The sequence below is a fragment of the Microplitis demolitor genome, chromosome 10, assembly GCF_026212275.2.
Source record: "Microplitis demolitor isolate Queensland-Clemson2020A chromosome 10, iyMicDemo2.1a, whole genome shotgun sequence".
NCBI lineage: Eukaryota > Metazoa > Arthropoda > Insecta > Hymenoptera > Braconidae > Microplitis > Microplitis demolitor.
The window spans coordinates 7461226-7523398 of NC_068554.1; the positions used below are offsets into that span (position 1 = coordinate 7461226).

Here is a 62173-nt window from a genome sequence, read left to right on the forward strand (position 1 = left end):
TGCTTCACCAACGGAAGCTATAATGCGATCACCTTGATGCACTTCAAACCGATATGGAAATATCTCTGCGGCTGCCATAATTTCACAAATAGATCCATATGTGTTTCGTTTAGACATTTCGGTAAAGTATAAACCTACTGAATCATAATTCTCGCCAGATGATATAACAGTATAAGATTTAAATCTATCCCAGTTGTTAATGACATGAGAAACAATAATATTTCTCATTTTATTAGCCATTAATACATTACCGTAAACCAGTAAAGATAAAGAAGAAAATAAACATGCTCCATCACCATTAATTTTTATAACATTAAAAGGAGTAAGTATTCCATCTATCAAAATATATTCTACATCCATTATGATGAATATATATTTAATAATTTGTTCAATTATACTTTAAATATTTATCGATAATAAAATACTATGTTTATTTCAAAATATACTTTAAAAAAAATTAAATTTACTGAACTGAAAATTAACAGAAGTTCGTAATTAAAAACTATTATCGCATTAAATGAAAAATTTAAATTTTCATGTAAATTGATAAAATCAGAATTAGTAAAGTAATAAAAAATTTTTTGATAAATTTAAATAAACACTTACCAACTGGAAACTTTAGAAAAAATGATAAAAAAATTTTCATGAAGACTTACTTGAATTAAAAACAATAAATAAAATATAATTGACATATACTCAATTGAAGTAACCATAATAAAGAATGGATATCTTAATTATTTAAATTAGCGTCGAATACGTATAAGTACCAAAATTTTTTTAATTATTAAAATTTTTCTTTGTAAATATCGTGACAGCGATTTATTTTTGACATTTATTCATTTATTCTCTCAAGCATATCATGATATAATTCATTTATCTAAAGCCAACTTCAATATCATTATAGTTATAATTCAATTTCGATTACTAATAATTATTAGTAATCACAAATGAATTATTTACAATAAATTGCGTCAAATACCATTTTATGATTATTAATAATCTAAGATTCATTAACTTATAGAAAGTGTGTTTGAAATAAATAAAAATGAATAATTATTATTATTTGATATACTCTTTCCGATCTCTAATAGTTTTATTATCGTTTTATGTTCAAGTCTTCAATTCAAAGTTAATCGCGTACTTCACACAACATTTTTGACATCCCGCTGAAAAATCGGGAAGTTATTAATTTTACTCCTTTTTTAGAAAATCGAGTTTTAAACGGATGTTGACGTTTTGAGCTCCTAGGAAGTCTCCCCGAATGTTTCCGCAGTGATGTCCGTATATCTTTATGTGTGTGTGTGTGTGTGTGTGTGTGTGGCCGTATGTAAACCTCTTATAACTTTTGAACGGCTCGACCGATTTGATCTCGGTTGGTGCCATCCGAAAGGGCTCGACCAAACTTAGATTTTAAATACAATTTATACCGATTCGAACCGGTATATTTTGAGAAATCTCAAAAATACTACAAAAAAAAAAATTTTTTAAATGTGGTTTTTATAGAATTACTTTTAAACGACTACTGATCAATTCCAAAAACTAATCAGCTCTCAACATCAAGAAACCACGTCGATCGCCGCTAGCCCGGTCACAATCGATTCATTCTTTTATGAGTTATCGTTGTCGAAAAAAAAAACAGAAAAAAATTTTTTTTCTGAATTATATCGAAATTCATACTTCGATCGGTCAAAACTCAAAGACTCTTTATGAGGCCTGAAAAACTGCGTCGAATGCCACCAATAGCGTAAAAATCGGTTAATTCATTCAAAAGTATTTTAGTTTTAGAATTTAAGAAATAATGTTATATAAAACTTTTACCAGATTTTTGAGCTCGGAGTAAGTACAATTTTGAGCGCTTAAATATAAAATTAACGGGAAGTTGCAGGGATGACCTTTAAGGCCAACCGTTTTTATATTTTTTTTTTTATAATATTACTTTTTTAAACCATTTTAGAATCTTACAATTATGGGTTAATTTTGACCTATAACTTTCAGAAGAAAAATGATTAACTAACCAATAGTTTAGACTGAATCGACCTAGTAGAAAATTTGAAATCAAAATATATTTGCCTAACATTATATAAAATAATACTGTAGATGATTTATAGAATATTAGTATTTAATATCTTTCTACTTTTATTCTAATGATTCCTCTGAATTTAATTGACAACTGAATTTGTTATTACAATTTATTCATTTTGACAGTTATTTTAACAACGGTTACCATGGTAACCACCTTGATAACCATAGTAACAGTAACCATGGCAACGGTTACCATGCCAACGTTGGGGGGAGGGGGTAGCATACGTGATGGTTATCGAAAAATCCATTTTGGCTTGGAATTGCGCAAAATCCCTTCTTATCTCTCAACTACAGTGAAAAAGGAGTACCTATGCCAAATTTTAAATGAATCGGTCAAATAGTTTCGGAGATCTGGTGATGAGTCAGTGGTATTTCGCTTATATGTATTTAGATTAACAACAATAATACTTGGTGATTGCCAAAAATATAATCGCAGTATCACAATAAATTATATCAACTCAATAGATCAAACATAAACATGATTTAACTTAAGAAATAATCTTGATTTAATATTAAGTAAAAGAAATAATTATTCAATTTTTAAATTTTCCAAAATAAGGATAATAAATAATAACAATCTTTCTATTTCTTATGCTATCTCTTAACACTTGTGAGAGAGAGAAAGACACGGGATTTATCGTCACTCACACTCAAAATAATAAATTCCTCTGTATTAAAATAATTTATAATTTTAAAATAAAAATTTCAATAATAATTTTAGACCGCTGAGGTAAACAAATAAAGCAAAAGTAAAAAAAGTAAAGTTACTCAATTATTTTAAATAATAATAAATATAAATAATAATAAATATATATAATAATGCTTAATATTTTTTCTACAAATATTTCGAGTGAGAAAAAAAATAATTTTTAATACTTTGTGGAATTTTCACCCAAGTGATGATATCAGTACTTGAGGAATTTGCTCAAGTACTGTATGTGCACTATAGATATGTATACCTTTATATATATATCTATATCTACCGGCTACGTATACCAACGTTGCATCTGCGTCATATATATATATATATATATATATATATATATATATATATATATATATATATATTTGGATATAATTAACAATATGACAAGAGAATTATCCAACGATAATTAACAATAATTATTTATAATAAATACCATGTATCATTCAGTAATCAATTATGAATAAATTAATTTCCCTTGCCGCGGCGACCAACAACTTCCGGGGGAGGTTATCATGTGAAAATATATGCCGTGAAAGAAATCCAAAGTACTTACTCAAAATTAATACTCCAGACAACCAAAATAATATGAGTTGAAACAAATATATCAGCTAATTCACCCGGTGAACTTTAATAACTATACTCTTTTTCCAAAAAAATAATATAAATGCCGGGATGTACAAAGGACAGCGTCCAGACACAATGCTAGCCCGTATTTTCTAATTTCATTACCCTATCCTCCACCTGTTGGTCGTCGCCCACGTGGCGTACCCATCGCCCTTAATTACTATTATGATTATCTTTACTAGCCCTGGGACTAGTTTCAAATTGAAAATATAAATTATAAAGATAATTTTTGGACACCTGAATGACACATGAATAATTATTTAAATTTATGAACTACTAGCGACCCGCCCCGGCTTCCCACGGGTGCAATGCTGATACTAAATTATATTATGTTATTATACATATAAACCTTCCTCTTGAATCACTCTATCTATTAAAAAAAAACCGCATCAAAATCCGTTGCGTAGTTTCAAAGATTTAAGCATACAAAGGGACATAGGGACAGAGAAAGCGACTTTGTTTTATACTATGTAGTAAATGATTTATTCATACTATCTACATATTTTTATTCTATCCAATAACTGAAATAATAATTATTTAAAATCATAGAATTGACGTCGGGAATATAGCGAAGGTATTGATTTTCCACTACCCGGCGGTCAATATTTTTCCAAACATCAATTGATATCCTTAGTCGGATGACAAGTTTAAATAAAATAATATGTTAAACAAATGTTGGGGCATAATGTTACGCTGGATTATGCATCCCAACTGTTTCAAAATCATAAACAAAAACTTATAATTAAGAAAAATCAATTGCTTGTATTTTTAAATTATAAATTAAAATTATTTTGCACACGTGTTCTCTCATACGCGGCGCGCATGCGCCAGTACTGTGCACGGACTGCCGTCTCCATCGGCGAAATACCGGAATGCCCGCGTAACGATTCAAATTTAAACGTAAAATTAAAATATTTAACTTACGACTAACTAAAACTAAATAATTTGAATCGTTACGTGACAGGTATTTTGTCGAATTTTTCACAAATATTTTATTTAAAAAATTAATAAAATCTCTATATCAGTTGATGAAGAATTTGAGGCCCTTGAATATAAATTATATATCTATAAATACCTTTTTTGTGGAGAGTCAATTTCCTAAAAAATAGTTTTCTGTATTTTTCTGTAAATTTTAGATTTTTTATCGATATGTTGAAATGCGACTGAGCGATAGAGAATTGAAAAAATAAAATCCTAACTTTCTTATGTACTTTAAATGGGAAAACTTTAGAATCAAATGTTAAGTACATGAAATTAAAATCAAGAGCCAAAACTTGCAGGCTCGAAAGAAATAAAAAAAATTTCTTCTATTAGTTTTTTTGAAATTTTTCAAAACGACTCGATAAATCAATTCTAAAATCTGATCAGGTTTAGAACTCAATGAAACGCGTCGATTGTCACCTCAACCGTCTTAATCGGTCAATTCGATTGAGAGATATCGTTGGAGAAAAATGGTAAAAAACGTTATTTTTCCGAAAACAACGGCATACAAAAGTATTTTCGAACTCGAAGAGCTTGAAAATGTATTCACATCAATGTCTTCGAGCTTAAGGAGCTCGAAAAAAGCGGAAAGTTTTAGGTCTGACCCGCAGGGTCAACCGTTAGACCGATTTTTTTCAATGTTTACAATAGCTTGAAGTGGTTGTAAAGAAAAAAAAATAACCGTTCTCAATGAACCACCTTAATATATATCTATATCTATTAGAGTGGGCCAAAAAGATCAATTTTTTTTTTACAACTGACACGGAAACATTGCTAAACACCTTAAAAAAATTCTCACCAAATATGAGCTCTTAATTTTAATCAGAAGATCCTGCTCATCGCAGTTTTTTTTTCTTAGTCCAATAGAAAAAAATTAATACCTCATCATTAATTGATTGTACGGAAAAATATTTTGAAAGAATTTTATATGAAATTTAATGGTCTACAAAAAAGGTATCTTATATTTTTTTCGTAAGCCTCACCATTTGAATGATATTGAAGATTTGAATTTGATTATTTTAAAACGAATTATATTTTTGTTTATGAATTTTATAACTCGACAATAAATGATTATTATAAAATGCACAATACAAATTTTTGTAGAAAATTAAATGCCCTATAAAAATGGTGTCTTATGTTTTGGCGATAAAATTAAGCGTTCAAAAGATATTCATAGTTATACTTCCATGTGTACTGATTTAAAAAGTTTTTGATTAGATATTCGAAAAATTTCAATTTAATTTATGAATTCTATATAAATTTCATTTTTTGTCATTAATATAAGTATTATTCGAGTTTTATTTTAAACATTTTTGAACATTTTTTTCCAATAACTTTAAACATTTCATTTTTTATCATAAGAACTCACGATCATGTTGTTTTTTTTCGATAACGTCTTCGAAACGTCGTTAAAAAATTTTCTTCTATAGCTGGATTTTGTCCTAGGGAAAATTTCTTCTCTTTGAAGAGTAATTTCGATTTTTATGACAAGTTAACTTTTTTATAAATAATTGGATATTTTTTTCTGTAAAACTGAAACATATAACGATATAATTATAATGGAAACATTGCTGTTTTTATGAATAAATAATTAACTAAGCGATCAATAATGTACAATTTTTTTTTAAATGTAGACAAAGATACTTACACATAAAAAAAAAAAACTTGAAAAATGTTTTGAAGTTTCTCAGTTAATGAAAACTAAAATTCGTGTAAATTTTCTCAAAACCTATAAATTAAATGAAAATTTTTCGAATATCTAATCAAAAACTTTTAAAATCAGTATACATGAAAGTATAACTATGAATATCTTTTGAACGCTTAATTTTATCGCCAAAACATAGGACACCATTTTTATAGGGCATTTAATTTTCTACAAAAATTTTTATTGTGCATTTTATAATAATCATTTATTGTCGAGTTATAAAATTCATAAACAAAAATATAATTCGTTTTAAAATAATCAAATTCAAATCTTCAATATCATTCAAATGGTGAGGCTTACGAAAAAAATATAAGATACCTTTTTTGTAGACCATTAAATTTCATATAAAATTCTTTCAAAATATTTTTCTGTACAATCAATTAATGATGAGGTATTAATTTTTTTCTATTGGACTAAGAAAAAAAAAACTGCGATGAGCAGGATCTTCTGATTAAAATTAAGAGCTCATATTTGGTGAGAATTTTTTTAAGGTGTTTAGCAATGTTTCCGTGTCAGTTGTAAAAAAAAAATTGATCTTTTTGGCCCACTCTAATATATATATATATATATATATATATTATACTCTTTTTTTTGTGCGACTATTTTTTTTCGCAACCATCCCGAAATTTTGTTGGAAATACCCCCAAAAAAATTCCCTGAGAGTTTGAGCCCTTAATATTAATATTAAGTACTTTCCCAGAGCAGGTGAAGATTTCCCATTTAAAATACACGTAAACTTGGGTTTTTATTTTTTAAACTTCTATAATTCCGAGGCATTTCATGATATCATCTCGCCCAAAGTCGGGATTTTCTCAAAATTGAAGGCTCTACAAAAGTGCTTATTGTCGCGAAGTCGTAACTCATACGGGTGGGGTAGTACAGACCGCTAAACCAAATTTTTTCATAAAATTCTTTTTTTTTCTCTCATTATCTCATAAACAACAAGACCTTCAGGAAAAATGTAAATGACAATTTTATAGAAAATTGAATTTTCTACAAAAAAAGGTCTTAAGCACCGAATTACTCAGAATGATATTTTCTGAGATATTAGACAAATAAAAAATTAATATTTTCTATGATTTGATTCGACATTTTATGGGAATTCAATGCTACGTAAATTTCAATAATTAATATCAGAAAATATCAATCTTAGTGATTTGGTGCTAAGGATCTTTTTTGTATATGTATATATATATATTGAAAAGCGATATTGATAGAAGCAATAGTTGAGGATCAACACCAATTGGCACATGGCTTTATCGGGACGATAGCCAATAATATATTTAAATAAAAATCCACAAACTCATCCTTATCCAGAACATCATAAAATAAAAATGAAGGAAAATTCATAAGAATGAATTAAATGAGTACATTACCGATGATTTTAATATTTTGCCCAATCACGGCATTCTTCAATTTTTCATTTTCCTTTTCTAGTTTGTTAATTTTAGTTTTATGATTTTCTATTTCTTCCTTGTTCATGTTCAATTGTCCTTTTAAGTGGTTAATATATTCATACGTTTCATTTTTTGATGATTTTGGCGATCCAGAAGACATCTACATATTCATATTATAATTAATAATTATATTAATAAAAAAATATATATATATTATCTCAAAATGAATCAGTGCAATATAAGGCAATCAGTGGATATTGTCTGATATAGTACTCCTAGGTATATCATTAATTGAATTTATAATTCATCGAGAACACGCAGAGAAAAATCATATGCTAAAATAACGAATGCCGGAAAAATAAACGAAAGAAAAATTAAGTTACCGAAATCAGTTATACTTTTCCTATTTTTTCCTTTTGTTTCATCATTAATTATATAATTGATAATTGCATAATTATTTTTACTTGTTATACGATTCAAAGTATTTACTAATAGTACACGAAGAGAAAAAAATGGGAATTTTTCCAATTTTGCTAGAGGAAAATTCCTTTGTTAGCGTTGTGAATTTTACTATGCCAACATGTAAATTGTAACTATACCACATAGCAAATTTTTCATTGTTACATAGGAATTATTTCTATAATGACAATGTAAATTTTGTCCAACATTGGAAAAATAACTGTAATATATGAACGATTCCAATGTTAACATGGGAATTTTTCCAATGTTAACATAGGAAAAATTCGTATGTAGACATTGAAAAAATTCATGTGTTAACATTGCTGGGATTCCTTCAGAGACATTGAAAATTCCTCAATGTCAACATGGGAAATTTTCCTATGTTAACATGGAAATTATCCCCATGTTAACATAATAAAAATTCCCATGTATGTAAAATAAAATATATTTGCGAACTGACGATTTTTTTTACGTAATTTATCAAGTAAATCAAAATGAATTAATTGAATTGATGATTATATACTGTCGGAAACGTGATGTAATGGATTTCTACGTACACGTTTGTATAAATTGAATTTATAAAAACATTTGTTCATTGGTAGGCACAAAAAAAAATTTTAATTAAATTACACAAAATTTTTTTGAAAATGTCGAGACTCTATTTTCATAAATTTTAAAACCTCCACACATCTCTAATTTATCACTTTCAGGCCTAAATGATCATAATGACCAAACTATTTGGCATTTTGTTGGTTTTAGCTTTTTGTGGACTTTTCCTATGCAACATAGCATGTTTTTGCTATGTTGACATGGAAATTTTCCCTATGTCAACATGGGTATTTTTACTATGTTAACGTAGGAATCTGTACTATGTTAACAGAGGAATTTTTTTCTTGTCAACCTAGGAAAAATTTCTATGTCAATATAGAAGAAATTACTCTGTTAACATGGGAAAAATTCCTATGCTAACATAGTAAAAATGCCCATGTCAATATAGGAATTTCAGCAATATTGAAAAGGGAATTTTACATATCTACATGGTAATTTTTCCAATACTAATATGGAACATATCCCTATAATATGTGGGTAAAATTTCCATAAAATATCGTTATATAACATAGGAATTTCTCCTAAGCAAAATGAAAAAAATTCCCACGTTTTTCTCTCCGTGTAATAAAAATGTTATAACATTATGAAAAGACAAATTTAATAATAAAAGAAAATAACTATATTTAGCTTTAAGAAATCAAATTCTATTCCAGTTACGGAAGAGCATTTTTTTCAATTATGTAGTGATTACGGATTTTTGAATTAATTTTGTGACTTTTTTTAAATTTTTACTAACGATTTTTACTAACGACATCGACATTGATAATGGAAAATTTAAAAACAGACATCTGGTTTTGCCCGAAATGAAATGGTAGATTTCCTATTCAAGTACAAAAACTAATTTTCAAATTAATCAAAAAATTAAACTAAACAACGTTTTTAACAAAAAGATAGCAAGTTAAAAATCTCCTTATACAAAATGATTTAAATTATAATTAATAAGTTTAAATTTTTTTTTTCTACAGTAGGTACGCCAAGAAAATACCAAGTAAACTAAAAAGATCATTGCATGGGACTAGATTTCTATCTTTCCAGTTTTGAAAAAATCTTGTAAGCTTTATTGCAATCTAACGAAATTGATTCTAATATCTTTAAAGCATCCCGATGGAAAAAGATTTTATATAACTGAATACAGTTATATATGAATTATATACAATTGGATAGAGGTGATGCATAATTATATAAAATTTTTATATAATTATATACAATCGTATATAATTCTATATAAAAATTCAAAAAAGAATAATAAAATTATATACAAATGTATACATTTGTATACAATTATATCGAATTGTATATAATTATATATAATCTATACGAATACAGTATGTAGTTATATACAAATGTATATATTTGTATACAATTATATAGAATTATAAGCAAATTGTATTCGAATTATACACAAATTATATACAAAATGTATAGAGCGGCAGAGGCAGCCGTTCGGCATGCGCGTGGTTTCAGCGATCACCGAAGTTAAGTAGCATCGAGCAGAATCAGTACTTGGCTGGGTGACCGTTTAGCCACGCGTCGGGTTCGAACGAAGGTCTCTGATCGCTAGGCGCAGGATGAAGATCCAGTGATCGGTAGAATGGGAATTTTATCGATCACTGGAGCTTCACCCAAACCGAAACTGTACTGGCTAGGTTTTCTCTGTGGTTTTCCTAGCCACTGCACCTCCATTGCACAAGGGAGATAGTAGGGCATTACTGTAATAATGCAGTACAGTATAAGCACAAGTCGGGCCACAGCCGCAAAATATGGAAGCAGTTTGCCATTTAAAAGCAAAAATGTAAAAAGATACTCCTGTATTCTAGACATTGAAATAAAGAACTAAATAATATATACAAGATATATACGATTGTATATGATTGTATACAATTCGATATAATGTACGATTGTATACAATTGGATCGGGCCATTTTTTCTGGCCAAAATTGAATTCATGGTATTTTAATATTACTTGACGTTTCCGACGAAACTATTAAACTTATCATATATTGTCATGGGCACTTTTTGTAGATCATTCTATTCCCTACAAATTATCTCATAGAAAGTTATGACATTGGTTATAATCTTAGATTACTTTGAAATATTTTCTGGTTGATCCGAACTACGGTAAATTAGGGTTAATGCACAGATTCGGCTACAATTAATCCATAGCAGAATTACAGTGGTTTGCGTTAAATTTACGATGCTTCTACGTTAAATCAAATATATAAATAATAAATTCTAAAAATTTACTTCTCTTCAGGGTGTTTTCCATGTAAATTAAATGATAGAAGCAGACCATATACATAACAAGCATGCGTGAAAGCATGAAAGTGTTATATTCCTTTTATTGTAGCATTAACATTAAATATGCTGTATTAAATATAAATATCACAAGAAACTTCGAGCCTATATATAGAATAAAACAAAACAATCTCATACGTGCAAATAGTTTGAGAAGAGTTTGTCTCCATAAGATATCCAATTCTTTATAAAACATAAAATTATTTCTAACGTATATGAATACTTTTTTTTTCTTACGAATCTAAGTTTTTTTTTTTTGTTGAAATGATTATCAACGTATCACATCAATTATGACATGTTTAGCTCAGTAATACTCCTTGAATTGATATTCATGTGCTTTGGTGTCCAAATATTGAACAAGCCTGCAACTTTCATTTTGATTATTTATTTTTTATCCTTAATTAAAAACATAATTTTTATTTATTATTATTTTTCGGTGGAAAATTTACAAATGAAAAACCAACTAAATCTGTTAGGAATTATGGAATTATTAAACAGGAAAAAGTATTTCTTGGCACAAAAAATTTTTATTTGCCTCAAGAAAATGTTTGCATTATTCATTGAATATAAAAATTTTCGTAGCACAAAAAAAAATTTCTTGAGCAAATAAAAAATTTTGTATGGCGAGAAAAAAATTATTGCACCAACAAATCCTTTTCTTTCGTGTACTTTATACAAGGAAATAAATCGGTTGCTACAATAGGACTAGGTCTTGTTGCATGGTCCTGTGACTGCAATAAATAAATCCTGTCGCAACAGAAATGTCCTACGGTATTTATGAATCCGGTAACAGTTACAGGAATAATCTTATATTATTTACAAGACAATAGCTAGTAGGGATAGCGTATTACGGGAAAAGAGAGATTAATTAAATTATTGAATTTAATTGTTAAAAAGCTAAAAACTACAAAATTATCATGATACATCTGAATATTTCGAAAAATTTTTCACGAAAAATTTAAAATAAAAAAAACGCAGTTTAATGTGAGGAAATCGCGTGAACTTGACAAGTTTGTTATAAAGCACAACCCATACTATATTCCGTTCAATTTGATCTATAACTTATTGAGCCACACCGTCCATCGTACGGTATTACACCATTTTAATATAGTGGAAACCTAAAACATGCAAACCTTCGCATTAAGACAATTTTTAGATCAATTGAGAAAAATATAGATAGCCGGAACTGGGAATCGAACCCAGGCCATGTCGGTATCGCGCCGAGTGCTCTACCAGTTGAGCTACTTTATTTTCTTTAAATAAATAAGCATTATAATTATTCTGTCACTAAATATGACTGATTATATATATAATTAAGAATAAGTAAAAAAATGTATGCCATCTCGTTGATAGTAATCTATATTATTATAAAAGAACGAAAAAAATTTTGTTCCAGCCATATCTCTGTGATAAAATTAGTGAATGTTGTCAAATTTGGAATCGTTAGAAAGGTTTTGCCTGAATTTGTTCCTTTTCATAGATTAAACTCTTTTTTATTGCCAAGTATTGAGATAAATCGATTTATCTCTATCATTTGAATTACATTGAAATGACGCGGAAAAAACACGATGGTATTTCCTTTTATTAAATAAATTAATATGTATTTTAATTATTCTCTCACGGAATATGACTAAATATCATTGATATAGCTATGATATTTTTATCGTGTTACTAATTCCACAATGACATATTTTTATACTCATTTTTGGTTTTAGGGAGATTCTCACAGCCAAAAGAGCGAAAAAAAAGGATTCAAAGATGCGAAAAATTGTTACCTAAAGGAAATTTTTACTAACCCCAAGAAGTTTTTTGCATTCCCTGATTGAAAGACACGATTCGAAAAGATTTGCAATAATATTTCAATGTTAATGATTTTGCAATGTTAAATGCCCATAAGAAGAGCAATTCAGAGGTATTCAAAGTCTTCAGAGGCATGAAAAGGACGTAAAATTTCTCTTTTCGAACTGTTTCTTTTGATGAGAGTTGTGAATTGAAAATAAAAATTTAGTTAAAACTAGCAAAAATTTGTTGACACAAAAAATTGTTTCTTGCCCAAAAAAATCTTTTCTCGCCTCAGAAGAATTTTTGTATTCAATTCATAATGCATGCATGCCACTTTCTTGGTGCAAGAAAAAAATTTTTTGCGGCAAGAAATTGTTTTTTCTGTGTATTTCATTAATGGAGTAGTAACATTTGGGCAGACACTTAATAACTGCAGGTTGCTCGTTTTCTCTAATACCCCAATGAACCAGAAATTAAAATATTTAGCGATTGGAAAGGATCCAACGGTATTGAAAAAATCAGATCCCTTCTAATTTGCCTTAATCCCCTAATAAACGAGAAATTAGACTATTATTTAGCGATTAAAGAGAATTCGAAGATATTTACGAAATTGAATTTCTCCTAATTTCCTCCAATCCCCCCATGATCTACAAATTAGACTATTATTTAGTGATTGAAAAAAACTCGAGGCTATTCAAAAAATCAAATCTCTCCGAATTTTTTTCAGTACCCCAAAAAACTAGAAATTAAAATATTACTTAGCGATTGAAAAAGATTCGAACGTATTAAAAAAATTAGATCCCCTCTAATTTTCCTAAATCCCCTGATAAACCAGAAATTAGGCTATTATTTAACGATTACAGAGGATTTAAAGGTATTGAAAAAATCAAATCTCTCTGAATTTTTTCCAATACCCCCATGAACTAGAAATTAGACAATTACTTGGCGATTAAAAAGGATTCGAGGCTATTCAAAAAATCGAATCTCTCCGAATTTTCTTTAATACCCCAATAAACCAAAAATTAAAATATTATTTGGCGGTTGGAAAGGATTCAAAGGTATTAAAATGATTGGATTCCTTCTAATTTTCCTTAATCCCCTGATGTACCCGAAATGAGACTATTTTTTAGCGATTGAAGGAGATTCAACAGCATTCAATTAAATTGAATTTCTCCGAATTTTCTCCGATCCCCACATGAACTAGAAATTAGACAATTTTCACCGATTAAAAAGGATTCGAGGCTATTCAAAAAATCGAATCTCTCAAAATTTTCGTTAAAACCCCAATGAACCAGAAATTAAAAAATCGTTTTGCGATTGGAAAGGATACAAAGGTATTAAATTAATTGGATCCCTTCTGATTTTCCTTAATCCCTTGATGTACCCAAAATTATACTATTATTTAGCGATTGGAGGAGATTCGAAAAAATTGAATCTCTCCGAATTTTCTTTAATACCCCAATGAACCAGAAATTAAAATATTATTAGCGATTGGAAAGGATTCAAAGGTACTAAATTAATTGGATCCCTTCTAATTTTCCCTAATCCCCTGATGTACCCGAAATTAAACTATTATTTAGCGATTGAAGGAGATTTAAAAGGATTCAAAAAAATTAAATCTCTCCGAATTTTCTTAAATACCCCAATGAACCTGGAATTAAAAATATCATTAGTGATTGAAAAGGATACAAAGGTCTTAAATTAATTAGATCCCTTCTAATTTTCCCTAATGCCCTGATGTACCCGAAATTAGACTATTATTTAGCGATTAACGAAGATTCAAAGGTATTCAAAAAAATTCAATCTCTCTGAATTTTCTTTAATACCCCAATGAACCAGAAATTAAAATATTATTAACGATTAGAAAGGATTTATTGGTATTAAATTAATTGGATCCCTTCTAATTTTCCGTAATACCCTGATGTACCCGAAATTAGACTATTATTTAGCGATTGAAGGAGATTCAAAGGTATTCAAGAAAATTGAATCTCTCCGAATTTTTTCCAATCCCCCCATGAAATTGAAATTAAACAATTATTTGGCGATTGAGTAAGATTCGAGGCTATTAAAAAAATCAAATCTCTCCGGATTTTCATGAATACCCCAATAAACCAAAAATGAAAATATTATTTAGCGATTGAAAAGGATTCAAACGTACTAAAAAAATTAGATCCCTTCAAATTTTTCCTAATCCCCTGATGTACCCGAAATTATACTATGATTTAACGATTAAAGGAGATTCAAAGGTATTCAAAAAAATTGAATCTCTTCGAATTTTTTCTAATCCCTCCATGAACTAAAAATTAGTCAATTATCTAGCTATTCAAGAAGATTCAAAAGTATTCAAAAAGACTTAATCTCTCCAAATTTTCTCCAATCATCCCATGAACTAAAAATTAGACAATTATCTAGCGATTATAAAGGATTCGAAGGTATTCAAAAAATTAAATCTCTCCGAATTTTCTCCAATCGCCCTATGAACTAGAAATTAGACAATTATTTAGCGATTAAAATGGATTCGAGGGTATTCGAAAAATTGAATCTCTCCGAATTTTCTTTAATACCCCAATGAACCAGAAATTAGACTATTATTTAGCGATTAAAGAGGACCATGTTTATTTCCTTACTACAATTTACTGGAGTGAGGATATTTCAATTGAATTGTTGTTTTTGAAGACACATTAGTAATTTTCACTCTTAATGATTTATTGACAAATACTAATTAATAATGTAAAATTACACACTTTTTTGGCATGTTAAAAATAATTATTGATTGATAGATAATTGATAAATTGTCGATAGATAGATATTTGATATATTGTCGATAGATAGATAGTTGATAAATGGATGATATAGTTGTCTTGTGAGTAGATGACTGACTGTCGTATTTTGTTTTAAGTGATATAGTCAGAGGTTACAATTTGACGAAAAGAGGAAAGGGTCGATAGGTGTGGTAACGTTATTTGTGCGAAATTATTGGTAGTTGAAAATTGTAGGCGTAAGAAATAATTTGAAGGTAGAGAGAGAGTAAGTTAGAAAACAGCTGTTATGCACATGGTTGACAGAAAAAATTTCCTCATAGATTAGAAAAATATTCGTCGTCCGATGCAATAAAAAGATAATAAAAAAATAAACTCAAGGATACTCAATCCCTAAATTTACGATAGTAGTTAAAATTTTAGACTGAAAGGTTTAGCTTTAAATGAGGTACAGCAAATTCTAAAGAGAAAACTATTTAAAAGAATATTGAATAGCTTAAAGAAAAGAAAATAGGCTTATGACCATAAACAGCCTAAGATTATTTTCTAGTGCTAAAGTTTTTCTAATAATAAAAGTTTTTAGTTAACAAATATTCTTATAAATAAAATATGTTAAAAAATTAACAAATTATTTTTACTGCTAGACGAAACAGGATTCAAACGTATTGAAAAAATTGAATCTCTCTGAATTTTCTCTAATCCCCCCATAAACTAGAAATTAGGCAATTACTTGGCGATTGAAAAGGATTCAGAGGTATTCAATTAATTGGATCCCTTCCAATTTTCCCTAATCTCCTGATGTACCCGAAATTAGACTATTATTTAACGATTAAAGGAAATTCGAAGGTATTCAAAAAAATTGAATCTCTTCGAATTTTTTCTAATCCCTCTATGAACTAGAAATTAGTCAATTATTTAGCGATTCAAGATTTAAAACTATTCATAAAAACTGAATCCCTCCAAATATTCTTCAATCCCCCCATGATCTAGAAATTAGACAATTATTTAGCTATTAAAAAGGATTCGAGAGTATTCGAAAAATTGAATCTCTCCGAATTTTCTTTAATACCCCAATGAACCAGAAATTAAAATATTATTTGGCGATTGGTAAGAATTCAAAGGTATTAAAATGATTGGATCCCTTCTAATTTTCCCTAACCCCCTGATGTACACGAAATTAGACTATTATTTTAGCGATTAAAGGAAATTCAAAGGTATTCAAAAAAATTGAATCTCTTCGAATTTCCTCCAATTCCCCCATGGACTAGAAATTAGACAATTATCTAGCGATTAAAGAGGATTTAAAGGTATTGAAAAAATTGAATCTCTCCGAATTTTTTTTAATACCCTAATGAACCAGAAATTAGGCTATTATTTAGCGATTGAAGAGGATTCAAACGTATTGAAACAATTGAATCTCTCTGAATTTTCTTCAATCCCCCCATGATCTAGAAATAAGACAATTATTTAGCGATTAAAAAGGATTCGAGAGTATTCAAAAAATTAAATCTCTCCAAATTTCATTTTCAATACCTCAATGAACCAGAAATTGAAATATTATTTAGTTATTAAAAGAGATTCGAAGGTATTCAAATAATTGAATTTTCTTAAATCTTTCCTAATCTCTTTGTAAACCAGAAATTCGAATATTATTTAGCTACTAAAAAAGATTCGAAGGTATGAAAAAATTTTAATTTTTTTAAATCTTTTCAAATCTCTCGATGATTTGGAAATTTTAAATTATTATTTAGCGATTAAAAGCAATTGGAAAGTATTTGTTTTTTTAAATTCTTTTCTATCGTTTTATATTCATTAGAGACAGGTGATTAAAAACAACTCGTACAAATTTGATTCTCCTAAACTTGAGGGATGTAAAGTATTTGAAATTATTTGTAAGTATTAAAAATTTTCTATTTTGAATCTCTTTTAATCGATTTTTTTAATCAGGGTAGATTATATCATGGACTTGTAATATTTTTATTTATGGTCAATATTTGTAAAAAATATCTTAAGTTACAAAATCAATTATGTTTTGTTTACAATTGATTTAGTGTCTTTTGTTTAAAAATGTCGACAGTTAATGAAGGTTTCTACAGCTTTATGTTTTAGTTATCTTATGAACTAAATATTTATAGTATTGAATAAAAGTAATAAAATAACTCTTAAAATATCAAGAAATTTTCCTCATTTACTGAATAAAATCGAAAATATTATGGCATTAGAAATCTTCAAAATTCTTGTGACATCTTATTACGGAAGCGCATGTTTCAATTATCAAGAGAATCAAAATAAATTTATAAATCTATATTATTATTATTATTATTATTATTATTATTATTATTATTATTATTATTATTATTATTTATATTTGCAAAAAGTCCTGTTTTTGATCTAAAAGCTATTAAAAACAGACTAAAAATTATAGTCAATAAAGTCTGTTTTTGTTTTTAAAAACAATTGAACACAGACCATGAATTCTGTTAAAAAAGTCTGTTTTTAGTCTAAACCTGATTTAAAACAGACTAAATATCATACGAAAATAAGTCTGATATTGGCCTGGATAAGGAATAGTATGGGCAAAAACAGATTAAATTCTTATATAAAAGAAATACGATTTATAAACTTAAATTAAAGAAAAAATATTTGAATTTATCATTTATTTTAAAACAGATCTAACTTTCTGACCCGGGTTTTAATGTGAAAGACTTAAGAGAAAAATTTGCTGGAACAAGATATATGTGGAGGAGGAGAAAGTCACCGGTGCTAAGCAGTAGTGGAAGTAGTTCAGTGTTCGCCACTAGATCGCGCCCAACCTATTATTGTCCTGTCCCTGGTTATATAAGTATTTCAGAGTTATTATATTCTATACTTGAAAACAATTCTGGCACGGGTACTTCTCTGTTATTTGACAGAATGACAAGTGCCTGTTTCGATGGTCATATAGTAGATGCTGTATAACATTGTGACAGCAATGTCAAATATATTTGTTTTCTTGAAAAAATTGTTTTTACAATCCAGAAACATAAAATATATTTTAGATAATGACAAAAATTGATTTTTGTATCCAATAAATTCTGTTCAATATTTTAAAAATAATATATTTCGGCAAATTTTTTTTTTTTTTTTCAGTATTTACTTACTCTGAATATTCTCTGGTTTGAGTATGTATTCACTCTGATCCCACTCTGGAAATATTCTGGAAACACTCTGGTATTAGTTTGTATTCAATGTGGATGCATAACGGTGTCAGTATGTCTCCACTCCGGATACTTTCTGGAAACACTTTGGATTTGTTCCATATCCGCTCTGGAAATATTTTGGATTCACTCTCAGAAAAGGGCACAAAACCGTTCTGAAAATACTCTGGAGTCTGTAAGGTCGCTTCGTGGTACCAGAATATTTTCAGAGTGGGTTGAAGGTCGCAAGGGAAAAAATTGATTATCAAGTTATATAAAATTTACAAATCAAATTCCATTCTTAAATGAGAGAATCTGTTGATCAATTGAGATTTAAGATTTTTTCCATCGATTACAAATAAATATATAGCTAGAAATAATATAATTAATATTTCATACTTTTTAATACACTGTAAAAAGAGCGATGTTAAAAATAGACTCATTTTAACTCCGCCCGGTGTTAAAATGAAATTGCATCGGTGTAGGAGTCGTAATTCGGCGGTGTTAAATTACTAGTGTAAAAGCGGGATAACCGGTGTAAAAGCGGAGTAATGTCAGTGTAGAAGCAGGGTAAACCGCGTCCTTTTGGAGTATCAACTTTAAAAATTATAAAATACAAAAAATTTTATGTAACGGGGTAAAATTTAATTTATCATCAAGAAAAATCGTGGTTTTCCACGGCTGGTCAGTTACCCGAGCCGAAACCCCAAATAAGTACCCGTTAGAGTTTTTCGACTTGTCGCCGGGTGCGCTAATTGAAGAAGCTCGGACTTCTGTCCCAAAATTAATTAAGTGGGGAGGCCACTTCCGGAAGTTGCCGAAAATGGCCGAGCTGAAAATATATAACCACAGGACAGCAGCAAAATCGGGGAGAGTCGGTCGAGCCGACAAGCTTAACGGACGTCCATCTGCCGTGAGCCTTATCCAGAAGACCGGAAACGAAGGAAAGACCAAGGGAAGTTAGATAGACGCCAAGGGTATCATCCGGTAAATAAGTGCAAAGTTTAGTGTTAATATCGAAGTGCTGTGCGTAAATTAATTCTCGGCAGGTAAGCCAGAATTATTGAATTAATTAACATCGAGAATACAGTTATCAGAAGTGTTGACAACTTTGCGTCTTTAATAGAGCAAATTCTCGGGGGGGGGGGGGGGGGATGCTAGTATTTATTGTAAAGAAATAAAATAATAATTAACCACGTGTTTGGTCAAATAATTCTCGGCAGTGAGGCCAGAATTTATTAATCATTATTTGTAAATTAAGGAGTACAATTTCTTAGCAGGAGGCCAGAAATTATAATAGTTATTAAGTCATTCTTATTTAATAAATTAATTGGTTATTTAATAAGATAAAATTTATAAGACTGAAAATCAAGTGCTGTGAAAATCGTAATAAAAGATTGAGTTTTTAATTAATTAAAATTGAGAATAATAATAATACGGTGCTGTCCGTGAATTGTTAAAAGAAATTAAATTGAATGCCAAGAAAAAAAGACACGAAATAGAGAGAGATAGACTGAGACTCGCGAAGTAGAGAGAGATAGCGTCGGTCGCTCGAGTCAGTAAAATCTATCACTTGATGAAAAAATATTAAATACGGGGAAATTTTTATAAATTAAAGTAAATGATTATAAACAAAGGAAACATTAGTAGTCACTAAATTTAACTCTTAAAATCGGAATTTGTAATTTGGCAAATTTACATTTTGTGTGTGTGTGTGTGTGTGTGTGTGTGAGTTAAGTCCAGTGGACAGTAAATTGATTAAATAAAACGTGGGTGTGTGCGATACAAAATGATTCTAGGGGAATTTTTAATTAATTATTTTGAAATAATTAGATCCAGGGGATCTGGCAAGTTGCCGATTTTGTTTTAATATAGATCCAGGGGATCAGGCCGGTGGCCAAAATTGTATAAGTCCAGGGGACTCCGTTTTAAATAGATCCAGGGGATCAGGCCAGTGGCCAATTAAATATTTTAATTCATAAAGTCCAGGGGACTAATTAATCAATGTAATAAAGTCCGGTGGACTCCGTTAGTTAATAAAATAATTATAAGTGAAGTAAAACTCGGTGGGTAAAATTGTTTTGTGATAAATAAAATTGTTAATTATATTAATCAAAATATTGTGTAATAAATTTAATTCCTCATCCTTCCTCACTCTTGTAAAATTCAACGACCCTGAACTTTCTAAAATTAACATCTCCGGTTCTGGAAGGCCGAGTCTTATCTTTCAGTGGCGCCCTTATTAAGATCAATTAATCAAGGGGCCAAATAAAGCAAGGTTGAAAATTACCCTGTTACAGTTAATTCTTTATAAAAATTAATAAAAAATATCATTTATTAACAAGTAAGGTGATCGAGTAAGTAAAAATATTCACAAAATAAAATACTTTAACACCGGTAAAAAATATCTATACCGACGGTGGCGTTATTTTAACACGTCTAGAATATTTACACCGATGGCGGCGTTATTTACACACCGCTTTTGGTGTTGAAGTTTAGCACCGCTAAATTTTAACACCTACACCACTTGGACACCTTGGGGATTTTTTACAGTGTATTTTTGAGCATGATTAATTATGAAAATTTACAAAAGAATTTTTTTAAGTTACCCTCGCAGTTTTGCGAATGCCGTAAAAATGCCGTAAATTTTCGGGATTTATGCACATGCCGTAAATTTACCGTAATTATTTGGTATTAAAATGGTTATTTTGGCCAGTTTTTTTCCTGCAGTTATGCCATATACTTATTGCACTTATGCTGTAGAGTTACCAGATTACTACAGTAATATTACTATAAAAATGCCGAATTTTTACCAATAAAATGCTGTATAAAAACTATAATACGATAATGTAGTAATAATAAAATCGTTGTTTTTGTGATAATAATACCGTCAGTATCCTGCAATTTCGCCAGATTTACGCTGATAAAATAGAAAATTGTAAAAAAATACGGTTTTATTTTTTGTTCGCTTCTGCATTTAAAATCATCGAAAATGTGCAAAATGTAATATTTTTTATTTTATTTTATTGGTTCACACAATTCTTACTCAAACAAAAACATGTAAGTGAAAATAACTATCTGTGAAAATTGATGTTTTCAATTTTCTTAAGTTTGTTTGTATCCATCTGAATACAATTAGTAACATATTTCAAGTAAGTGATTTGGCATAATGGCTACCAGATCAGACTTTGAACAAATAGGTCTCGGGATCGAGTCCACGAGTTAACGGGTGTTTTTATTAATTTTTTTTTTTTCATGACAGTTATTTAATATCTAACTTTATAAGGTTCTATATAATTATATAAAATTATATATAACTGAATAAAATTTTATATAATTATATATAAATTTTTTTACGGGTAGAACGGTTTGATTACCGTAAATATTAGGAATTTATTTCGTAAATTTTTGGTAATAATGCGGCAAAAAAACTGGCTAAAATAACTCGAGTAATACCATATTTATGCAGTATTTATACCGTATAATTCCGGTATTATTTCGGTATTTCCAAAACCGCGAGGGTAAGAAAAAAACTACGTCTATCAACGGTTTTAAAATGAATTGATCTCGCGGCAATTCTAAAGTTTTTTGTTTTTTTTCAAGTTTATACTTATATTATAAGGCCTCGGGAAATCCCACATCCGGCCAACTTAGTCAAAATCAATTCTTAAAACCAAATCGAATTCATTTTTAATCCGATCAAATTCATAGATCGGCGACAGGACGAACCTCAGGGTTGAAAGACCTCACATCCTTTGTGTGAAAAATTCTTTCGGCAACCGCTGGGATTCGAACCCTCACCTGGCCAGTGATCAAACCCGAGAGGCCTAGGTCTTACGCTTTAGACCGCTAGGCCATGATCACCGGTTAATTCTAAAGTTTCAAAACTAATGATGCGAGCGCCACCTGTGAGTCATATCTATAATGCTCACTCCTACCCGAAACACAAACGTTGCTAAACGTCGTGTTGCGTTATATTGTTTCAGTGTTATGAAGAATTTCATCAATTGTTGATATTTACTTATTATAAAATGGAGTCTGATTTAGTTTCTGATATTTTAATCAGCTGGAATAAATATAATAAATCTAATATTCATTTTTACAGTTATATGCATCTTAATGCTTTTTATTTTCTATGGTTTGCAAATTTGAACAATTATTTTACATTACTACCTAATTTTTTAGTTAAAACTTCAATTTTTAGAATTTTTTTTTTGTGTATTGTTTACATTTTACGAAATGTAAGATTCTAACTTATAAATAAAAATTTCAATTATTGTTCTAATATGAATTTCACATTTTTATTTCAGTTGACTTTGCATTTCTATTAATGTAATTATTACCTCGAAAAAATGTAAAATTAACAGTTTCAGATTGATAACTTCCACAATGTGAAAATAACATTTTTCACTTTGTAAAATTGACATTTTTGCGCTTACAGCGATAAATCTGTAAATTTGACAGGTTTTTCTGTAATTTTGATAGTCTTTATTTCCGTGCAGCCATAAGCAAACCGAATAAAAAATTTGCTCAAAATAAGTTTACCCTGGTTCTATTCTTATGTCTGAACCCTATCAAGCTTCTCCAGTTACAGCATGTCTTACGTAAATCTGATAAGAATCAAATGGTATTGTGAGTAACTACCCGGGAAAAAATAAATTTGCCTAATCATATACAATCATAAATAAACACTTATATATAATTAGATCTGAAAATTGGCCAGATCTAATCATATATAATTATATAAAGTATTTGCCTAATCATATATATTTATATATAACCACTTATATATAATTAGACCTGAAAATTGGCCAGGTCTAATCATATATAATCATATAAAATTATATATAAGGTTTAAATAATTATATATGGCAAATGATTATTTAATGAGACCTAATCATTGGCCTTATTTAATCAGTTAAATATAATCATATGTATTCATGTATAATTGAATCAAATATTTGGAGTCAAATTTTGATGAAATCATACATTTTGGAAGTTATTGTTGTCTTATAATTACAGTTGACTTATAATCTAATACAAATTAGAATCAACAATTTTTCCACTATGTCTTATTTTTATTCAATATTCATCAAATTTTTAAGAAAAATGACAATCTTATTTTAATAGAGCAACACAAAATGTTCATAGACTTATTAAAAAATTACACGTAAATTTATATAATGATGATTACAAATCAACTTATCACCAAACGATGAATTTGTCATTAGAATATTATCAAATTGTAAGTACTTATAAACATATCACATAAAAACCAAAAGTATTATTGAACACGTTATTCCTATAAAAAAAAATAATGATACAGTACTGATCAAGTATTCTGATATTAAAAAAATGACACAGCTTATAAGAGTCGAAAATTGTGTATGCAAAAAACCAAATACTTTGAAAACTGTGTGGTAAAAATGACATTAACAAAGTATACTTTATTAAAATACTAATAAATATATCATGTAAAATTTAGGAAATATTACACATAATTTATAATAAATGTATTACTTCGATAAATGTAAGCAAAATGTATTATTAATTTAGTATTGATTTATAAATAATAATAATGGCAAAATAAAATAAAATATAATTTAGCTCTTCATCTGTAATAATTAATAAAAAAATTCAGATACTTATATTTATGTTAAAATCACTAAAGAACATAAAATCAACAATTATTAATAAAATTATAATTTACATTTGATTAGATATAATTATGTACATAGCTTTACGTTTAATTATATATATGGTCCTATATAAATTAGATATAATCATATATAGATTTATGTATAATCATGTATGGACCTAGATAACTCAGGTCTAATCAGATCTAACTATATATAGACTTATATATAATCATATATAGACCTATATAAGTCAGATCTAATCAGATCTAATCATATATAGACTTACATAAAACATACATATAATACATTAGTCCATATATGATTATATATATTTTATATAAAAATTTATATATAATCATATATAATTATATATATTTAATATATAATCATATATAAATATATATGGTTAGGCAAATTCATTTTTTCCCGGGTACGAAAAAATTTCTAGTTAATCCAGCGATTTCCCGATGCAAACGATTACATGCATGACATATATATCTCCTATTATCTGTACAACGTTTGCACAAACGAACCTTGTTTTTTCATGGAGAAAAATCAATTAATTAACCGTGAGCTGACAATGAATTCACGGTCGATTCAAGGTATTTTTTACGTACACTGATAGAAGAATTTATTTGAACCAAATAAGATTTATTAATAGTTAAGAAATGATTTATTTGAAAGCTTAACCAAATAAATATTTATTAATAATTAATAAATGATTTATTAAATAAGATTTATTTGAACCAAATAAATATTTCATAATAGTTAATAAATATTTATTAATAGTTGATAAATGGCTTATTTGAATAGGAAATGACACATGAACTTAATTAAGTAGGGTTATGACAAATAGTTTATAGTCCTATTTAAGTCTATTTTTTAAAGAAAATAATACGCAAAGTAATAAATTTTAAAAATATTCAGCATTTTTTTTATTTATAAAACAATATTTAGTTGATTATATTTTGAATTTGTTAGACTAGACAGTATATACTGAAAGGTATTGTAAACAGAAAGTGGCGCTGTAGTCAAAAATCACAGTCATGTTCACTCAAATATGAGATTTATTAACTATTGATAAATCTATATTTGAGCCAAATAAATGCTTATTTCAGTCAAATAAGGCGGAAAAACTGTTTCAAATAAATGCATTTATTAATATTAAATAAATACTTCTATTAGTGTAACTACAAAATCTCCTGTAGAGAACGGATTCAAATACATTCAGTTCAAAAGTTCTGAAGCAATCTTATATATAATCGGTAAATTCCCAATTGATTCTTATGCAATTGTTATAATAATAATCGGAATTTTGTTACTTTTGTAAGATAGAATCAGAATTTTTAAATGAGGCAAATATAATGGTTGCTTTTTTGTTGTTGATAAAACATTTCGATAATTCAAATGCTATTGAAAAAAAATATAAAATTAGTTGAAAGAAAGACTACATATAGATAAAAACGTATTTTCTCATCGATTTATTTAGAGTCCGATTAATTTATGTTTGATAATTCTCGACTAGTAGTACTAAAGTGTAACGTGGATATTATTTTTTTTCAGCTTTACTTACTAAGAACTGTGAGATACTGAAGTAGATGTTATCAAACCATTTAATTTTATTATTATTTTTTTTTATGATTAAGTATAGATGTGAGATTATAATATATATATATATATATATATAGGTATGTATAAATCACTTAACGATATGAAATCAAAGTGATGAAGATGCACAGAAATAATAAATCCAGAATCTTATCATCCACGAATTATCTAATAATGTAGATAGTTTAGCGAGACGAGAGAATATAAACGATTGAATATGTGAGATATAAAATCATTAGCTAAGATGAATATGTTTTATTTCATATTAATAATTTTTATTATTGCTGCTGGTAGCAATGGAGAATACCATCCACCACTTAAAGGGTGAGTTATTTCAATATAAATAATATTACAAAATTTATATAATAATTGTTAACAGAGAAAAATCATTAGAACTTATCGAGCATGATCATGCGTTAATTTCATGCATGACCATGAATATTTGCCAGCCATGAGCATGTGTAATTATGCTTTCTCATGCATGATCTCGCATGTTCATGGCTGGCAAATTTCGGGCATGATCATGCTTGAGCAAGCATAATTATATTTAACCAAGCATGTTCATGGTCGGTACATATTCAGGCATGATCAGGCCTGAGCAAGCATAATCCTTAGAATTATTAAAAAAAAAATATAACGATAATTAAATGTTAAATTAACCTTTTAACCGTGAAGTCGGACAAAATCGTATCCATGGTGCCAGTGTGAATTACCTACGTACGCTCATTACCTCTATTGCCTCTATTGGCTCTATTACCACAGTTTACGAAACTCAGACTCGGTCATTACCGAGATCCACTCATCTTTTAGATTCATTTAGTGCCCTTTTATTTTTTACTCTGATGTTTTCAATGATTTTATTTTTGAAATTATATTTGATAATGTATTATAAAAGTAAATTAATTTAAGTTTTAGAGGAAAATTAATTTCAAAATTTTTTTTTAGTTATGAATTTTTCAGCGCCCACAATTCTTATTGGATCTAATATAATTTAATACGCTTATTCTATGGGCAATTACTTTGATTAAGTTTGAAGATCGAATCAATCAGTTGATCAGTCTAGAAATTATAACTTTTTGAAATTTTCACGATTTTTTGAAAAAATCAGTTTTTGTTCACTATCAAAGATCATGTAACTCCAAAAATAAATTCATAGACAATTTCCGTAAAAATTATCTTAAAACTTGTTTAATAAGTTTTAATATTTGTCCTTAACTTAATGTTTTAACTATTTCTTCTAATAACTTGAGAGCCTTAAAAATTCAACCAAAATCAAAAAAATCACTGAATATGGTTTTAATGATTGATAAATTATGTATTTTATGTTAGCTGTATTATGTAGCTAATCCAATAATTTTTTTAATCCCTGCTACATCATTTTTTTTCTTTGCAAATTCTTATATTTGATTGTGAGGACCTTAATTATTATCATACGTACGGCATTGCCCGCTAGAGCTCAAAAATACGCATTACCAAAGATACGCGATGCTCGCGTGACAGGCTGCAAAGTGAAAAAAACGCCCAGAAGTGTTAAAGGGTTAACTTATTTTGTTAGTATTTTTGTTTAGTTAATGTTTACTGGCTAAAAGTACTTTTGAAATTTTGCCCGTGACTATCCTTCAAACTTATCTATCTTTTTCAGTTTACGACAATTCTTAACATCTTTTGAAAACTCAGGGTAGTAAAAAATAAAATATTACGTGAATTCATTCTGTAGAGGTATAGTGTTTTGACTACACGGAGAAAAATGCAGGTTAAAATTAAATAATAATTACAATCATAATGAAAAATTTGCTATCTTAAATAAAAAACTACAATCCATAAAAAAAATTACGATGATTTGTAGGAAATTAAGATTTAATTTCAATTATTACTTTCTAGATTGTAATTTTTACTCATAATAACAATCACAATAAAGCTTCGTTAAATTTTTGCTTGAAAAAAATCAATATTCACTTATTCACATAAAAATATTTAAATCTTACAAAAAATAGAGATTGTTATTAGAATTATTAAAAGTTAGAACATTGGTCGCAATTCTTGTTTCGTAGTTGGTAAATATTGCATCTCCAAGTGGAATTACATTAATGTAATTCTACGTAGGTATTATACATTTTAGAAAATCAGTAAGACGAATTGCTACTCTGGGAGATGAAATTACTATTTGAGATTGTAAAAATTACTCGCCAGAATACAATTTTCACAAAGCGCAACTAATATTTAATATGTACAATTCACGGAAAAAAATGAATTATATAAATTGAGAACGACAAATAATACAATGATAAAAGTGATCAGTAAAAACTATCATTTTGAAAAGTAATTTTTTCGTTTATGATTAAAACGTCAATAATTACAGAATAAGTATCCCTGATTAAACAACTGAATTCTAAATTTTAATTCTGTTATATTTTGTCGAATTCTGCAAAACAGAATTCAACTGAATAAAAAATGTGAATTTGAATTACAGAGAATGAAACCGAATTAAAATTTTCAAATTCGTTTTAATTTGAACAAAGTCTGGTTTTCCTGCCGAAGTAGACAGAATTCATTTTTAAGTTAAGTACCGAATTAACAGAATTTACCTGAATTGAATAGAATTAAAAATTGAATTCTGTTTAATTCGATCGAATTCAGTTGTTTAATCTAGGATAAAAATCGATTGTCTATGCAAAAAAAATTACTATTTGAACTTTAAAAATCCTAACTGATACTTAGAAAATTGACGACACGTATTATAAAATTTATTATTTGGAATGTTTAAATTCTCTATACAGTGGAGTCTCTCTAACTTTGACTGAGACGAATCCAAAATTCTAGGAATTAAAATTGTAGAAGTACCCCTTCTTTTTACTAGAAGGCGTGGCTTAAAAACAGTGAGTCAGTCGAAACGACCCACGAGTTTTTAAATTTTAAAGGTTAGGGGTTTTCCAAAATTAATATATCAATTTTATTGTTGTAAAACTTCTCAAATAGAAAATCAATTTTTCCAGTGAAACCCATTTTCTGTCACGTAATAAGTTTTTTTTTCTTTTTTTTTTTTTTTTTTGGATTTTCACAATATTAAAGCTTATTTAACTTAAATGTTTATTTACGTACACAAATTTAGGGTTAGAATACTCAGTTTATGCGCAACGCTTATACGCAGAACCGCGCTTTACCTTTGCGCATGTACAGTTGAGTGATAGTGGGAGAACACTCCCCCTGCTCTACTGTATTGACATCCGGGTTCCGAGTTATGATTTCAAACTGTTATTTTTAAAGTTTATTTTTTTCTGTGTAGTAAAAATTATTTGTACATTATAATTTTTATTTGTCGCTAGTAAATTTTGTTTAGAATGCAGTAATTTTTATAATCAACAGGAATTATTATTCTAAATAATATATTGTAATTTTTACTTTGAGTTTTATAGAAGTGTTGATTTTTTTTTTTGAACGTTTTGATGATATAACTTCTCAAATTGTAATTTTTTTTTTTCAAATTTAGTAAAAATCACTTGATTTTTTTCTCCATGTACGAAAAGACGATGTAATAATCTTGAATTGACTGCTCGGAGAAAAATGTTGGCTTGAAACCTACAAATTTTTATTATGCTGTCGACCAAACTTGCAACAGGAAGTGAAACATCCAAAAAATTATTATGCTGTCTCACGATACTTACTACCTGCGAGAAACTTATCGATAATAAGCTTTAATAACAATTAATTTCATACATTATAATAATTGTGAACCGGCATAATAATTTTTTATAATAGCATAAAAACTTTTTGGATGCTTCACTTTCTGTTTCAAGTTTGGTTGACAGTATAATAAAAATTCGTAGGTTTCGAGCCTACATTTTTCTCTATGTGTGTATTTATGTCAGTGACGAAATTAAACGAAACAGAATTTTTTCACCGTTAAAACTCTATACAAAGACTAAATTGTGCCCGTTAGTTTTTCGAAAAAATCATCATCAGTCCCCACGGAAAAAATGGGTATTTTTCTCATTTTCGCATAAATAATTTTCCAATAGTGACATAGATATTTTTACTACGTCAACACAAGAATTTTTCCTATTATAACGTAAACCGTTTTTATTTACGCGACAGAGACTCGAATAAAACCCAGAATCCGTATGTGGTCACCCACGTGTAATAAAAATTATACATAATAAAAATTTTTTTTTTTTAAATTTTAATTGTTTTTCTAGTGTATAGCCGCAATTACGACCTTTTACACTTTTTGCCTTTATATCGCAACTTGCTTTACTTCTCCTCCTCTGCCTTCCGTTGTGCGGCTGTGGCCCGATTTGTGCTTATACTGTACTGCATCATTACAGTGATGCCCTGCAACCTCCCTTGTGCAATGGAGGTGCAGTGGCTAGGGAAACCACAGAGAAAACCTAGCCAGTACAGTTCGGTTTGGGTGAAGCTCCAGTGATCGATAAAATTCCCATTTTACCGATCACTGGATCTTCATCCTGCGCCTAGCGATCAGAGACCTTCGTTCGAACCCGACGCGTGGCTAAACGGTCACCCAGCCAAGTAGTGATCATGCTCGATGCTACTTAACTTCGGTGATCGCCCGAGCTACGCGCGTGCCGAACGGCTGCCTCAGCCGCCTTGTACATAATAATTATAAATGAAATAATGGTGTGCCTGGACCAGCTCCTTAGGCTTAGTGCACGAGGGCGCCAGCCGGTTTTGCTAAAATGGACGAAAATTATAAATTATCAGGGGAGAGATCAAGGGACAAAATCTTGAGCGAGAATGTATGCACCAAGCGATAAGACAACCAAATAAATATAATGAATAAAGTAATAAGGAATATTGGATATCACTGGATTCTTTTATACTATAATATTCAATTCAAATATATTTTTAAACTCAACAAATTATTACAATACCAAATATTATTTACTATTATTAATTTCTTAAAATAAATTTGTATTGACTAATAATATGTTTTTATTAGCCAAATAATAATGATAAAAATCAAATTAAATTAAATTAAATTAAATTATCCACTGAGAAATTCGAATCACCAATTGCAAATTTACCTTCAATGAAATAATATAAATTGTATAAAAATAAAAACACTTTTTTTTTCTCAATTTAAAATTATTTACTCTGGGGAGAGAACGTCACGGGTACTCAGTATAAATTCGACAACACTGGGTTGCATACCATAAAATTATAAAATAAATTTTACCCACAGAGAAATAATATTTTAAATACTGTTGTAAGGCAAAGAGCCAACTACGCTATCCTTGTCTAATCTTATAAGGAATTTATTCGACACGTCTACACAAGTATGCACCAAACTCTAGGACATATGTCGAAGACACTCAATTTATTATTACAATAATAACTCAAGTTCAATTGTTGATAAATTATTTATCGCGATCGACTCTATTGAGGGTCCAGTGGTAGCCGATACAACAAATGAAAATGCAATTGACTTACCGGCGTTGACAATAATTTACTTCTAGAAAGTTTCAAATATAAATAGTACGTAAACTACACTTTCAATTTATATAACGAAATATTAATTAACTAAATTAACTTTCTCTACTATTTAATTCCTTATTAATGGCAACTGGGCCAGATCGAATTTTACCAAAAGAAATAACGGTCAACAACACGTCCTATTTTTACAATAGCCCGGTCCTCTTTGACTATTTCTTCGTCGGTTTTCCGGGAGATGGGTATCACTCACGGGTTATCCACTCTAATGACCTTGGGCCCAAAATTATTAATTAAAATAAAATATTTAAATTTATTACGTGACCTGAGATATCATAATAATGAACTAAATAATATTTTCCATCATTAATCAAAACATAATAAGTATTAACCCTTTAAACAATAAAATAATTATTATTTCAGTGCACCACGTGGCGGGAAGGAGATATTAATTTTTATCCCCACTCTATCGACTTACTCTCCCTTCGGTCGATATTTTTATATATGCTCTACACACACGTGTACTACTGACTGAAATGAAAATATTGATTAAGTACATAAAATTCAAAATAATCATCAAAATATATATACAATAAACAATAATATTAATAATTCATAAATAAATCATAATTAAATAATTAATTAAAACTATATAAATACATATATAATAAAATATTATAATAATTAAATGCGCTTCAAATTAGCTAGCAGGAAAGCGCGCGCAGTGATTCACGTTTGAATCGCTATGTGACACTATGTCACATAGTAAATGTACCTATTCACATAGGAACAGTACCAATGTTAGTATAGTGATTTATCTTATGCTAACACAGTGCAAATAACTATGCAACATAGGAAAAATTCCTATGTTATTATAGGTATTTGTCATATGTTAGCATATGAATTATTCCTATGCCGACATAGTGAAAAACCCTATGTGAACATTAGAAAAATTCCAAGGGATTCAACGAGGTACCTAAAAAATTTGGTGAACAATTTTTTTCACCAAAATTTTTCTAAATTAGACATAATGACCCTTTACATCATTGAAGACCATTTGGAACTTCAAACAATTTTTTTTTTCATAAAATCAAAAAAAAAATTTTTTTACCATAAGTTATTATTATCACTATTATTACTATTAATATCATTACTTACCCGTCCGGCATCAATGTCAGAAAGATTACATAATGTTATCCAAAAAATGTTACCTTTAAGAGCTCAGAAAAATGTTATCGTTTTAATAACTTTATGTTGAGGTCATTTAAAAGAAATCTGAAAGTTAGCAAAATAATAACTATTCATGGATGTCTCGAGAACATCAAAAAAATAACTTTCTTATGAGACTATTATAACCTCAACTTTCGTCAGCTAATGTCATTGTTACGTATATGTACTAATGATTATAAACATTATTTATTGATTCTGCTCTAAAGTAATTACATAAAATTAGTTATTATAAATACAATAGCAAAATGTCGAAAAAAAAAATTTTTTTAAATTTGTGTAAAAATAAAAAATATAAACGAATACAGTGCTTTTCAAATAAATTACATAATTTTGAAAATCCATCTAGTGATGAAAATGAAAAAGTAGAAAATAATTCTCGCTTTGTAAGTAATAATATATCTTGTGATGAGTTGGATGATGTTGATAATTAAAGAAATAGTAATACAGACAATAATACTGATAGTGAAAAACTTAATGAAAATAAAATAAGTAATTACAGTTCTGACAGTGAAACTAATGGCAATTCTGACTCACGTATATTATCGATCTGTAATCAATTAGAAAAGAATGCTTTGGTAGCTATCAATGAAACAAGTTTATCATCGAAACTAGCTCAGTGAGTGATTGATTTCAATATATATCACGTGAAGCAGCGAATAAACTCCTAAAAATATTAAAAACATCGAATCAAGAAGAAATCAGTAATCTTCCTCTTGATTCTCGGACTTTACTTGGTAAACCAGAAACACCGATAGTAATGATTGTCATTAATATTTATATCGATGGGCTGCTGATTGCTAAAAGTTAGATGAGTCAACTTTACCCCGTACTTGCGCAAATTCATCCCGAAGTTTCTCAGCCATTTGTAATTGGGATATATCATGGATATGAAAAAACCAAAAGTGTATATTATGATCTCCGTAAACTGATTTCTTTAAGATCTCTAAAAAATGTTATCTTTCTAACGTCCAACCGATCTAAGCTCCTAAAAATATCCTTAGACGGTGCGTAAGAGGCTTTTCTGATATCTTTCTATTATCTTCGGGATAACTATTTCGGATGTCAGATCAAAAAAATGTTATATTTAAGAGCTCTGTTTGTCATCTTTTTGCCAGACGGGTATGCGAAATTTGAATTGCTAAAAACTTATTCTCAACAATTTTTTTTATTTTTTTTTTTTTCATTTTTCCAAAATTTTTCTATTCATATTAAAATTTTTTGTTCTTTTTTTTGATGTCTGTATCCCATACCCAGAAAAAATTGGTATGCATGATCATTTACTAATCTTATGCATGATTAGACCTGAATATTGGCCAGCAATGAGCATATACGATCTACCTTGAGCATACATGATTTTAACTGAGTTTAAAAATATTTCAGAAATTTTTATGTTTGAAAATTCTCATGTATGATCAGATATGGACATAAATAATCATTCATGATCATGCATGATCAGATTTATCCTCTTATTCAAAAGAATTGAAAATCGGTTACAGTTACTTTTAATAAGAACAATTCTGTCTACTTACTAACCCATAATATTAGTACCTTTGTGACCTATATTGACCCTATATAGTCTCCGTTCAACTTACGGTATTGAACAACTATCAATAATTTATATATCGTTTTACAGCATGCAGTATTTTTCCATTACCTGTAAGACACCAGAGCAATTATCATTGTTAAGGTCATTAACTAATAATCCTAATGTGCTTACTCTCAAACTCTCACAAATTCTTGGTGAATCCGCTGACATATTGGTAACTGCTGATGAATCATCACAATTTAAAAATATTTTATTGTTATATAAAATTGATCACACAATAATTACCGATGATGTTGAACATGTTGTCCATGAAGAAGCTCTTAAAAATAATATTGTTCGTATGCAATCTTCTCGTATTACGTTAAATAAACTATCAGCCGAACCGTTTGATTATTATCCTCGTTATCATGAGGCAAGTATGATAAATAAAAATGGTGGGAGCATTTAAAAAAAATCTTTTTGATTTGGATTCATTAATTATTTAGTCAACTGACAAAAACTTTTTTTACTATACCTGCAATAAACGTTTGAATTCTTGCCATTTCAGTAGTAAGAAAGTCATTCTTTTCATTTAAGAGAAATCAAATGATAAAAATTAGCTCATGCGTCATTTTTTCGTAAACAGCAGCAAGACTTTAAACTTTAACGGATAGGTTTAATGAAAAATAGTATACACACCACGGAGGACGATAGGATGTTTCAAATAGTGGATTTGTTACCTTGGCCTTCGGCTTGGGTAGATAATTACACAAGCGAGTTAGCATTTCCTACTTTCCTTCCTTGTGTAATATACTATTTTTATTATATAAATATTAATCATACATTTTGGTTGCAGATGGAAGAATACATTACATTTCTCGCAAAAAACTATAGTGAAATTGTAAGCGTTGATAGCATAGGTACTTCTTTTCAAAATCGAACATTGTACGTTATAAAAATTTCCTCTGGTGGGGATAATAAGCCGCAGATTCTTATTGATGCGGGAATCCATGCCCGAGAATGGATAGCGCCGTCTACTGCACTATATGCAGTACATCAACTAGTAACAAATCAAAGCAATACTTATCTTTATAAAAATGTTGACTGGCTTATTATACCGAGTTTAAATCCTGATGGTTATGAGTATACCCATTCGAATGTATGTTAAAAAAACAATGAGTATAGACTTGATCAGATTATATTTAAATAAATTGTTACTAGATCCGATTACGTCAGTGTTTAATTCAAACGTATTAGTCTAGTTTGATTTATCAAATTTTCATTCACCTTAAGAAATCTTAGGCAAAATACGAAGGAGTTTCTTCAATTTGCTAATATAAAAATGCAAGCTATTAGTCTAGGATCCAGCATTAAAAAGACCTACCCTCATCTGTTAATTGAATTAAACAATGTTGTGAGAGCTTATTCCGATATAAAGAACTTAAGAATTTATTAGTTGTCAAGAAATTCCTGCTGCCATTAAGTTTAATAAATTTATTTGTAATTAAATTTTATAAGACAGTTGCCTTCACGTGTTAATTAAATTTTCCAAGTGCCAGATCATTGTGTAGTATACTATAAAGTAATAAATAACAGGCTGCCACTTTTATAACTGCTACAAGTCATCCGTAGCCACACGGAAAAAAATTGTAGTTGCTACAACAACAGCTGTAGTTGATATTACTACAAGTTGGAGTAAAGAAATGCCAACTCCAACTTGGAATAATCTCAACCACACGTGTAGTAAAATCAGTACTATTTATGTAGTACCCTTCACTACATGTAGAGTACTCGCTACTAAGCATCTTTTACTACAATATTGTGGTTAGAAGAATCACAATTTTTTTTCTTGCAGGCGTAAATAGGTAAGGTAAAATTACGTAATTCTTCTCATCTGTTAATTAAATAATGTTGGTATTTATAAAAAGTTTGGGAAAATCTGAATATTTCAATAATTAGCTTCTTTATTGAAAGTGGCTGCAGCCCATAAAAAAAAATTCTTTAATATTTTAAGCAGAGAGTGACAGGATCATACTTTCTCGCGCAATAAACAAGAACCCTATATCATATTATAGTGCGCTTCGTTGACAGAGACAATAGTAGCCCGAAAGAGAGCAAGCAGTTTTGCTTGACGTGTTTTGAGTATCTTCTGTTGACCTAAGTTGCGTGCGCATCAACAACGCGGCTTCCTTTTTCATCGAACGAACAAGTACCAGTCTGTATTTCTCTTCATGGTCAACTCTCGTAGTCATAGATCATTTTTAATAAATATTGCACGACTCTTAATGCGAAGCATTAGAGTGTGCTTTATGATCGAAATTATTTATTGCGGCTGTAGCAACATTTAAGTTTGCAACTAAATGATAACGTGTTCAGAATTTAGCGCGATTTAATCTTGAACTTGATTTTTTACTTAACAGATAAGAGAAACTGTCTTATTAAATATAATTACTAATTAATTCAATTAACAGACGAAGGTAGGTTTTTTTAATGCCGGATCCTAGACTACATGGTAATACCAGCCCGTATGTATACCAACCTAACATTACGTGTTAGCCTAAACATCAAATTCGGTATTACTGTAAGATTTATACCATTATTCTTATAGAAAGAATACTTATTCTCTCTACAGAAAAACTTGTTTCGTAATACTTTAGTTTTCGAGGATAAAATTTTTTAACTCCCGCGAAGAAAATGATAAATTTTCATTAGATGTCGACGTTTTGAGGTCCTAGGAAGCTATTCTGACGATTTTCATAGTGATGCCAGAGTGTCTGTGTGCATGCAAGTGCGTGCGCGTGTGGGTGTGTGTGTGTGTGCCAGTGTGGTGGAGCGTGGATTCAACAAGAAAGACCACGGGCCTTTCAGTCCTCCTGCGTCGTTCCCACGTCATATTTACGATATTTTGTTTAGTTATCATTTCTTTATTTTATTTTATTTTAATGTAATTAATCGGCTTCTTCCACAGAATAAGAATTGCGACCCTCTCTCCACAACCTAGCACAATGAGCGCACTAGGAGGTGCCGCCACCGCCGTTCATGTCTTCCATCTCCGAAGGATTTAGAATTTAGGATTTAATTTACGTGTACGTTTAGAACGGTTGCCGATACCGGGGAAGTAAAAGTCAGCTGGCCCCTGTTAGGATCTGGAGGAAATGAGAGGGGTGACCGATTTTGTTTAATTTGAGTATTGAGTAATTAAGTAATTTTATTGAATAAAAATTGATGTATAAATTTTGGCGAGTCTAATCGAGTATAAAAAAAAAATTAATGTAACGGGACCGTTAAGTCCACCTCCATTTGACAGGAGGCCGATACCACGCCCAGTCGAGTATACTCGCGCTGCGTAAACCCTATTTGTATATTCTGACTCCACCATATATTATAAAAGCGAAATATGAACATAAGCTCATATTAGCTTACCCTTTCGCCATGCGTAGCATGTGGGTGCTTTACCAACAGCCACCACGAGTCCAACCTCACTTGGACCCAAATACTCCTCCCATCTCAGGAAATAGAGAGACTCTGGTCTAAGTGGGGCTTGTAATGGATCCCCCATGGTACCAATTTCTTGTATTGGTCTTCAGATTGCATAGGTTAGTGGTGGCATGTAATTTCTCCCCATACCCATAAGAGTTTCCTCCACTTATAATCACTAAGATTTCAGACAAGCCATTATACACACTTGCCCTAATCCATCACCTAGTGTTCTCTTACCTCCGAGTTTTGTTGAGGACGTCATGATGTTTTGAGACACAAAAATGGCGGCGATAGGTCCAGTCAGGATAATCGAGTATAAATAAATATTACGTTACAGTATACAGGGCCATAATACATATAGATATATATATATATACATATATATATATATATATAGATATATATATATATATATACATATATATATATATATATATATATATATATATATATATATATATATATATAATTAATTAATTAATGTAACGGGTCCTAAGTCTATCTCTGCCGACCAGAGATCAAGACCTTACCCTTTTGAACATGCTCGTCCTGCGAAATCTTTTCTTTTTTACCATAGTAGTATAAAGCGAAACACTGAGCGAGCTCAATATTGGCGGATGTTATAACCCTTAGGATCAGAGATTCTTAGCGTGAGGGTGCCAAACCAACAGCCACTACGAGTCAATACCCAGAGTATCCTAACATTCGGTTTCTCTCATGCCGGCTTGGAAGGATACGTCCACAGCACCAATTGCATGTATCGGTCGACATACCGCTTGATCGAGAGGGGACGTGGTTTCTTCCCCTGCCTTCCTAAGAAGACACCCAGTTATTTTACATTTATTCGTCCATACTTCAACTCATTCTCACACACATCTAACTTCGGACTGACACCCGAGATGCACAGAGTCCTCTCAAATCGTGAGTTCTGCACACCCATGTCCAGATGCTCCGACAACAACTGGGTGGATGCCAGTTGAACCCCGATCTAGTAGTCTTCTCCTCCTTTCTCTTGGTGTTGGAATTAGCTGCTGGGCTTGTGTTGGAGACAATCTTTGCTGAATCCATTAAAAATTTTAAAGGAGTTTGGGGATGAGGCAAGAACCCGACCGATTTGAGCTCACTCTGAGACCCACACTTCTATGCTCTAGAGCACTTCGCGTTGAGGCTCGAACTCGGTGCATTTTAGCAGTAAGTGCTGAACGGTATCCCACCCTTTGTTACATTGGAGGCATTTGCGATCTTTTGAAAGTTCGTTCTTGAAGAGTCTATTCTTAACACAGCCGTGTGGGCTGGTGTGTTTGCTCGCTAGATGATTAGTAACGTCGGGAAAGAAGTTGAATGTCATTAGTCCTTTGTCGATTGTGGACTACTGTTCTTGCGAATGGTTTCTTTTCTAAGAAAGACAATACCTTCTTCGTCATCTGGTTGCACGGTCGCGGTTCTAAGAGTCTCCTGTTTACCAGTGCAAAGATTGTAATGGGCGCAACGTTCGTCAATCACAAGCTGAATGGGCACTTCCCCTGCAACTACACAAAGTCCCTCATACGATGCTGTCTTGTATGAAGACGTCATCGTAATCAGGGCTCGCCGTTGCAGGGCCCTAAGAGCCTTCTAGTCCTTTACTCCACTTAGGTCACTCCAACCTGCCACCACATAAGTGACAACAGGCAGGAATTAGCCTCTGTAGATAGTGGACATAACCGGAAAGCGCAGTCCCCATTCAGTCCGGCGAGACGGCGTAGACGACCAAAAGTTTTATCTACTTTTGTGGGCCTTGTCTTTATGTGTGTTGTTGGTTTAAGTTCCTGGTCAAAGTGTACCCCTAAGTATCTAACGCTCTTTTTTAATGCTATTTTTGTTTTATATATTGAGATTTTCGGTAGCTTTGAATCATATGGACCTCTGTCCTTGCGTGGACCACGTCGGGTGTAATCTCTCTTGAGGAATATTACCTCGATCTTGGACTCCGACAAGTTTCGCGGAACGACACTATTCCAGTATCGAATCTACCGTCCCTTGTGCTTTTCTTTCAATGTCGGCACGTGAGGTGCCGTCTATGACGTCGAGGAGGTCGTCAGCATAGGCTACAAATTAACTCCCGTGTTCTGTTGTTTCTGTTATATCCAATTAATTTTTTTTTATTAATTTATTTTATAAATAAATTTCCTCGATCGAATGGTGACACTAAAAGCAAGTGTAATTATTTTCCGATCTCGGGTTGAGATAGTCTGCGCATAGAAAGCCATAAGGCTAAATAAAGACGCATATATTAAAAATAATTAAAAAAATGATAATCAATTAAATGGTTTTACATCTTTTATAAGTGAAATCCATTGTAACAATTATAGTGTATAAGTGCTGTAATTGAAAAGTTGAATAGAAAGACAAAAGATGACGATCTTTACCTAGTGAGTTCATTTGAAAATAGCACATAAGACTTTATCCTACAACCCCAGCCGCGTCCATTCAACCAAATCCATCCGGAGGAGGCCGAGTGAGCTGCAAAGTTCTGGAGGGATAAAAGCATGCCGTGTTAGAAGAAAGAATCAGCTAAAGGCAAGTGAGAGACAGTATTAATATCTTTGCTCTCTGTTGATCGAGTAATAAATGCAACGTAACCAAGCTCGAAGGCGTTTGGGTTCACACTCTTCGAAAAACCCACATTAAATAATAAATATAGGAAGTTAAAATCTTCCTCGTATTCTTTATTGTTGTCCGCAACCTCCATATCGCTCGTTAAATTTTTCTATCGCTACCAAAGGGAAAAATCCCGGATAATTAATTTAAATCAAAGTGGCGGACATAACATTTCCAATTCTTTAAGTAGGTCATTAAACATAATGTTCCAAAAAAAAGGTCCCACAACTGATCTCTGTGGACATCTACTTGTTGGCTTTTTATTTTTTTTTCCGAATCCTCATGACAGTGAGACTGTCCTATCCTCAAATTAATTCTGAACCACCCTGTAAACATTTTTGAGGTATTCCCGTTTTTTTAAACCCTTGAGTACTCGCCGCCACCCGTTATTAAAGGCGCCAGAAATATCAAAGAGAAGTCCAATTGCCAGATTCTCTGTTGTCGAATCTAGCAAGCAACGCATCTCAACGATTGCATCTTCAGTCAACCTTTTGGCCATGAAATCAAATTGTTGACTGAAAATCTTATCCCCAGCTAAGACTGTGGTAGCAGGTCTCGACTTTAGTAATCTTTCAAATACCTTCCCGATTATTGAGAGTAAACATATTGGCCTATAAGATTTGGAGTCACCTGCATCCTTGTCACTGCTCTTAAGGAGCATAATAATCCCACCCTCTTTCCATCCGATTGGGAAAACTCCTAATTCTAGACATCTGTTATATAATTCTAAAATTTCCCTGATAAAATAATTGCCACTCTTTTGATTACTTCGTTCTCAACTAAGTCCAGCCCGGGTGCTTTTTTGTTCTTAAGGGTCTTTAAAATTTTGTATGGCATCCGCGGTGTCTGGTGGCGTCTCTGAATTTGCCCTGATCGCTTTTGGCTCCTCCGTTTCTTCGTCTGATTTATCGTCTATAATGTGTGTGTTGAGAAAGCAACTAACTGTGTCCTTAAAGCTTTCTGTGGATCGCCCGTCACGCCGGAGTGTAGCGAACACTCTATTAACTCAGTGTTTGTCTGCCTGGAGCTTGTAAACGATGCCCCAGTGCTCCTTGTTGCCGTTCGACGTAACAACCTCTCGCCAGTTGATTTCTCTTTGTCTTTTAATATGTTTTGAGTATGTCTTGTAAAGTGTTATGTCTTTTTAAGTTCTGTCTTTTTACCTTCTTCCGTCTCCCTCTAGCTTTGTAAATTACTCTCTTTTCTTTAGTTAGCTCTCTGGTCCACCAAGGGTATGATTTTGTGTGTGAATTTTTCCGCAGGATAGCCAATTCGCATGACTCTACTATGGCTTTAGTGAGTGCATCGGCATACCGTTCCACGTCCTCGACCATTTCCAGCGCTAGACCTTCAAGATTTACTCTTGCAAGTTCCGGTAGTTTTTCGCGGAACTTCTCCCAGTCGGCCAACGCAAGGTTGAACAGCTTGGGATCCGCCCCCTCGAGACCCTCTCTCAAGAATTAATTATTAATGAAACAATTAAAGGCAATATTCACTCGATTCAGATTACTATTTTTTTTGAGGTCAATGCAGTACAGCAATTTCAAATAATTCGATTTTTTATTGAATTAATTGCAATGACAGTTTCTACGGACCTAAAAACATATTACTTTCAACACTAAAATTCATTTGCTTTAATAAAATTTTGACTCAACTGAAAATGCATATCTTCAATTACCTTACAATTTACTTTGAGTGAAATTTTTAATTAATTCATATAAAACAAAAATCATTATTGTATCAACCGCATCATGACTTGAACTAGTTTATTCATTTTTTTTTTTTTTAATGAAAATAGTATATTGTACAACTAGTGCGGTAAGGTGTCGATTGCCCACAAACGATGTAAGTGCGCTTATTTGCTCCTGTGGGTAATCGGCAACACCGCACGAATTGAACATACTTTTTTTTATTAATAATGCGATACGAGTACTATTTTAGTGCTCGCTGTTCTACTCCTCATGCAGATAATCGTATAGCGCACACAAATGTCGTGGGAATAGTTGAATGGGCAAACAGCTATTTGGCGAACAAACCCGAATGGAAAAGCTATATATTGTTAAAAGTATATAAAAAATATATGGTGAATATGTGATATAGCCGCAAAAATTTCTATACTGAAAAATTTATGGTTTTTACATATATTGGATTATATATTTATAATAATATATTTACCCATATATAATGTTTTGTATTTTTCTATACATTCTTATCCAAAAAATTTTAAAAACAAGAAATTATTATGAAATTTTTAGCGATTTTTAGAAGTCTGTTTTTAAAAAAAAATTTTTCAAAAAATTCCAAAAGGAAGCTTGTAGGATATTCATTCAAGCTTCTCAAACTGCTCTTTAAATTACTGTACGGCCATTAGTTGCTGAGATATTGATAATCAAAAAGAAAAGGATCCTTTTTCATTTGAAGGCTGATATCTCAGCAGCGAATCGTCGTACAGAGAAGCACAAAAAAGCAAATCGTAGCTGAATAAATTTCCTAAACGAGCCGTGAATTGTTTTTTTCGAAAAAAATTTTCCCAGCCCCGTAGACCTAAAACACAAAACCAAAAAATTTAGAAAAATTTAGTCTCGAGCTATTTCTTATGATTCCGCAAAAACCGTGGCTCAAACAATTGTTCTGCTAGAAGACCCTTAAACTAGAGATTTTAAGCTTCAATTTGCTTTTTTTATTTTTTCGATACGATCATTTTTCACGAAAATACACACTTCCAAAAATCACTAAAAATTTTATAAAATTTTCTTGTTCCCTTAATTTTTTGGATAAGTGTATTATCTTATATAATGCTCAATATATTCTTGTCATATATAGATAGTATATATATAGTTTATAAGTATAATATAATAAACTTGACATATACTTCCATATATTTTGACCCATATTATTAGTGATATATGGTCTCTTTATAATTGATTATATATGAAAAAACTTAAATGTTTAAATATATGGTTTGCAATATATTCGAATTATATTTTTCCAATGTATTAAAACCTATATTTTTCGCTATATATTAAAAATTTTATTTTTTTAATATACTTTTTCAATTTCTACACAATTCCACAAAAAAAGTCAAGTTTATTATTTTTTTTTCTGTTCATTGACCTTACATTTACTGAATAACTAACGCAATAACCTAAGAAAAGTAAAAAAAAGTGCCATATATCTACGATATATTGGAAACCATATATTTTGCAATATACTGGAAAATTATAAATGTTTGTATACTTTATAAGATTTATGAATCATTGTAAAATTATTTTTTTCGAATAATGTTATGTTATTTGGTCCCTCGCGGTTTTGAATCACCCTGGAAACACCCTGGAAACAAGGTGGAATCATGGTGGATCTACGGCGGTTACACGGTGGGTTTTTCATCATGTTATCACCATGATTCTACGGTGGTTACATGGTGTACCCACCGTGATTCCACGTACACCACGTAACCACCGTGGAATGTCGGTGAATACACCGTGTAACCATCGTGGAAACACGGTGATAAAATGGCACAAACCCACCCTGGATCCACCATGATTCCACCGTGTTTCCACTCCCAGGGTGTTTCCAGGCTAATTTAAAACCGCAAGGGGTCGTATCTAAATTATTTTACAAAATATTGTGATCCACACACCTTTTTTCTGTGTACTTCTGTTGACAAGATTCTTCAAAATACTAAGTTTTGTTGACTTTAATATTTTAACAACGTACTTTAAAAGAGATAACTATCGAAAATACCAAGAAAATAAAAAAATATAATTGAAACAGAGATTGGGAAACTACAAGAAAAAAATATATCAATAGTGGAAAAACCATAAAATCATCGTGGAAAGATCAAGGAAATACTGAGTTACCACGGTGAAAACGCCAAAAAACAAACGCAGAAATACTTTGACGCCACCGTCGAATTACGATGAGCTCACCGTGGAAATTTACCGTGGGAGCACCGTGCTCAGGTTCGAAATACCCTCAAACCACCGCAAAAACGTTGGTAAAACCCAGTGGGGACATGGTCGGAACATAGTAGCGTGACTGCACAGAAACCACCGTGGTTCGACCGTGATTCCAATCTGGCGCTGAAACCGCTAGGGGACTTATGACTATTTAATTATATCGTTTATATAAATCTTAAACACTATCTGGACTCGTGGGCTCTTCTGTTACCAAGTGGTCCATGGCGTCGGTCACTTCGCACTCAAAAGGTCTTCTGTTCGAATCCAACAGCCGTTTGAGCGATTATTATTTTGTACTTTTATTTTATATTTCTATTACATTTGATATACATAAAATTCTCAAATTTTATGACGTTCCCGTCGTAATTTATACTCACTTAAATTTGAAATAGTAAAAATAGTGACTGATCACTGTTTCCAAGTGAAAAGTATATCACTACTTCAAATAGTGGTATACTTTTCACCAACAATAACTATTTACTGCAAAATAGCGATCATCACGTGATTTTCACTAATTCGTTTTTAGAGAGTACTAAAGAGCTTAAGACTTTGGTGTTATTTGTCTGAAGTATTATTTCTTGAATGTGATTTACAATGCTACATTGTGAAAATTAGGATTTTAAAGGTATAGTCCACTACTACAATAATCAATACAGGAAAAAATTACGATGTTAGTATCATAAATTTAACTGGAATTTTTTTCCGTGTAGTTTCCGAATGAATTATGTCTATTGTAATAGAGAAATCCATTTTAATTAAATTCAATCTTATCAGGTCTGCTCATTTTTTTTTTCTTACGTAACTTCGAATCATAGTGAATAAACATTAATGGATAAAATTTCAGTATCGATTCTGGCGAAAAACACGTTCTATTAATAAGGGATCAACTTGCATCGGTACCGATGCCAATAGAAATTTCGATTTAAAATGGATGAGTTAATACATTTTTTGTTCTTTATCTGGAACGACTAATATTTTTATCGGTTCTAAATGTTACTTTGAATATTTGAACAGCTGTAGGAGCATCAAGTAATCCTTGTTCAGAAACATATGGCGGACCTAAGCCATTTTCCGAAGTTGAAACACTGGCATTGAAGGATTATGTTATGGCAAATAATAAAACAATTAAAGCCTACTTAACATTGCATTCATATGGTCAGGTTTGGATATTCTTTTTGAATTTACACATAATTTCACATCTCAAGCGCGGAAATGCTAAATGCGTTTTACAGACGTTTTAGAATTTTTCGTTATTTCACTGACTTAAATATTTTCCTCACTTTTTATAATAGTAAAAATTTAAGTTGATTTATAATAACGTTGATTTTTTAATAATTAATTCAGTCTAAAATATCTATTACGTTAATTACCTCGTTTGAGAATTAAGCAACACAGTTTCTTACATAAAACACAACAAATCTATTTATTATAAAATATTATTATTACTTTTTTTTCTACATATTTTTACTACATCTTGAGCGATTGAGGTGTAAACGATTAGATTTCCTAACAATTTATTTATTTATCAAGAAATGAATAACTAGATTTGAGTTGTATAAAATTATTTAGGAATTAATGTATAAAATCAGTTATAAAAAATATTAATAAAAAATTCAATTTTCAGTATTTATTACATCCGTGGGGATATACTTCAGACTTACCTGAAAATGAACCTGAACTTGTAAGTAACAATTAGATTCAAAGAAACACGAATAAATATGGTCCTTAGAATAATATTTATACCATCAAAAAAATGCGGAATTCCTCCAGGCGAGCCCCAATACGTGGCTCCTCGACGATAGCACGGGAAAGTACGAATACTAGACTCGCTCACAGCTAGAATAATTGGTCACTAGTTGGTCAGTAACTTTCGTAATTTGGTCAGGGTTTTGCCTCTCGGAATTTTGAGTTTAAAATTCCAAGGCAATATAAAAAATTTTATCACGGTAAATTCAACATTCAGCCCCCAAAAACATACTGTTTGAATGAAAATTGAGTGATATTAAATGGTCAATGCGATTCATAATTTGGTCAGCAGTCTGTGCGCAAGAAAAAGCAATTTTCAGTGGTGGGGCTTAAAAAAAAAATACATAGCACCCCAAACTCGTTCGAAATCATCCTTTGGCCGTTATTTTGATGGTACCAAAAGAGAAAAAAAATAGTCAACATAAAAATAACAACATAAAAATGTTGTCATTAATTAGTCAGGAACGGAAAATTCAAAAAAGGAAGTTTAAAACTCCAAGGTCACCTAAAATATATTGGCACCCCAAAATGAACGTACGGACTTACTTCACTGCTCAATTTAATCAGAATCAAAAGTATATAAATAGTCACCATGAATTTTAATTTGGTCATTGCTTTATCTTACTTCCAGAGTACTCAAAATATTTCGGCGAAAGTTATATATTAAAGGGAATCTTTCATCATTCTGATAAATTTGAGTGTCGTTTTCATTTTCTGCATTATCGTCGATGTGATCATCGTCAACCAAGTCATTTTCTAGATTTTCGGCATCTTCATCACTACAATGATTTTACTCAAAATCAAAATTAAAATTTTCTAATGCATCTTGAATACCGCACAGCATAGGTTGTACCATCGATAAAGTCGGATATTTGGTTCCACAAGCAAACGTCGTTGCTTGATACAATGGTTGCAAAACACTAACGACATCGATGATTCGATTCCACTTAATCCTTTTTGTACAAGTAGACAACACATCAGACAATGGCTGTCGAAGACTTATCATTCTTTCCAGCATTTCGTATTCTGAGTTCCAACGAGTTTGGACCATCTGAATCAACTGCAGAGAAGGACGTTCACTCAAATTTTTCTGCGCATTTTCTAGCTCTTTTCTAGCCGAATCAGAGTGTGTTGCGATACGTTTAGCCTACGAATATTATATTGAGATCATATAATAATAATAATAATAATAATAATAATAATAATAATAATAATAATAATAATAATAATAATAATAATAATAATAATAATAATAATAATAATAATAATAATAATAATAATAATAATAATAATAATAATAATAATAATAATAATAATAATAATAATAATAATAATAATAATAATAATAATAATAATAATAATAATAATAATAATAATAATAATAATAATAATAATAATAATAACGCCCGCGGTGCATGTTGTGCGGCCAGCGGGGGTCTTATTTACCCCGTGGCGCATCGTGGGCAATGTAGGCTGGCCTCCCATCTGCTGGCCTACCAATCGCACAACAAACTTTACGTTGGGTTAACTCCCCAACGTAAAGTAATACTGAGTTCAAGACAATACTGAACCAGGAAGTGCTCCCCACAACCTGCCCTTCTCGGATGAGGGCAACCCACTAGCTGGGCGGAGTACCGAGATTCCGAACGATGACGACCTTGGCGAACAACGGACTGCATTTAGGTGGACGGAGGAATTACGAGCCGATCTCTTGATGTGCTATAATAACAGTGAACCGGAGCGGAGAGGCTACATGGCGAGGATGCATGCTCTCTGGAGCAATATGCATCCTAACTACAGCCATCTGTCACAACAACATCTCCGAGACTATGCCTCTCATCTCCGGCGAACACGGAGATCACTGTTAATGAACAGACGATTATCTCATCGTCTGTCTTTTCCAGCACAGTTACATCAAGAGAGACGCCGTTCTTCTGAAGACGCTGACAATGATTTTGAAAGGCGACAAGTATGTATCTCAAAGAAGATACACTACCCAAAACAGCTACTTGACACGGTAAACCAAGAACTATCTGCCCGGATTCAGGAAGACTCTATTTTGCTCACCATCAATCAAGCTGTCTATGATGCTGCTTCCTCACTCTTACCTCCAGCGAGGAGAAATATTTCTTCTCCTGAGGCAAAGATGAGAGGGCGCATTGGGCAGCTGTCACTAAAGATTGATGATCTCCGGAAACATGTCTCCCGCATTCAGTGTGTGATTGAGTATGTAAATGCACGTAAAGCATTTACATCCAAAGTCCGCCGCATTGCGGCTGGACTACGCTATCAGCATCACACACTGAATAAGGAGAATCTTCTTAATATCAAAGAAGGTTCCCTTAACAGGTTGCGGGCTCTAGTGACTGCTAAAAAGTCACTAGAGAAAAAGCTGAAGCGGCTTACCGATAACTCTTTGTTTCGGTTAAGTCCTTCACGCTTTCTGACACCTAAGACATCTGTTTCTGGCGATTCCCCATCCATCGAGCAAGTAGAAGCTTTCTGGTCCGAGTTGTATGGTGATCAACCGAACGTGAATCGTGACACTCCAGCTCTCAACGACTTCGAAGCATTTTGTCGACAACATCGCAACGACAATGCTGATGAAGAGAGCCCCGAAGTCAGCGTGGAAGAAGTTCGTTCAGCTCTGAACAATGGTAAGAACTGGGCTGCTCCGGGTCCAGATGGCATTAACCTATTTTGGTGGAAGAAATTAACTTCTACCCATAGTCATCTGGCCCGGATTTTTACAGCGTTCATCAGAGGTAATGAACCAATTCCATGCTGGCTTGTAGAAGGGCGAACCGTGCTCATCCCAAAGAAAGGAGACTTGTCTGACCCGAAAAACTACAGGCCTATCACCTGTTTGAATGCGGTTTATAAGATTTTCACCAAAATCTTGAATAATCGCATTCTGCAGGAGATAGACCCTGTATGGCAGCAGATATACGAACAACGTGGCAGTAAAAGAGGCCTGTCAGGTTGCAAGGCCTGTCAGGTTGCAAAGAGAATCTGTTAGTGGATCGTTGTGTCATTCAAGACGCGATCTGCTATCAGCGCAACCTGTCAATGGCCTGGATTGACTACCGCAAGGCATTTGACTCAACATCTCATGAGCTTATTCTCTTTTTGCTCAAATGCCTTGGGGTCAATCGCGATACAGTGGGATGCATTCGGCGTACGATGCAGCTTTGGCGAACACGGTTCCACATTTCATGTGGCAACGACAAACGTGTAACCGAAGCTGTACAGTACAAACGAGGAGTCTTTCAGGGAGATTCTCTGAGCCCTCTGCTGTTTTGTATCTCACTGCTGCCAATATCTGTTGCGCTACGCCGCACCCGTGGATACTCAGTGGGTCCATCAAATGATCGAAAGTATTCGATCACCCACTTACTCTACATGGATGATCTGAAGGTGTATGCTTCTGATGAGGAACACCTTCAGACAGCCTTGAATATTGTAGGGGAGTATACCCGGGATGTTGGCATGGCTTTTGGGTTGGACAAGTGCGCGGTCGTTAATCTGGTGAAGGGTAAGTGTTCTGATGTGCGTGAGGATATCGAGTTAGTAGATGGGAACGTCATTGACCATCTTGACGCCGGAGAGTCGTACAAATATCTAGGGATTGACGGGAGTCCTATGCAGGACGCCTCGAAAATCAAAACGACTCTCTGCAGCGAGTATGTGCGGAGACTCCGGAAAATCTGGTCATCAGAACTTTCCGGGAAAAACAAAGTCTCTGCAACAAACATGCTTGCTGTCCCGGTACTCCTCTACTCTTTCGGTGTTCTGAAATGGGCCCGAAAAGAACTCAGAGATCTCGATATCAAGACACGCAAAGTCATGAATATGAATCGGAGCATGCACCCTAAATCCTCCATCACCAGATTATACCTTTCCCGGCACATCGGAGGGAGAGGTTTACAGAGCTTGGAGTGTCTACACGATCGTTTGGTTTTGGGTATAACATACGAGGTTGTCAATTTCACTGCAGATGAAAACGACTTCCTTATGCAAATTGTTCATAGTCATGAGAATAGGCATAAGGGAACGTTTTTATATAAGGCAGCAATCTACGCGGCAAAATCCCTCGGTCTTGGAAGAGTAAACCCTCTTATCGAACTCCCTAAGGAGGAATTTAAGCGGGTCATCAGCAATGCTGAGCAACAAAAACTGCTCAGCACACATATGGACAAGTCCATGCACAGCGTGTTCTTTAAACACGTGCGTGAACATGGCTTGTCCGAGCAGCTGACGTTTTCCTTCCTCAGGTCAGCTGGCCTGATGTCTGAGAACGAAGGATATATTTTTGCCTGCCAAGATGGTGTTATCAATACTCTTGAATACCGTGCTAAAGTGCTCCAGATGCAGCTACCCGACACTTTGTGTAGGGTGTGTAAGCAACATCCTGAGACGCTTATGCATCTGTTGTCAGCATGTCCTGTGCTGGCAAGAAATGCATATGTCCAGCGTCACAATGCTGCTCTGCGAGTACTTTACTACCACCTAAGACATACTCACGGTATCGATAAAACACCAGTGCTGCCTTATCTGCCAGGAGATATTCCGCAAGTTGTTGAGAATGACCGTTGCCGTATTTATTGGAACGTGCCATTCGCAACAACGCGGAAAATCGATCACAATAAACCTGATATTGTGCTCTTTGATAAAACCGCTCGTGACATTTATGTTATCGAGTTCTCAGCACCTGCTGAGTATAACATCACGGTTAAAGAAGAGCACAAACACGAAATATATCAGGATCTCCTGTTTGAAATTGGCAAACTCTACCCAGGCTACCGTGTCAAGCTTGTCGTACTTATTGTTGGCGTCCTAGGAGGGATGAAACAGACTTTTGTGTCTGCATTGGCTAAAATCCCAACTTGTTCTCCGCAAGTTGAGTTTTTGGCATCGCGGATGCAAAAGGCTGTTATTCTCGGATCCCTCCGTCTCCTAAGGCAACGAAACTTGGCCTGCTGCGCATGCTGATCATCTTGTTGATGAAGCATCGCAGCAGTAATGATTTGGCGCTCAGGTGAGGCCCTCGGTAGAGTCGGACTACCGGGGATAACCCCCTGAGCATTTAACTGTATTGTTGTTGTTGTTGTGATGTTCGTGTCGTATGTAGTTGTTGTTGATTGATGATAATAATAATAATAATATAATAATAATAATAATAATAATAATATAATAATAATAATAATAATAAGTAATTAAATAATAATAATAATAATAATAATAATAATAATAATAATAATAATAATAATAATAATAATAATAATAATAATAATAATAATAATAATAATAATAATAATAATAATAATAATAATAATAATAATAATAATAATAATAATAATAATAATAATAATAATAATAATAATAATAATAATAATAATAATAATAATAATAATAATAATAATAATAATAATAATAATAATAATAATAATAATAATAATAATAATAATAATAATAATAATAATAATAATAATAATAATAATAATAATAATAATAATAATAATAATAATAATAATAATAATAATAATAATAATAATAATAATAATAATAATAATAATAATAATAATAATAATAATAATAATAATAATAATAATAATAATAATAATAATAATAATAATAATAATAATAATAATAATAATAATAATAATAATAATAATAATAATAATAATAATAATAATAATAATAATAATAATAATAATAATAATAATAATAATAATAATAATAATAATAATAATAATAATAATAATAATAATAATAATAATAATAATAATAATAATAATAATAATAATAATAATAATAATAATAATAATAATAATAATAATAATAATAATAATAATAATAATAATAATAATAATAATAATAATAATAATAATAATAATAATAATAATAATAATAATAATAATAATAATAATAATAATAATAATAATAATAATAATAATAATAATAATAATAATAATAATAATAATAATAATAATAATAATAATAATAATAATAATAATAATAATAATAATAATAATAATAATAATAATAATAATAATAATAATAATAATAATAATAATAATAATAATAATAATAATAATAATAATAATAATAATAATAATAATAATAATAATAATAATAATAATAATAATAATAATAATAATAATAATAATAATAATAATAATAATAATAATAATAATAATAATAATAATAATAATAATAATAATAATAATAATAATAATAATAATAATAATAATAATAATAATAATAATAATAATAATAATAATAATAATAATAATAATAATAATAATAATAATAATAATAATAATAATAATAATAATAATAATAATAATAGGAGCTTCAACCTACTCCACTTTTACTATAGAATCAGTGAAGGGGTGACAAATTACTATACTGTACTGACCAATTATGAGAAGCATCATTTGCGTCAATCAATCCAGTAGCTAGGCCGTTAAATACATTTCAAACGAAATAACGCAGTATTTTCAAATATCATGCACTTCGAGATATAATTAGATTCGTTTGATTGGTGACCATTTCTCAGATGTCATTTACCAATAATCAGTAGCATAGCGTCGGGCACTTTAGCATGTAATCTTATCTGAAACCTCATTTCACATATTAATATGAAATTTTTCAGGCCGTAAATTTTCCACTATGCAATAGAACTGTTTGTGCTCGAACCTATTCTCACGCTGTCCGTTTTAGTTATCTGAAATTACGTTTTTAATATCCGAATGGTAACTATGCTTCTAATTACTTCATACGCAGAATCATGCAGCATTGACTAGATTTTTCTGTTTAGTATTATCTGGTATGTTTTACATTCAACATAGATGGTCCCGAACTTTTTTTTTACTCAATTGTTTGTTGCTAGTCGACTTTTTTTCATTTATCCCAAAAAAGCCCTGATTTTCAGCGTATAACATGTTCGATTATGACGTCGCAAACATAGGAAAATAATTGTATCGTGTAATGTTCTAATATTTTACTCTTTGTTAGAATAGAAACTCGATGATCGTGGAGGGGTTCATATACTTGAGACAAAAAAAATGAATAGCACTAAGTATAGCAATGACCAAAATAAAATCCGTGGTGACTACGATAACATTTGACCATTTTTTCTCTCTTTTGGTACCATCAAAATAACGGCTAAACGATGATTTCGAACGAGTTTGGGGAGTTATGTATGTTTTTTTTTAAGCCCCACCACTGAAAATCGCTTTTTCTTGGGCACAGACTGCTGACCAAATTATGAATCGCATCGACCATTTAATATTATTTAATTTCCAATCGAACAGTATGTTTGGGACGGAGTTCATATACTTGAGACCAAAAAAATGAATAACACTATGTAAAGCAATGACCAAATTAAAATTCATGTTGACCGTTTATATGATTTAGATTCTGATTAAATTGAGCTGTAAAGTGAGTCTGTACGCCCATTTTGAGGTGTCAATATATTTCAGGTGACCTTGGAGTTTTAAACTTTTTTTTTTGAATTTTCTGTTCCCGACCAATTAATGGTAATATTTGACCATTTTTTCTTTCTTTTGATACCATCAAAATAACGGATACACGATGATTTCGAACGAGTTTGGGGTGTTATGTTTTTTTTGTTAAGCCCCACCACTGAAAATCGCTTTTTCTTGCGCACGGATTGCTGACTACATTATGAATCGCACTGACCATTTAATATCAATCAATTTTCATTCGAACAGTATTTTTTTGAGGGCTGAATGTTGAATTTACCGTAGTAAAATTTTTTATATGGCCTTGGAATTTCAAACTTAAAATTCCGATAGTCAGAACACTGACTGGATTACGAAAGTTATTGACCAATTAGTGACCAATTTTTCTAGCTGTGAGCGAGTCCAGTATTCCGTACTTTTCTGTGCTATCGTCGAGGAGCTCTAATACGTCCCGCTTTTTTCGAGCTTAAGGAGCTCAAAAACATTATTAGTAATGTTTCACAATTGAGAATTCATCCTCGAGCCAGCGAATAGTTTTGAATACAATTTTTTTTTTTGAGCTCCAAGAACTCAAAAAAAGTTATGACCTGCCTAGATTTACGATAATTCAAAAAATCATTAAAGCGGATGTAACTTTAAATTTTTCTGTACGATTATTCTCAAGAAAACGCATCGATTTGAACAGAACTAAATGTAAATAATAAAGATAGAGTCAAAGAGGATTTGACTTAGACCATAATCTCAAAATATGATATATTCAGAAAACAGTAATTTTTTTTATTTTGACGTTATTTTTTAAATCAACAAATGGCTTACAACGAATTATGATCTGATTAACAGAGACCGTGAAGATGATGATCTGATGCGTATCATTTGTAGAGCATTTAAAACATTATATCATGAGGTATAAATACTGATTGGAAAGAATTCAGAAGCGTGCAGTCTATGCAAACTGTATATCTATACATACAAACAAAAAAATTGAAATTATTGAAAAGAATTTGAATTTCATCATTTTTAATTCTTTTCAATCAATATTTTCAAACAGGGTTACCTTCTTTGACGCGGGTTTATTCATTGTTCAAACATACGATTGTTCAAACAATAAAAATCAATGAAAATCCGAATAAAATTTATTATTTATTTTTTTGCGTGTAAGATTTAATCAAATTCGATGAATTTTTTTTTAATTTCAGAAAGTTTTTTAAAATTGTATAAAATTATATTGAATTGTTCAATATCTTGATGCAAGAAATATATAAAATTCTGTCGAATTTTCTAAGGTTCGATGAAATTTCTTAAAATTCTGTAAATTTTTATAGAAACTAAAAAGTTTGAATCCAGTATCGAAGAATATGATTTTATGAAAATTTATATAGTTCTGTAAGTTTACTAAATTTGACTAAGTATAGATATACAAACGCATGGAGTGATCGGATACTAATTCCTCGATCGGGTACTGTCCTTTTTCTTATATACGAAAGGATCCAGGTTCGAGTTCAGCAATTTCCGAGATTTTTTTGTCAGTATTAACATATTTATTAAAATTTCATGATATTTTTTACAACAATTTTTCACGGGATGTTACTTGTCATGAGTTCTCTTTTCTATTGAAAATATTTGACATTATATTTTCTTATTGGTTCAGTTTTTAATTATATTCATTATTTTCAATCATTGTTAAAGAAAGTTGGTTGATAATTTTTTAAGTTAAAGTTAAATTAATTTATTTTAATATTAAAACCAGTTATTGGGTCATTTTCCGCTAAAGATCATACGATAACATAATGTATAAATTTAGAGCTAACAACACCGAACAGTGAAAATGTTATCATTCACACTATGTAAAATTACATTGCTTGATATTTTACACCGAAAAAATTTCACGCTGAAGCCACCGTGTACAGATCTCAGGGACCATTTTCACATCACAAATTTTTTACAGTGTATATGAATCGATCGATCTAGCAACATTTCAAGAATTTGGCTTAATATTATTTTATATTAATGCTTTTCAATCGCGTTTTTAAATTGAGAACGTAGATCCGTTTTCCTTGCTTTCCATAAAATATTTTAAGTATAGTATAGCTACTATAGCAACACTAATACTCATTATATATTTTAAATAAAATAATTAAAATCATTTCAATATATAGAGAAGCGTAGCTGAAAGAGCTGCTGCTGCTCTTGCTGCACCATTTGGTACTCGTTATACTATTGGAAGCTCAACAAATGTTCTATGTAAGTCATAGTTATCATAAAAACAATTATTTTTGAAACACATCGAGAGTTTAATTAAATACTTTTTTTTTTTTTTACATTATAAAAACAGTTATAATTTATTTGTCTAGACGCTGCTGCTGGAGGCAGTGATGATTGGCTGATGGGAGTCGCAGGAGCGAATTTATCATACACAGTAGAGTTGCCAGGTGGCAGATTTGACCCGCCTCCTTCTCGTATTGAATTCGTCGGAATTGAAACATTTGAAGCTTTCAAAGTATTTCAGGAGTACATTGAAAAAACATTTGTAAATTAATTTTGAAATAAAATGAAGTTAACAACATCTGTTAACTGAGATTGATAACGGAATTGTTATAATATGATAATATACACAATATATCTTGTAACTACGATAATTGCGGTATTTTCTAATAAATTTAAATATAATTATAAGTTTACATTTCATAAAAAATTACTTCAATTATAAATGATTATATGTGATGTATATATAAATCATATATGTTTCACGCAAGATCATATTTTATATTATATCTGAAAATTTTCCCACCCATGGGTAAGTTTCTAAAAAAAGCGGATCATTGACTGGTTCCAGTACATTTAGACGCCATACTATTAAATATTGTTGAGCAATACTCAAACAGTCTATGAATTTGTTTATTAATACAAGTTATGCTCTTGATATACATGAATCAATACATTATTTAAAAAGGCCGCACTACAAATTAAAAAAACTGTATTTTTTAAAAATATATTGGGCGAGATAAGATAAAACGAATGTTTAAAAACCATAAAAAAGTTATTTCTAATTTAATAATATTTTATAAACTGCTGGAAAATGATCAGAGCTGATTTTTATAACAATAAAAATTTTAAAAAATTGATGGATTATAACATCTTAGAACTAAGAATGTATACATACGTTAGTTCAATACGTTTTGTTTGGTAGGAAAATTTTTATTTATAATTTCTGAAATAGATGAAACAAGCGATTGTAAATATGATGTATAATATTTTCACTCTATCATTATGCGTAATACTGATAAATACGAAGCAGCTGTCTTGATAACATCCATGTATGATCGACGTGTCATATAAAAAAATTTACCACATGTCAAAAATGGTGGCAAATTGATACGCATCATTACAAAAATGAGGTTTTTAGTAATACTGTGTGGCATTTTATACCAATAACTACTGTATATAGCTCGAAGCATTAATTCTGCACGATTCGCTAAATTATCAGCTGGGTAAGTGTACAAATAGCTTTCAAATAGCATAAAATTCATCACACTCGCAGATTTTATTATGTTCACCATGTTATTGTCGTTCATACTTAGGATTAAACTGACACCTGTAATAAATAAGAGAAAAATTGTCTTTTAATAATTTTTGATTATAATAATTAACTTCAACGTTCTGATTAGTGATTAGATATAATTTGATCTGAATGAAGAATGATATAGAGTATTTTATAGATTTTAATAATAAAGTCCCTAACTAAACACTCCATTTGAAATTGTTCAAATCTGAGATAGAGTCTTTAATGGATTTCAATCGGAAAAAAATAATAGTATATTGTACAACTAGTGCGGTAAGTTGTCGATTGCCCAGAAGAGCAAAGTTGAGCGCACGAACGAAGTGAGTGCACTCATTTGCTCGTGTGGGTAATCGGCAATACCGCACGAATCGAACATACTTTTTTTTATTATTAATGCAATATGAGTACTATCTTGGCGCACGCTCTTTTGTTCGCTAAATAGCTTTTTGCTGATTCAACTGTTTCCACGACATTTGTGTGCGTTATACGATTATCTGCGTACGACAAGTAAATTTGCGTGCGCCAAGATAGCACTTATATCGCATGAATAATAAAAACACATTTTCTTCAGAGTGACGTCACGCTATGTCATCATTTACGTAAGATATAAGTCATGAATGTCAGGTTTGACTCATTATTTCGCACTTTTTTACGTAAGGTTATGATGTAAAATTAATTACGTAGATATGACGTAAATGTGATGCCTGTGTGACATTCAATGACGTCAATATGACATATGGGTAATGTCAAAATTAACAATCCGGAAAAAATATTTTGGAAAAGAAAGAAAAATTTTAATACCGAATTTGTGATTTAATTATTACCATTCGAACGCATTACGAATTCAGAAACAAGATTTGATAACATTAGATGATAAAAAGTCCTGGGCATCTGCTCGGTTCGAGCTAGGCTTCTCTTGGCTGGTAGTCCTAAACGTTGCTCACTGATCCACAACACGAGAGTTCAAGTTTTGTGCTTAATTGATGTATTTAAAGTGAAATGCCGAAAACGTCAGAGCTCATAAGTTTTTGTGATGGGTTTTTACAAAATTTAAAAAATCCCTACGAATTTATATGAAATTTTATAAAAACAATATTTGTCGGCCTCGATGATAATTATACAAAATTTTATCAAGTTTCATCAAATTTTTTAATTTTTTGTTGTGATGTGATTTTGAAAATATCTAGTATAAAATTTTGCGAATTACTAGATAATTCCACAAAATTGTATGAAATTGAATTGATTGAAAAATTGTGATACTAAACTTTATAATCTTGATATCAAAAGAGTTCAAACTGTCGTTAAATTTTCTATGTCATCCTAAATGATATTTTCGGTACGTTATTTTAAAAAATGAAGTTAATTTTTTTATGGTCACGCTAATGTTTTAATCTAAAACGTCTGAATAATCTATCCCTGATTAAAAACTCCGATTGAAACTGACTGAAAACGTCCTATCAGATTTAATCGGAAATTTCTGATTGACATTCAATCAGTTTCAATCGGATTCAATCGGAAACTTCCGAATGATTTCGTTTGAAAGTTAATCAGAAATTTCCGATTGACTTTTAATTAGTTTTAATCGGAATCATTCGGAAGTTTCCGACTGAATCCGATTGGAACTGATTAAAAATCAATCGGAAATTTCTGATTGACTTTCAATTAGTTTCAATCGGATTTAATCAGATACTTCCAGAAGGTTTCGATTGTAAATTAATCAAAAATTACCGATTCCCGGGAAAAAATAATTTTATATATTATTAAATGGTAAAAAATTAGAAAATCAAATATATTAAAATCTATGTTGAATCTATATTAATAATTAGATTTCATGTCATGAAGTAATATAGCATATACTATATTACCACCAAAAATGGCACTTGTCACTCTGTCAAAGAACAGAGGAGTGCTCGTGTCAGAATTGCTTCCAAGTCTGGAATATAATACGTCTAAACTACGTTTCTTACCAGGGACACTTCACAAGTGGTAGGCGCTATCTAGTGGCAAGCACCGAACTACTCCCACTGCTATTGCCTAGGACTGGTGAATTTCCTCTTCTCTACATATATCTTTTCTCCTAAGAAATTTTTCTCTTGGTTCAAGCAACTTTTATTTCTATTAGTTGGAGCACACGAAAATCCTTGCGTTAAACACCCCCATGAAAAAAATTGATTTAAAAAATATAAGTTAAAATACAAAAAATATATTTTAGAATATATAAAAAATCAATCAGAAAACTATTTTTTTAAGAGCTTGACATTGAAATGAAAATAACTAGAAAAAAAAGCGAAATTTTGAAAAACTTTATTTATAATAATGTTTGAGAAATAAAATTACCTACAAAAAAGTTTCTATGAGATTTTCTGATAAAACTGATAGTTTCGCCGGAAAAGTAAGAAGATCTCAAAATTTTCTATAAATTTGATTTTAAGCTCAAATAACTTTTGAACAGTTAGATTTATCAAAAAATGATAAGACTTTTGTTGTAGAGCATTCAATATCCTACAAAAATATCTATCGTGCATAATAATTCGTTGATTGGCTTGTAAGTTAGAAAATTCTAAAAAATAAAAAGTTTTTTTCCCGTGTTATTTAAATAGAAACCAGAAAAATTGATTGATGCAAACCGTAGTATTATTATTAAGAGCTTAGATTGGTACCGAAATTTCCATTTTTAGGTAGACTTTCCATTTTTTAATACCAAAAAAAAAAAAATTTTTTTTTTTTCTCTCTTAATATATATATCATTTTCTATTGATGTTTCCTTTTATTTTCGTGATAGTTTTAAACTCAGTCAACACAGTTTTTTAAAAAAAGTTTTTATATAATCCTGAAAAATGCTTGTTTTAACTTTTTATAAAATTGATTAAATTGAAAAGACAGATAAAATTCTATATTCGGATATTTTAAATATTGCTGAATTAATAATAAACGAAATTCATATCTGCCCAAATTTTAATAACTATCAATACTATCTGAATTGTTATTTTCCGATTGAATCCGATTGAAACTGATTGAAAATTGTCTTTCGAATTTAATCAGAAAATATTCGATAAATGAATTATTATTTTCTAATTAAATCCGATTGAAATTAATTGAAAATTTTCTGTCGGATTTAATCGGATTCAATCGAAAAATAATCGATAAATGAATTATTATTTTCTAATTGAATCCGCTTCGTTTGAAACGAAATTTTTTTTTTCTAGCCGACACAAGAAACTTTTGTTGTTTATATTATGACAGGGATAATTTAAAATAAATTAACTTTATTTGTAAATTAGTAATTAAATTTGAATTTGATTCGACTGCGCTCTCGGCCCACGCATTTCCGTTGTCCCCACGCCGTCGACGATCGATAAAATGGGACTCTATTAATTCATTGGTACGCTTGGCCGTGCGGCGAATGGGTATCCTACGGGGCCCCGAGTCCCACCGTTTCTAGAAATTTAAATTTGGAAAAGGTCTGGATGGTACGAGCCTGACATAAGATTGAGAGTGGGGAGCTGCCGGCTTCGTGGCGCGCCGAGAGGCACAAGAGACGCACTCACTGCCGAGAGCGGCGAATAATCAGTTGCCACAGTAGTCAACTATTTTCTATCTCTAATCCAAAAAAAAAAAAAAAAAAAAAAAAAAATTTTAATAAAACTAAATTTCAAAATTTATGGTGAGTCATGGGACCCCATAAAAAATTACATTGTCGTCACAAGTGAGTTTTGGGCATTTATTCAAAAAAAAAGGATCATACAACGAAGATTCACGGTGAGTCGAAAAGACCCCGTGCTTTGATACATCTCGAGTTTACCGGTGAGTCTAACTCTGACCCCGAATTCCTTTTTGCAAATCCACGCTGTGGCTATTGTAAAACTTTATATAAAAGATTGCGCTGAGTTTCGCAACCGCGTAATTAATAAGAAAAAATTTTTTACAAATTGGCAGCAGGAGAAAGAACGTGAAAAAATAGTCAGCGTCAGCTAGCTCGGGCGGTGTCCCTCCTCCCACCACATGGCGTCGGCAGTAACACCATTGGAAACATCGGTAAATCTATGAAGACCATCTTAAGAGATTTATTCCTTTTATTTTTTTCAATAGTTAATAATTATTTATATTGAATATTTTATAAATAAATGAAATAAAAATTTATCGGTTTCGCGGTGTGGGTTCGAGAGCGTTCGGTCGCCATTTCGTATAAGTGTCTGGGTTTGTTTTTATCAGGTAGTGAAATATTAGAAAATTTTTCAGTTGAGTCTAGCGACCACTGATTAATTAGTTAATAATTAAAAATCGTGATATTTAAATTTAATGAAATTTAGCCGGTATTCTTCTGGAGGTACTGAGTGCTACCGACCGTTAGAAGGTGCTGGAACCTTAGTTTCGAAAGTGACCTTGGTGCTGAGTCTCACCGACCGCATCACTGGGAACTTTGTGGGAAAATTTATTAGGATAAAACTTAAATAAAATAAAACCCAGGGAATAAAGACAGCCCAGAACTTCAGGCGTAATTAAGACTTTAAAATTGCGGATAATTTGTATGCGAGCGTGAACCGAAATAATTTTTTTCCTCGCCAGCAAAATTGTTGTATATTAAGGGAATAATAATTGCTATTATAATTAAAGAAATTTGTATATTAAGAAAAAAAGAAAAATTGTTATTATACTTAAAGAAATTTTATATTAAATTGAAAACTGAGTAAAAATTTTAAATACGTAAATATTGTCGGGAAATCAAAATTTTATAATAAACTAGAAAGTATATCCGTTGACACAGAAATATTATAAATAAACTTTGAATATTTTATTAAAATTATATTTACTAAAATAATTATTCTCAATCGATTAATGACGCTGAGTCTTACCGACCGCTCATTAAGTGATTGATTCCGTAATAATAAGAACCTAACTCTGCAGCTGTGTGGTCCAGCCACGATAAGGAAATTTTCGAACTCGTCCTTGAGATTTTCATTTCTCTCTGCTTTGTTTTGCCTTGCACACGATACTGAGAGGTCGTGCAACTTACTCTCAGTGGCGCCCTTAGAACTTTTGAGTTTAAAAGATGTCCAAATTGTGAACTCGTAAGCCTCGTCGTCAAGACCACGGAAGTCGAGGGGTACCCGGTTATAATATTGAGAAAACAATTCCCTGAAAATTTCAGCTCTTAAATTTAATTTAAAGTACTTTCTCTCGAGTATTAAATTTTTCCATTAAAAAAGTATGTTAATTGAATAACATTTTTTTTTAATTGCTATGACTTAGCCAAATTTTAAGCTATCGTCTTGA

At 30.8% G+C, this 62173-nt stretch overlaps 1 protein-coding gene across 1 annotated transcript; it reads left to right on the forward strand.

The window, feature by feature from the left end:
• Nucleotides 1-25997: 25997 nt before the first annotated feature.
• On the forward strand, nucleotides 25998-56018 carry LOC103569002 (carboxypeptidase B). The gene is made up of 8 exons (XM_014442364.2): nucleotides 25998-26146; nucleotides 34134-34458; nucleotides 34882-35184; nucleotides 44949-45039; nucleotides 45119-45264; nucleotides 45729-45785; nucleotides 55497-55581; nucleotides 55692-56018. Exons 1-8 carry the CDS (start codon nucleotides 26067-26069, stop codon nucleotides 55874-55876), a joined length of 1272 nt encoding a protein of 423 aa, XP_014297850.1. The 5' UTR covers nucleotides 25998-26066; the 3' UTR covers nucleotides 55877-56018.
• Nucleotides 56019-62173: the final 6155 nt, after the last annotated feature.

Coding starts and splice junctions, on each gene's coding strand:
- LOC103569002 (XM_014442364.2), top strand. CDS start 26,067: ATGAATATGTTTTATTTCATATTAATAATTTTTATTATTGCTGCTGGT. Junction 45,040..45,118: donor TTTCGATTTAAAATGGATGA/GTTAATACATTT, acceptor ATATTTGAACAG/CTGTAGGAGCATCAAGTAAT. Junction 55,582..55,691: donor AAGCTCAACAAATGTTCTAT/GTAAGTCATAGT, acceptor TTATTTGTCTAG/ACGCTGCTGCTGGAGGCAGT.